This window comes from Squalius cephalus, assembly GCF_949319135.1.
Source record: "Squalius cephalus genome assembly, chromosome: 14".
Lineage (NCBI taxonomy): Eukaryota > Metazoa > Chordata > Actinopteri > Cypriniformes > Leuciscidae > Squalius > Squalius cephalus.
In genome coordinates, this window is record NC_137135.1 from 12,437,164 (window position 1) to 12,509,252 (window position 72,089).

At 38.3% G+C, this 72,089-nt stretch overlaps 1 long non-coding RNA gene across 1 annotated transcript; it reads left to right on the forward strand.

The window, feature by feature from the left end:
- Positions 1-52,058: 52,058 nt before the first annotated feature.
- LOC307171436 lies at positions 52,059-52,779 on the forward strand. Its single transcript, XR_013823551.1, has 3 exons — positions 52,059-52,128; positions 52,318-52,542; positions 52,657-52,779. It is a non-coding gene; the product is annotated as an uncharacterized lncRNA (long non-coding RNA).
- Positions 52,780-72,089: the final 19,310 nt, after the last annotated feature.

Sequence of the window (72,089 nt, forward strand, 5' to 3'; positions counted from 1 at the left end):
GTGACGTCCGCTCTGATATCCCTTGAGAACGGCGCAGTTGCGCGGCTCGAACAAAGGGAGAGAGAGCGGGAAGATGTCATTATGTGCTGTGACATCGTTTGTTTGCAGGCGTGCGTGTATAACAACAGGCTCGTTTACTGCAATATAGATATTTCTAGTCGCCTGAGCTAGGAGGGGACTGAGAAATGTGTGAGAAACGGAGGTGGCCGGAGAGTGACGCGCGCGGCCGAGGCGCGGGGTAGCTTTCTTATAACGTAAAGGAAGCCAACCCGTGACCGTCTACTTCTGACATCCCTTGTGAGCGGCGCCTTGCGCGGCTCGAACAGAGGGGGAGAGGGCGTGCGTCATCCGGGGGGCGGGGGGGGTAGCTTCCTTGTAACGTAAAGGAAGCTATAGCCCGTGACCGTCCGTTCTGACATCCCTTGTGAGCGGCGCCGTTTGCGCGGCTTGACAGAGGGGAGTAACCAGCTGGTCTGCTTCACCCCCTGATGCGACGGCAGTGCGGGCAGAGGCCGGCCGCTGCGCGTCGGTGAAGGGCGGGGGAGAAGGAGAGAGCGAGGCTCGCGGGAGGGGCTCCGGCGAGCGCTCAGCTATAACCACCGGCTCGGAAGGCCTTTGAGAGCGGCGTTTTTTCTTACGCGGCCCGGAAGAGGCAGCCGGAGAAGGTGGAGGATCGTGAAACATGGCGAGTCGAGCCCGCAGGGTCGACATCGGCAAGTCCTCACACTGTTCGCAGCCGCCCGTGAAGGGCGCGGGCTGCGTGGTCGAAACCCAGGCAGAGAGCGCAGATCACGTGGCGGTCTCCGTCGCTGAGCGCGGCTCTGCACGAGCCACAGGATGAGCGAGGCATTTGCAACAACGCCTCGCGCTCTTTTAGATGCAAAGTGTGTCGCGGGGCGAACACACAAACACATACAACACAGAGCAGTAAAAGGATATATTCGCCGGATAGCGAAGCAGGCAGGGAAAGCTGAAGGCGGCGAAGGCGGCCGGCGTCCTCAGGCTGAGATCCTCGGCGTGCTGGTCGCTTGATTCGACGGCGGCTTCCTCAGAGAGCAGCGATGCGTAGAGCTTCGCTGAAAAGACAGAAATCAGAGAAGCAGCCTCCGAGCCCCGCTTTTATACGCTAAGCCACACCCCTTTTCGCGGGCTGTGACGCATTAAGCGCGCCAAGCGCGCTCATTGGTCGTGACGTCACGCCAAGGGCTCAGCGGTAGGCTGCTGCAGTTGCCGCAGGGCAGCCAATGGGCACGCTAGTAAGCCTGCCCTAGGTCTGCAGGCTGCCGCACTGCGTTGACAAGATTATAAAAATTAAGGATAATTTTTGGCTTCAGTATCTCGAGAAAGAAAGGCTTTCCCGTAGCGTAGTAACTACGCAATACGAGAGAACCTCTCGTAAGAGAACTACCCATCTCATGATGCACGATTTTGAACTATTTTTATTAGGGATATGCTAGAAAGTTATTTCATAGTTATTTTATATTATTATTATAACATCATTCTCAACAATTCATGGGATGATCTTTCCCCTACTAAAGACATTTTCTATTTCTGAAATTGTCATACGTTTGTTGCCTTAAAGTGTTTCATTGAGAAATGTTTAGAAAGTTTTGAAGAGAAGCCTTGAGGCTGTTAAAAAATAATCACTGTAGGACTCTCTTACATAATGAAATGGTGTGGACACTTGAAACCACAGAATTCTTTTTAAACCTTATGACACTTTAAAATTAAATCTATCATCTGAACTAAGACTAACATGAGAATTACATCATCAAGGAACAGAACAGTTGACTCTGAAAGACACGCTCTTTGTAGCTGTCTCTGGAGAACAAACATATCGTGTACAGCCTCATTCAGCTCCACTTCACATGCTGACAGGATCAATATTGTAGCTTCAAGAGAGAAGTCCAGACTTTAAACGAATCCCAAGCATATTTTAACCTTAAACTTGGAAGTGACAAGCTAACCTCAGCCAGCTCACGGTTACCTTGGGAACCAAGTTTGGAACGAGCCCCCTTCTAGAAGATGAATAATTCAAATACTTGATTTCGTGCTTATAAAAAAATAAACCAGCTGATGGAATGTTGATTAGCCCAACAGTACTGATGCTAAAAGAAATGCATTATATTGTGCATTCATTGAAATGAAACAATTCTCAGGTTTTGAGTCGAGTTTTAAAATTTCAAGATGCAAAGCCCCCTTGGCAATTCACCCAGTAGCACCTTATACTCAGCTCTTTCCTTCAGTCCTCCTCTGCCTGAGAAGCAAAACATAGCAGAAAAAATGACAGCTGTGTGACAATTAAAGTGTTCAGCCATCAGCAGCCGCCACTGGGGGAGAAATTTTCTTGGCTGTCAAATGGCTTATTATATTCAACCACCTGGCAATGACTTGGATAGCAGACAGTCAGTTAAAGGCCAGAGTGTTGGGTACATGTAGCTTCAAACTGTTTACTCTCATTTATAGCGGTTGGTCTTGCTTCTGCCTTTCAAGCACAAAGAACCTCATAGGCCTTGTGGAAGAAAGTAAAACCACGTTTCGAAAGTCTCAGGAAACAAATAAGAAGATGGATCAGACAGAAGTACACTAAAAAAAATGGTTTGCTCAAATAACTTAATTAACATCACGGTTGTCATGTACATTTAAAAAAAAAAAGAAAATCTGAAAAAAACATATTTAAAACAATACAAATTGCTTGATATGTAAACTTGCTCAAAATAATAAAGGTTATTTTCAGATAATATATCTATTATATATTATATATTTTTTTAATATAATATATTATATAAATGGATAATATATTAGTATCCATGGATATTTGGATATTTTTATTGAAAAACTAGAATGACTTATTAATTAACTGCTGTATGCAACCCTGTCCCAGACAGAAACATAAATATTTATGAATCAGTTATGTTGTACAAATCCCTAGACTGCATATGCACCACCACTCTCTCACCACCACCGCTCAACAATCACAATCACCAGAGTTCTGATCACCGGTACCTGCCGCTCATCAACGCACCTCATCAACCACCACATTAAAACACACCTCAGTTCAGTCAATTGTGCAGCCTTGTAGTAGGAAACAGACCTATTACTGCAATCTTGTGATCTTCCGTACCGGTGAATTATCTTCAGCGAACTTACCTATGATTCCTCCTTGTGTTTCTCCAAATGTGTTGTCCTCTCCTGTGATTCTTACCAGCATCTCATATTCCACTGAAAAACTGAGGTGTGTGCTGCAATAGTTTACTCTCCAACCAACATTATTATCATTCCATCATCCATCAATTGCAATGACTAGTATTTACTTACCTATTTGTTTCTGCATCCGCTGTGTGACAAATAAAGTGTTTTTGGATTAACCTCACCTCTCGCTCAGTGTGTACATCATGACAGAAGGCTAGACCAATGCTAAGATGAATCCAACAAACAATGACCCATTCAAAGAACCACATTCTGAGAAGAGAACTTACCAACCAGTCAACATAGCATCACCAGTCACCATCACTTCCCAAGAGCACACTTCCTCACCAATCTTCATTGCCAGTCCCATGGTCAACCCACTGCTCTACTCTGGCTCGGTGGAGGACTGCAATGGTTTTCTCTTGCAATGGTGCTCAAAATGCAACCGCAGCAATTTCACACAGAGTGTTCTAAACTCTCTTCCATTTTCTCTCTGTTAACAAGAAGTTCCTTGCTGTGGACTGAAACCATCTGGCATCAGTCAAGTCCTGTCTGATTGTCTCCAATATTGTAATTTCAGTTACCGCCCTCTTCAACTCTGGGTCAGGCAGCAACTTAATCTCCGGACAGCTCTGTGGGTATCTCGATCTTCAAAAGACCACAACTCTAATGCTGTAAAAGGTCCAATCAGTAACAGAAAAAAAGTGCAGAGGCTACATCCATCATCAAGTAAAGCCCATTCTGCTGCATGCATATAGAGTCTTTTGCTCCTATGGATCTGGATGGATATACCACTGGTGTCATTCTAGGGAGCCCATGGCTCATACAACATGGGAGACGTTCTGCGATGGGGCAAGACCTGTTTCCCAGAGTTGCCACAACCATCCTCTAGATCACCTTCTGTGATATCAGTTAATTCTACTTCCACTGAGAGTCCCATCGTTCAACAGTAAGTGGACATATCAGCCTGTTATGCCCCATTTGAAGAAGTCTTTTGCCCGAAGAGAGCCTCACAATTGCCTCCACACCTTGCGGCCCTGCATTGATTACCGGGCACTCAACAAATTAACCATCAATTTTTGTTATCCACTTCCCCTTGTCCCTGAAGCCCTGGAACAACTCTGTGGTGCTTCCATCTTCAATAAACTGGACATCAGAAGCACTAACATCCTCATTAGATTTGTGAGGAGGACGAGTGGAAGACAGCATTTGTGGCACCTGCAGGACACTATGATTACTGCATTATGCTGTACAGCCTGGCCAACTATATTCAATATTCAATATTACTCCATAATTAAGGACTTTATGAATGAGGTTCTCTGGAGTTCCTGAACCAGTTGTGGTGGTATATGTCGACAACATAATAATGATATACTCCCAGAGTCTGGCCGAACATCGCCTGAGTATCAACTGTTCCTAAAAGCTGAAAAGTGCAGTTTCTATCAGTCCTCCATCCAATTCCTTGGTTACCAGATCAGTAAGGAAAGCATCCAGATGGATGAGGGAAAGGTCTTTAAGTCAAGTCCTGGTCAACTCCCCAAACAATCAAAGAGATCCAAAGATTCCTCGGTTTTGCTAATTTCTATCACCGCTTCTTTCAAAACTTTAGTTTCCTCACTGCCCCTCTGACTTCACTGTTAAAGAACAGTCCCAAGTCTCTGTCCTGGACACCAGAAGCTGAACTTGATCTGCAACAACTTAAATCAGCTTTAACCACTGCCCCACTACTCCTCCATCTCCATCTAAAGAGGCTTTTTTTTTATTGTCGAAGTGGATGCTTCCACATCTGGAGTAGGGGCAGTGCTTTTCCGGCTGCAGGAGAAGTCAAACAATCTCCTTCCATGAGCCTTCTTTTCAAAGAAACTCTTTTCAAAGAATTTTTGTGAAAATTCAGAGCAGGCACTGGCTGGAGGGAACTCGACATCCATTCACCGTCCACACTGATCACAAAAATCTTCAGTATCTTCGGGCAGCAAAGAGGTTTAACTCCAGACAGACACACCATTTGGACTTTGTTCTTCACACGGTTCAATTTTACCATCTCGTACGGACATGGATCAAAGAACGTAAGAGCTGATGCCCTGTCATGACTCCATTCTCCAGATGAAGTGTCTAAACAACCTGAACCAGTGCTTCCTTCCTCCATCATTACAAATCCAATTCAGTCCAATTCAGTCATTTTTTTTTTTAGAATTTGACGAACAAATTGCTGAAACATCGGTCAACGGTCCTGCTCTACCGGGATACCTGCCAGGATGTACCTATGTGCCCAGAACCCACGACTCCCGTTAATCCAGTCAGCAAACTCTTCTGTGGGCACCGACCACCCAGTTCAAAGTCTTTTGTAATTCTCAGCCGTCAAAGGTCAGTAGCAAAGACACTTTTTTAAAAATTCCAGAACTATAATAAGCATCATGTTAACAGAGCACACAACACCTCTGCACTTACGATTTATGTCAACATGGGGACGGGAGATCTTTCAGTCAATGAATGGGATAACAAAGTAATGTGCTTTACTTATTCGAAAAAGTAATTAAGATATTCTGTTGTAAATTTTTACATTACTAGTTACTTGAAAAAAGTAATCTGATAACTCATGTTACTTGTAATGCATTACCCTCAACACTGACAGTACAAGATATCTGCTTGTCAGTAACATTAATTATTATTATGAAAATGAAACTGTATGCTTTGCCTTTCCATAATTATTTCAAGTACTATTCTATTCTTATGCTATACTATTCACTATTGTTTGTACTGTTAATACTAGTTAGTGATTTAAACAAACTCCCGACCTAAAGTTTCAAAGTGTGATAACTCATACACTCACCTAAAGGATTATTAGGAACACCATACTAATACTGTGTTTGACCCCCTTTCGCCTTCAGAACTGCCGTAAGTCTACGTGGCATTGATTCAACAAGGTGCTGAAAGCATTCTTTAGAAATGTTGGCCCATAATGATAGGATAGCATCTTGCAGTTGATGGAGATTTGTGGGATGCACATCCAGGGCACGAAGCTCCCATTCCACCACATCCCAAAGATGCTCTATTGGGTTGAGATCTGGTGACTGTGGGGGCCATTTTAGTACAGTGAACTCATTGTCATGTTCAAGAAACCAATTTGAAATGATTCGAGCTTTGTGACATGGTGCATTATCCTGCTGGAAGTAGCCATCAGAGGATGGGTACATGGTGGTCATAAAGGGATGGACATGGTCAGAAACAATGCTCAGGTAGGCCGTGGCATTTAAACGATGCCCAATTGGCACTAAGGGGCCTAAAGTGTGCCAAGAAAACATCCCCCACACCATTACACCACCACCACCAGCCTGCACAGTGGTAACAAGGCATGATAGATCCATGTTCTCATTCTGTTTACGCCAAATTCTGACTCTACCATCTGAATGTCTCAACAGAAATCGAGACTCATCAAACCAGGCAACATTTTTCCAGTCTTCAACTGTCCAATTTTAGTGAGCTCGTGCAAATTGTAGCCTCTTTTTCCTATTTGTAGTGGAGATGAGTGGTGCCCGGTGGGGTCTTCTGCTGTTGTAGCCCATCCGCCTCAAGGTTGTGCATGTTGTGGCTTCACAAATGCTTTGCTGCATACCTCGGTTGTAACGAGTGGTTATTTCAGTCAAAGTTGCTCTTCTATCAGCTTGAATCAGTCGGCCCATTCTCCTCTGACCTCTAGCATCAACAAGGCATTTCCGCCCACAGGACTGCCGCATACTGGATGTTTTTTCCTTTTCACACCATTCTTTGTAAACCCTAGAAATGGTTGTGCGTGAAAATCCCAGTAACTGAGCAGATTGTGACATACTCAGACCGGCCCGTCTGGCACCAACAACCATGCCACGCTCAAAATTGCTTAAATCACCTTTCTTTCCCATTCTGACATTCAGTTTGGAGTTCAGGAGATTGTCTTGACCAGGACCACACCCCTAAATGCATTGAAGCAACTGCCATGTGATTGGTTGATTAGATAATTGCATTAATGAGAAATTGAACAGGTGTTCCTAATAATCCTTTAGGCGAGTGTATAAACACTTGGGCTCTTTTTTTATTTTGACTAGTAAGTAACCACCTAAAAAACACCACAGCCAACCACATAGCAACATGCTAACAACCACCCACAACATCCTAGCATAGTGGCGGTGAGTTTTACAATGTACTTTTTTTTATAGTGAGTCACTTTTCTTCAAGACATCTGTTGCTTGTTTATGAACCTCCAATGGCAGAAAAAATATACCTGTTTCTGCCTCTTTGCATCTGTCTCTCTTTCCAAAGAAGAAGAAGAAGAAGAAGAAGAAAAAAACAGGTTAGCCACAGAGATTTCAGTACCATAATTAATCACTAGCTGTCAAGCGAAAACAAACAGATTCAAAATGCTGCCAGTCTCTGCTGGGGCGTTACTGCTAGGCCTTTTTTCCCTTAGACAAATTCACTTTCTGACCTATGCGTGCCTCTCTCTGTTCCCATTTCCTTCTCTCACTGGTATTGCATAATGAGAAATTATTTACTGTCTCTTGCTGAAGAGCTGCATATTGTTTTATTCATCAGTGGAAGTAGATGTACAAGACTGCAGCTAATGTTAAAATGCATCGTTCCCTGACTGTCAAATTAGTGATGCAACAGAGAGGGCTTTTGCTGCAAAACGCTTGTCTTGTTTAAATCACAACAGCATCAGAGAGACAACACAGATGTTGTGGTTAGATATGACCATACCATAAAAGCTTTGCTTGTTTTGTTTAGATCAGCAAACAGTCAGAGACCAAACATCACAGCAAGAATACATAAATCTGGCAGAGTATAATTATTGGTGTGTAATAATGTTCTCTAAGATTCCGGCTTTCATTCAGCTGAGAGAATCAGGCTTCTCTTGATGTGTTTTAAGTGTCCTTACAATTATATGTATACGTGTGTGCGTGTGTGTGTGTGTGTGTGTATATGAAGAGTTCAGATGCAAAAGCCTCTAAGTGCCATCTGAAATTTTCTTCTAGAATGATAATTTTTATAAAGATCATATATTTAAGTTTAGTAATTTCAATGGCAATGAAAATTACCTATTAATTATCATTTAAGTGAAATTACTGAACTTAAATATCCGAGCTCGATAAAAATGACCATTCTAGAAGAAATTTTCAGATGGCACTTAGAGGCTTTTGCATCTGAACTCTCTCTCTCTATAAATACCCTTTTTTATATACCATCTTATTGTTATTTTTTTGATTTTGTGAGATTACCCCATCGGGAAATGTCTTTCTTTTTAAGTGTATTCTCTATTACAATGCACAATTCAATGTATGTCCTGACCAACACATTTCTCTCTAGGGGTCTGAATTTTATAACAACAGAATATGGTTGGACTGATTGCATAGTGATACTAAAGAAAAATGCCTCCTGTCAAAGAACTTGCATGGTCAGACATGCATTTTAAACCTTTAAGAAACATAACTGACACATTCATTGGAAAGATGAATTTTCAGCATGTTTATCCTCTCCCAAGAGATGTGGTGTTGGTCAGGCTACGTGCTGTGTTTGATGAGAGGGACTCTGTTCGGTTTCTTGCCTCTAGGGATGGGACATGCATGGGAGGTGGGTGTAGAAAGTAGGGATGCTCCGATCAGGATTTTTGCAGCCGATACGACTACCGATTTCTTGTCATCATGATTGGCCTACTGATCCCGATCCTGATGATTCAAGCTTTATATAAGTGATATGTAAGCTCTCTGTTGACTGTCACTGTTAACCCTTTACACCTTTTAAGGCATTTTTAATGATTTCACATCTAACTGGCATACTTTAAAGTAATGGCTTAAGTATCATCAAGTACATTTGCTCATTTGATACAATTTCGATAGATTTTGATGTTTGGAGGTACTGATGTTACAACACTGCTGTGAAAACCTTTGAAAAAGTGATGAAATGTATTGTTTTATTTTGTAAATCATGCTTGACATGATGACTATTAGAAAACTACACTGTAAAAAGTGAACAGTTGGATCAACTTTAAAAAAATACTTCAATTGGTAACACCTAAAGAAATGAAGTTTTCTCAACTTAAATCATCATGTTTTTCATGATAAAACATGATAATTTAAGTTGAGAAAACTTAAATTCTTTAGGTGTTACCAATTGAAGTAATTTTTTTAAGTTGATCCAACTGTTCACTTTTTACAGTGTATTAGAATTATATATGACAGGTCATAAAATCAAAAGTTTGGGCTTGTTCAAGGTCATGTTAACTGTATCTGGGCCAAATTTTGTTTTGATTGCTCAGAACAATCAACAGTTATGGCATTTGGAACCATGGTAGCTTTTTATCAAAAGTCCAAAAACTCTCAGAACAAGTGATTTGAGTGTTTAACTGAACAACATACATGTGTAATTGCCACAAAGCATACAAATATGTATAAAATGTTTCAGCTGTGCACTCCTATTCTATGGCGCATGCAAACATGTCAATCTGAGCAATCGATCCAATCCAAGCGTGATCCAGCTGTAAAACAGTGTCTGATTGATCTCGACGCATCGTCCCTACTGGGGTTGCAAAAATCTGGGATTCTGATCATAGGAAATATGTTTATTTCATTCAACATTCATGCTTTGTGTTGTTCAATGAAATAATCGATTAAAGCATTTATCACAAATTAATCCAAAGTAAAAAATGTCATTTTTTTAAATTTGTATTAGTTTGAATGCATGCTTATGACCAAACAAAATGTTTATATTTATGTTTGTGAATGATGCATTTTGTATAAATGACCCCAAATTCTGGTAAATTCCTGTTAAGTTTCCAACTTGGAATATTAACAAAATTCCCCTTTTTAACATCCCATGACATGATTCATGACTGCTTGTAATTTAAGGTGAGTTTTTGAAATGATGTCTTGCACCTGAAACTGTCACAGTTATGTTTTACAGGATTATTGCCTACATTCTCTCTCACCCTTACCAGGGTGTTTTTGCTTCTGTTATGTTGCCTGTTTCCTCTCAAACGGTGGTTACCTTCAATACATTTTTCCTAAAAAAATTGTAAACATTTATGTAGCTCAAACAGTAAAGCACTGCACTAACCACACTAATGTCATGGGTCTGATTACCATAACTAATAAAATGTATGCAATGCTTTAGATAAACGCAAATGTATAAGTGTATTGTAATGTTTATATAAGCTCAACCCTGCTACATGGACTGTGCACTAACACTGGGTTGCACAGGCCCAAGGATTTTAGTATTAAAAAAAAAAAAAAAAAAACAAAACAGTGATAATATCTGCATTAATTATCTGTCTCCACACACAGTCTTTTAACACTACAGGTGGTGTTGTGGTGGATAAAAAAGCTGTCAAGCTATCAGCGAGCACACTGAAACATATTGTTCCATATTTCATGCAGCATGAATAATATTCAGGCAATAGTAAAATAATAAGATAGAGTCATATTATTAGTTTGTGCTTACTCTGGATATTACCACAAGATGAAGAGCTTTGTGTTCAAGCAAAATCTATAAAACAAGATTTAATGCATGGTCACAGGTTCACACAAAACACAAAGAACAGCCTGATATCGCAACAAAACTGCATCAGGGTGGCAATTAAGAGCACTTTTAAAAAGTCTTTGCACCCAATTTGTCTATTTAATGGAACACATAATTCAAAAAGTATGGCTTTCCAAGGACACAGACACCTGCGATAATGGCCATGAATGTGTAATTGTGTCTTTTAAAGTAGGGACTGTCTTGTAATGTACTGTGCAGTTTTTGTATCTTTGTATATATATATACAAAGTAATATATATATATATATATATATATATATATATATATATATATATATATATATATATATATATATATATTATAAAGTAGTTTAAATATCTACTACATATGCCTAAATTGTTTAATTAGTTGTCAATGTAGTATAAAAAAGTGTGCTTCTGAAATAGTCGGTGCTCTAGTAGTAAAAGTTCAGATATACAGTACAAAAGCTCAACTAGCACAAAAAAAATAAAATAAAAATAGTACCACCAAACCAAGCTCTAGTGTATACAGTATTTGGAGGCATATTTGAATTACTTTATTGTTAAAAAGTTATTTATGGAAGTAAAATAATGACTAATGTCTTTGTTTAACAAACAAACAAAAAACATGTTGAATTGCACTAATTGAAAAAAAAAAAGAAAAAAAAAAAGAAAAAAAAAACATTTAGCATTTTAATGCATTGTATTTTCAGAGCTTGCATTTGGGGGCTGAAATTCAACATGGTTGTATATTTAAGATGTGAAAATTTAAAATGAAAACATTCCATACACTATTTAATTATTAAAAATTCAATTACCCATATTCACCTTCCAGACTTCCAAGGTGGATTTCCCAAATATTCAGTCTGTTAAAAAATGCCACCTATAATATTCACAGCTTAAATACAACCATGTCGAATGCAACCTTGAAAATACAAAGCATTAAAATGCATTTAACTTCCATAGGTACAGTATTATGATACAACAAAGAATTAAAAAATGTTAACCCATTAAAAATTGGAATTTATGACCATGCTTACAGACAAGGTGTTGAAGGATGATAAAGTCTTTATAGGAAACACAACTATGTTGATCAAAAGCAGTTCTGTGGAAGGCTTTCTTGACTTGAAATAAATGTATGCATGGATGTATTTATTTATTTATTTACATAGTATATATTTGATGAACTCATTTTTAATACCACCATGAGCTATTCTTTTTTTTTTTAATTATGATTTTTTTTTTTTTTATTGATTTGGGGTCATTCATATTTTAAAAGAAGTCTCTTCTGCTCACAAAGGCTGCATTTATTTGACAAAAAAAGTGTAGTAAAACAGTAATATTGTGAAATATTATTACAGTTTAACATAACCGTAACACTTTACAATAAGGTCTAATTTGTTAACATTAGTTAATATATTAAATAACATTAACTAACCATGAGCAATACATTTGTAGTGTGTTAGTTAATAAAAATGCATGCATTCATTGTTTGTTCATGTTATTTCACAGTATATTCATGTTAACAAATATAATTGAAAGTGTTACCCAAATAACGGTTTCAATTTTGAAATATTTTTAAATGTATTTATTTAAAGCTAAATTTTCAGCATCAATACTTCAGTTTTTGGTGTCACAGCATGATCCCGATAAGCTTATGAATAAAAATATTATTTTAAATTTCTTTCAAAAAATAAAAATGTTTGACGTTCACCCTGTTTCTCCCTATAGCTGAAACAGACCACTTTAATGCTCTTAGCAATAAATATATGTAATGGTCAGTATTTTCTCTCCACTCTGTTGCAATGTTTTGATTTATGTCCCTAAAAGGCACCGACACACTAAAAAAGAATACATTAGTTTGATATCTATGTGAATCTCCAACTATAAAAGAAGCCCGGAGGACACTAATTTATACAGTTATATCAAACTTCCTGGGATATCTTTTGAAGGTTATGCATCATAGGAGGATTTATGACTTCCGGTTCTACCCTCTCTAGATTTATAACTGCCGTTGGAACGTATAAAGTATGAGATGGCATTTTAAGTAAACCGTGACATTTGCGAAAAATCAATCAGCAAGGTTAGAAAGGCGCCCGTGGAGAGGGAGAATGCAGTGAGATCCCGGCAACGTAATTTGGCTTGGTATCAGAGGACCAATGTTCAAATTAAGGATCCAGGAATTTTTGCCTAGAAAACTTTTTTCAAGCCTTCAGTCAGGCTCATTTCTCCTTTATTTATTATTTTAATCCTCTTTCTTTTCTTCAGGAGTTGGTACAAATGCCATTAAGGGTGACATACAACATCAAACTTGATTTTCTGTGAGCAGGGTTCAATTATAGAGGCAATATTGAGGGAGCAAATTGCCCAATTAGACATAAAAACACATTTAAAGCATTGCGAGCGAAACACTTAAGTGGCCCTCCTCCTGCTGAGAAACAGAGACAAAGGGTCACTGGAAATATGTGTTTTTGTGATTATGTGTGTAGTTAATGCCCACACATGCCTTCTGGCTTTCATTAGATGTCCATAGAGCAATGAAAGAGTGAGTGGTTTAACTGGCCATATAGCAACAATGAAGTTAACCAGGAGAAAAAAATAAATACAAAATTGCCATTGCAAACTATTCCCATCACTGTATAAAGCATACGTCTCATTAAAATCTGTTTTCCACCTCTATACATTTTTACCAATTTTCAGATAACAGGGTGTTGTGTGTGTGTGATTTATTTATACAACTTTTCCAGCCATGCAAACCATGGGAACCGTTTCACCGTTTGTATCACTCCGCTTGCAGCATTTCTCACAGCGAGTGTCATGACAGAGTAGCAAACCCACCATAATTTACAAATACTTATATATAAACATAGCGCCTATTTGACTATTTGTTTAGACGTTTTCGGAGATGTGAGCTCCATGCCGTCAGCGGCCGCTCAGAGAACAGCTTTAAAGGAGAACTCGGCAACTCTAGCGAACTCTAGTCACTTCTTCGCTGATTTTCCCTTTTGTTGTCGCATGTTTTCCCCACGAGCTCCCCCTACAGCTGTGGGGGGGCGTATATTTCACAACACGGTCGTAAAAAACTCACTTGCGGCGGCCTCCTCCCCCTCTCTACCGCTGCTCATGTGCGTTTGTTTTGATCGGAGCAAGCCAACTGTATCGTGTGGAGCTATGTCTACCGAGGTGGGTAATCTGGTAATACATCATACATGCGTGTGTGTTTATGTCGAATTGCCGTAAAGCAATTCGTGTTTCGCGCTCGTTCTCGTTCTCGTTCTCGCTTCTCACGAGACTTCCAATTTCTATCTTGCCGGGACGGTAGTCCCCAAGTTGCAAGGTTGGTTTTCCGCCTGGGAACGCTGGGGGGAGCGGGGAAAGTCACCAATATCACCAGAACAGGTTGTTTAACCATCCTAATGATTTCTAGACAGTTTTATTAAGTTAAAAAAGTTACCAAGTTCTCCTTTAAATTCGGCCAGTCTTTCGGGAAATTGCCGCTGGCTCTTATGTAGATAGTGTTTAAACATAAGGTATAATTCATTTTGGGTGTATGTATGGAAGAAAAATAATGTCAAATGTTTTTGAAATAAAAAGCCTGTTGAATTGCACTACTTGAAAAAAATAGGCATTACATTAACCATGCTTGCATTTTAATACATTGTATTTTTAGGGCATGCATTTTTATGGGCTGAAATTCAACATGGTTGAATATTTAAGCTGTGAATATTTCAATTAAAAACATTTCAAACACATTTTCATTATTAAAAATTCAATAATCCATATTCACCTTTCATATTTCACTTCCAAAATATTCAAACTGTTTAAAAATACAACCTATAATATTCAACAGGCATTTTTCGGTCCATTTTATTTCGCTTCCACAAATTCAGTGGTTCAAATTCGACAGTAAACTCAACATAGACATCCAGGAACTGCAGGAAAAGCAGTAGATTGCCGAGCATACTCTCCATCTGCTGTTAGTCAACCTCACCAGCAGGGGGTGCAAAAGTGCGTGTTGTTGACGAAGACCAGCAACTGCAACCAGCAAAAGAACAACAAGCCATTCTTGGAAATATTCAACCATGTTGAATTTCAGCCCATAAAAATGCAAGCCCTAAAAATACAATGCATTAAAATGCAAGCACGGTTAATGTAATGCCTATTTTTTTTCAAGTAGTGCAATTCAACAGGCTTTTTATTTCAAAAACATTTGACATTATTTTTCTTCCATATGTATCAAACAGGCAATCTTTGGTCTCAATATTCTATTACTTGTTCGACAAAAGACAATATAACTCATTACAATCAGTGATGTGTTTGTCTACTACACTGTCTACATCACAGGTGTCAAATTCAGTTCCTGGAGGGCCACTGCCCTACAGAGTTTTGTTCCAACCCTGCTTCAACACACACACACACCTGCAGTTTTCAAATAAGCCTGAAGAACCTGATTAGCTGATAAGGTGTGTTTAATTAGGGTTGAAGCTAAACTCTGCAGGACTGTGGCCCTCCAGGAACTGAGTTTGACACCCCTGGTCTACATTGTCCCCGATGACGTACTCCAAGCACTCACGGACAAGACAAATTATGATATCTGATCTATTTTTCCTTGATTCCACTATGTCAGCAATTATAATGTTACCTAGCTTGTTTAATACAGTAGCTTGTTGGATAGTAAGCCACCCACTACAACTAACACAACGATAAGCTTATGTGTGAACTGATATTAGGCTAATATTGTAGATCTACAGTTGTGTTGGGATTTGCTCAATATGATGTTAAGTGCCAGATCAGTGGGCTTGTCTGTCCCAGACAAAACCTAAAATACTATGTGGAGGACACAAGATAATTTAATAATTATAATATGACCGTGTGGTGAATCTATGAACCTAACTCATATTTAAACAGCTATCCCTTTGAGTAAGCTACAAGTACAATTTTGGCTGTATTAGTAGTGTCCCCTTTAAAAATTGTTCGAGAAATGTTTCGTTTATTGCTTGTTCTTGAAGACCGTCCTCATGATCGCATCGATTAGCACGAGGAGCAACAATTAAAAATTACAATTCTCAAACAATAATGTGTTTATCACACATCTTTCAATATCTCTATGTCCTTGGCTTTGCAACTCTTAGAAAAGTGTCTGTCCTCCATGGTGACATTTGATAAACACGTGATAAAATGGCTCCATATTCCTGTGGTTTCTGTATGTCTAAGTGAAAGTCATTGCTTCATGTGTTTTCTCCTGAATGAGGCACCCGGATTGCACCGCTCCATTATCGCACAGCTCCAATTATGGCGAGTTCCAGTGTCCTCAATTACCCATAAGCCCACTCCCCAGTGGAGGGAGAGCAGGAGGGCTGGAATCTCATGCATTTACACAAGACTGAGAGAGATGAACTGCAGGAGATGGTCCTGGCCCCTGTATTGAGCGATGTCTGCTGGGAGCCGCTCTTTTAGCACTGAACATTTCAGACCATTAGCGCTGCTGGGAGAGGAGGAAATTAGAGGGGAGGCATCACATATTCCCCTCCCTTCTCTCTCTCTCCCTCTTTCTTTCTCTCATTGTCGCAAGCTTCAGAGGAAGAGAGTTGAGTATCTGAAAAGCTTCAGTGCAATGACTTTAAAGGAGCCAATTGATTTTATCAGGACGGAGTCAAGGAAATCATTTGGATGTGTTGATATTTAGTCTGAAGTACATGGACTGTTACTATTATTCTGTGTGTCTGTCTGTCTGTCTGTGTGTTCAAATGTCTTACCTCTTGAGCTCTTCATTTACACTCTGACAGAGCTGATTCAATACATTGAGTCAGATAAAAATGTCCATGGTTTTGCAGAGTGTGTGTTCACGACTCACTGCTCCTAATGTGTGTAAACTTACTTGGATGGGTTAAATGCAGAGGAAAAATTCAGAGTATACTCTCAGAAAAAAAGGTACAAAATCTGTAGGTACCTTTCCAAAAGGTACACGTTTGTACCTAAAGGGTGCATATTACCTTAAAGTTACATATTAGTACCTAGCAAGTATACCTTTTGAAAAAAAGGTTGAAAAGTTAAAGACAATAAATGTATATGTATGTATGTGTGTGTGTGTGTGTGTGTGTGTGTGTGTGTGTGTGTGTGTGTGGGGGGGGGGGGGGGTCTGTCTATCTATCTATCTATCTATCTATATATCTATCTGTCTGTCTGTCTGTCTGTCTGTCATCTATCTATCTATCTATCTATCTATCTATCTGTCTGTCTGTCTGTCTGTCTGTCATCTATCTATCTATCTATCTATCTGTCTGTCTGTCTGTCTGTCTGTCTGTCTGTCTGTCTGTCTGTCTGTCTGTCTATCTATCTATCTATCTATCTATCTATCTATCTATCTATCTATCTATCTGTCTGTCTGTCTGTCTGTCTGTCTGTCATCTGTCTGTCTGTCTGTCTGTATATCTATCTATCTATCTATCTATCTATCTATCTGTCTGTCTATCTATCTGTCTATCTGTCTGTCTGTCTGTCTGTCTGTCTGTCATCTATCTGTCTGTCTGTCTGTCTGTCTGTCTGTCTGTCTATCTATCTATCTATCTATCTATCTATCTATCTATCTATCTATCTGTCTATCTGTCTGTCTGTCTGTCTGTCTGTCATCTATCTGTCTGTCTGTCTGTCTGTCTGTCATCTATCTGTCTGTCTATCTGTCTGTCTGTCTGTCATCTATCTGTCTGTCTGTCTATCTATCTATCTATCTATCTATCTATCTATCTATCTATCTATCTATCTATCTATCTGTCTGTCTGTCTGTCTGTCTGTCTGTCTGTCTGTCTATCTATCTATCTATCTATCTATCTGTCTGTCTGTCTGTCTGTCTGTCTGTCTGTCTGTCTGTCTGTCTGTCTGTCTGTCTGTCTGTCTATCTATCTGTCTGTCTGTCTGTCTGTCATCTATCTGTCTGTCTGTCTATCTATCTATCTATCTATCTGTCTGTCTGTCTGTCTGTCTTTCTGTCTGTCTGTCTGTCATATATCTGTCATCTATCTATCTATCTATCTATCTATCTGTCTGTCTGTCTGTCTGTCTGTCTGTCTGTCTGTCTGTCTGTCTGTCTATCTATCTATCTATCTATCTATCTATCTATCTATCTATCTGTCTGTCTGTCTGTCTGTCTGTCTGTCTATCTATCTGTCTGTCTGTCTATCTATCTATCTGTCTGTCTATCTGTCTCCTATTTGTTTTCCTTTGCGCCATTAATGTTATCGCATAAATGTATGTTGTATAATGTAAGGTGCCTTTGGAAATATAAATTGTAAACAGGAGATGACTTGGCTTCATTGTTTTATTCTATGAGGATAAGTGTTGTTGTTGCTTTGAGTTCAATACATGCTTCAATTGGACGTGCATAGAATTGTTTGTATTTAATTTATACTTTGGGGAAACAGTATGTACATTTCTACTGGGAATAAATGTTGTTACAGAAAAGGTAAGAAGCATTTCTTGAGAAAATAGCCTAATATAATAGCTGGAGGCCTGTAGTGGAAATATCGTTACCCTGCATGACATAATTTCCTATTCTTGTGAAAAGGGCCATTTGATTTAAAAGTGCAATATATGCTAACATCAACAGTTCTGTTGTATTTTGCTTGAGATCTGAATTAATTTCTTCAAGCATATTCAAATCAAGTACATTTTGGGATAGAAAAGTTATTGTTTTTGCACTGCACAAACCTTTGAGACGGGCACAAAACAGAAAATAAGAATATACCCACAATATCACAAAAATACAACAACCCACAGACAGATCAACCTAAATGTACAATTTAAATGTCTATAACCCAAAACTTTTTCTAGATACTTGTGAGTGTGTGTGAGAGAGCATGATTGAAGTAGTCATCATAGCGCAGAAGTAGTCTCTGAGAAACGATGAGAATGAGATTTTAAAAAAGCATCTTGACAGGTCCTGGACGTTAATGCTGTGTTGGCTTTAAAAACAGATCTTCCTAATGCTGAGGAGCTGACTTAGAGTATTCACAGATCTCCTAGTCGTTTTCACAGTCGCTGCTTTGCGCAGGATCTGCAGTGGTTTTTATTGTGGAACCTCAATGGCGAGAGCATGACACTTTGCTGCCAGCAGAATGTTAATGTGGGCTTTTCTTGTCTCATCTCTCACCCAGCACAACTTGTCCTGGCCAAGTAAAGGAGCATCCCTGTCAAATAAGGAGTGAAAGACAAGGGTGTTTTCATTGCATGAGATCATTTCACAGTTTATAAACTATTAGATGGGCGTTTATATTTAATATTTATTTATGCATATACATTCTAAATGTATCTACATTTCCACATATATTTTCCCACAATTGTGAAAGTTTTGGGATCAGGCTGCATGACCCTCTTCTCTCCCATTACAAGGATCTTGTTAATAATGTTCTGAAATGCACAGCCACACTGGAGAGCGACAGCAGCTCATCTACTATGTATGCAGCAATCCAATTGATACAGCAAATTAAACTTTCTGCTGTTTAGTTCTGCTTGGGTGCATTTTGTTATCTTTCTTCTTTTTTGATCTATCTATCTATCTATCTATCTATCTATCTATCTATCTATCTATCTATCTATCTATCTATCTATCTATCTATCTATCCGTTTGTTCTTTTGTTGGGGAAATGGGTTTAGGGGGGGGTATATTGGGGTTATGGGGGGGGGGGGGGGGGTATAGTGGTCCTATGTTGTTGAAAGCGGAATCTGTTTGTAAAATGGAAAAATAAAAAAAACATCCTCACACTCTGGGAACAGAGCAGAGAGTGAAGAATCATGTGGAAAATTGGCTAACTATATATAGATGGAATTGAGAGTGGTTTTCTTCCTATTGTTTGAGGCTTGACCTTTCTCCCACTGTTGAAGATCTGCAATTACAGTGCAGGCCACTTGATCCAAGCAGACTCTATTTGGGTCACACTGAATTATCATGGATAAATAAAAACAACCTCTGAAGATCCCTTTTAGCAGCATTGTGGCATGATTCTGAGGCGACGGTACAAAGGCTGCAGTTTGAACACTCAAATATTTGATAGGCATTAACCGCTTATCATGTCTTGATTTAAATGCAAAGATGGCCTGAACTTCTGATAAAGATGATGTCTGAAAATGCAACATCAATTGCCCCCCAGGTTCAATCTTTTTATCCTTATTTTATTAATTTTTTTGCTACAAGTTCATTACAATACAGTATATTAAGAAAACCTTTCCACGTAACTGAGCCATTTTGACCAGAACTTTCCAAGTCTTCATGTATGAATTTTGTAGGGGATATTACAGCTAAAGACCCAGAACCAGAAGACCCGGAGTCAATACTGCAGTCAATTGAAGAAAATTTATACTGAAGATAGTTCGTAGTTTCATCAGGCAGAAGTCAGCTTCAAGAATCACAAGGAGTTCATAGGCCGCTCTGTTACAGTTACAAAGATCACAGCAATTATACCCTTCACCAAGGTCTAAGCTAGATTTCAATGACCACTGTGAACATAGATGTCAGGGTACCCTATTAAGCAGATGTATGTATTGACACATGTTTAAGCAAGTCCATAATTCATCTCTGGTAGCCGGGCTAAACGAGCGAGCACTGTTACTGCATTCCTGGCATGGGCAAGACCCACATTCACCTCTCAGATATTTCATACAGACGTTTAAAGAATACATGAAAGAACATTTACGATAATCACACTCATATAATATATAGAGAAAAATAATTGATCATTAATAACTTGATTGTAAACCATATATATAAATCACTCAATGTAGTTTTAATTTAATTTAGTTTAGTATAGTTGAATTTAATTTAATTTAGACCCATTGTGCAGGTTATATTGTTACATCAGTTGGTAGCTGTCTTGTCTTTATGAGTCATTGAATTATTTATATAGTCAGTTTGTTCAAAAATGCAGATTCATTCACAATCGAAAAACAGTGTGGCTGAATTGTTTTCATTGAGTGGGCAAGTATCTGGCAAGATGTCAAAAAAAGTTACTCAGTATTAAATTGTCCTTTTTTGAACTGTTATTTAAACGCAATATCTGATTCTAAATATCCTGCTCCCTCCTTTTTGCAGCATTAATTCTCTGAATATAGTTGACATGTTCAAGTTCAAGTTCAAAGTGCTGTATTTCAGAACAAAATTGGGTTTCCCCAGCTCAAATGTGCAAACTAATACAAGCATAAATAAGAAAAACAAACATAGGAGTATTACAAACAGGACAAACAAGGTATTATAACATACACTATAAATAGACCAAATAATAAATCAACATGTAAGACCAACAAAACTAAATGTGTACTGAAAGTATACATACATTTTAACGTGAGTTAAGTACTCAGTCTGACATTCTTGCATCGCATGCTACGATAGTGTTTGCCAGAAGGCTAAACAGACCATGGGCGGGGTGGGTGGAGTCTCGGATTATTTTAGTGGCTCTGTTAAGGCAGCGTGACAGATGTAGTTCCTGTATAGATGGGAGGGAGGTCCTGCCTGGTGATTTTCTCTGCTGTCCTCACCACTCTCTGGAGGGACTTCTGTTCTGAGGCCGTGCAGCTGTTATACCAGACTGAGAGGCAGTTGGTTAAAATGCTCTCTATCGTGCCTCTATAAAAAGTTGTGAGAACAGGAGGAAGGTTTGCTCTCCTCATCTGCCTTAGAAAGTGTAGGCGCTGCTGAGCCCTCTTGACCAGTGATGTAGTATCTGTGGTCCATCACAGGTCCTCAGTGATATGCACCCCCAAGAACTTGGTACTTCTCACTGAATCAACAGTACTACCATTGATAATGAGTGTGTTATGAACCGTATGCTGCGAACTTGATGATGTGGTTCGAGTTGTATCTGGCGCAACAATCTTGTGTCATCAGGGTGAACACCGGGGTCCCCCAAGGCCACCCCCAAGTGTCTTTAGCCCACTGTTGTTCACCCTGATGACACAAGATTGTTGCGCCAGATACAACTCGAACCACATCATCAAGTTCGCAGCATACGGTTCATAACACACTCATTATCAATGGTAGTACTGTTGATTCAGTGAGAAGTACCAAGTTCTTGGGGGTGCATATCACTGAGGACCTGTGATGGACCACAGATACTACATCACAGGTCCTCAGTGATATGCACCCCCAAGAACTTGGTTTTAGACGTTTTGTTCCCAACTCGTACTTTCTGGGGTCTATCAAAGTCCAATATCCAGTTGCACAGTGAAGGGTTGATGCCTAGCCAGCCCAGTGTCCTCGCCAAGTGCTCGGGGATGACTGTGTTAAAGGCGGAGCTGAAGACATGTGATGTCAGGATGAGCTTTGCTCCTCTATGAAAATGATCAGTTTGCTGAAATTTATCCTTGAAATGTTTTATGTGTCAAGTGCTGAGATTTGTGTGTTCTTTTTATTTTCTTTGTGTGTGTGTGTGTGTTTGTCTCATGATTTTTCCATTCTCCCAGGTATGATTGCATAATGCTACAGCATAGCGCCACTCTGCACCCTCGACAGAGAATGAGGTCATGTATGGAGAAGCATGCTGGAATAGGGAACGTTTCTCTGTTTTGAGCAGCTCCTACTGACCACATACATGATGGACTGCTATTTTCAGCCTGCACTTCATAACTGCTGTCCACTAGGCAAAATATGCACAGACTGTTGGTTTCTAAAATTCTAGTAAATAATGCTGGAAAAGTTTTACTATTATTATATTTTATTTTAGGAATTCAAGTAATGCATCTCATAGCAACATTTCTATTATAATTTCTTTCTTTCTTTCTTTCTTTCTTTCTTTCTTTCTTTCTTTCTTTCTTTCTTTCTTTCTTTCTTTCTTTCTTTCTTTTCAGTCAAACCAGCAAGCACAGCAGGTCAGCTGGATCAATGCATTCTTTTTGCTGCTCTAATAGGTCTATACTGAAAATTGGTTTTATGGTTTGGTCCCACTTTCCCTCTTCCCAGCATGCACTGGGTCATGAGTTATTACTGTGATTGTGATGTTTAGATGTTTTTTTTTTTTTTTTTACACAGTTCTTGATTTCGTTTACATTTTAGTTGTTTTTTTGAGTGATGTCAGGAGGAGTTTGTTTTTCTTCAGGGTCAGAAAGAAGCAAGGGCTTGGGGCAAAAATGCAAAAAAAAAAAAAAAAAAAATCCCTGCACATTTAAACTACATCTTTTATAATTATTGATAACAACAAATATAACAATGCTAATTATAATAATACCAACAGAGTTGTTTGAGGCAAGAACATGTTGCTCTAATTATTTGATGGTTTTTATACCGTTTGGCAGAATATGATGATAATGGAATACATTGGCTTATATAAAACAAATGTTAGTATATGGACTTGAACTTTCATAAACCTAGTGGTCAGGTTCAAACATTCCGTCATGTAAAGTGAAGCATTTATGTGACTGAAAAAAAAAAAGTGAGGCTTTGTTTTTCATTGGTCACGTGTTTCTTTGAAAAAAGTATGTGCTCCAGGACAACTCTGCTCAGTGAGTGACACTAAAGTAACGTAAAAAAAGAGTCATGACTCATCTATCTACACAAGCACATCAGAGTGTTCAGTTACGTGTATCAGATTTTCTAAGGGGACATTTACACCACAACGTTTTTCAACTAAAAACAGAAGACTTTTCATGCATTTCGGTCGTTCATTTACACGACAACATCATTTTGGTGGCTTGAAAACGCAAACTTTAGAAAACGGGTTTCAAAGTGCAAGTTTTTGAAAACTACACCCTTATCATCTCCGTGAAAACTACAAAAACGTGAATCTGTGAAAACGGTGACGTCATGCACATGCGTAGGCTATTGCGTGTTTAGTGAAAGAATACAGATATTAATAGTAAGAAATTATGGGGGGGGGGGGGGGTAGTATACGGACATCATCACAAGAGGTTATGAGAATTACACAAATCTACACAATATAACATTTTGTCATCATGAAAAATTAAAGCTTCTTACAAAAGACTCAAGGATGATACATGTTTTTGAAGCCTTTGGGTTAAAGGAAGTAAAAGGGGACTTTATATCAGAGGAGAACATTCATAAACTGGGATTACAGTGAATGTTTCTGGCTTTGTGAAGATTAAATTTACCCAGGAGACAAAGAATCCTTAGAATGAAAATCGGACAAAAAATGATAAATTATGTAATTTGTGTCTATAGGCATGTGTGTTCGGCTCAGGTAGTATGTAACGTGTATGTGCGCTGGCGCATACTCTTTCTTTACAAAGAGACATTGCCAACTACTTGTCTGGCATGCATAATACAGCGTTATTAGTCATTTTTGCAGATCCGTGTGAACGGGGATCGTTTTGATAACGTTGTCATCTGGACAAAGAAAATAAAATCAGTTTTTAGCACATCGTCGTCATGTAAACGTACCCAAGTGTGTGTACAGGAAACAGGAAAGAGACAATTTGTGCACCAAGACACAATAGAACGCAAAGATTTAATTGCTATTTGTGTACAGCGAAATTGACCTCTTAGAGGGGCTGGGGAGGTGGTGCGTACGTAAGGGATAATGTACATCCAGCCGGTTGTTATCTCAGAATAAACACCGACAGGGTGATCAGTGCATCACTTCGAACTGGGTTAATTCTGACATAACGACCGGATGGATGTACATTATCCCGCTTATTACACGGCTACTTGCCACATAAGTAAATAATTAGACACGAAATATTGATCTGATTTGAAATATTTTATTAGCTCTTTAAATGCAAAGCTTCCGCAGAAAAAGCAGTTGCTAGCGTGGCAAGTTCAAAGACGGACATTTAAGGGATACGGTAGAGTAATACATAGCATTTCACCACATTTATAATTAAGGGGATAAGAGATGTTGATTTGAGATAAAATCGTACCTGTTTGTATCTTAAAATCCAACAGTGTAACGTTACAAAACAATAGTCGCAAAATGGCAGTAGCTTTGTTTGTATGAAATAAGAGGTAGAACATACCGCTGGATGGTGCGATCGACCAATCAGAATCAAGTATTCCACAGAGCCGTGTTATAACCTGAGATAAAACCCCGCAGGTGCCCCTGCAGATACATTTAATAAGATAATTATTAAAAAAAAAATGTCCCTAAAAAGATAATAAAATGGCTCTAATTGGAAAAGTTAATTTCTGACCCTGTTCCTGTATATGTTATGTTTCACATGCCAAGTGTTGGTGTGGAATTTTTTTTTTTTTAATTTATTTATTTTTGTCTCATTGTTCAAGTAATAAGTGTCCATGTTATGTTGTCATTACATCTTAATCTCTTAATCTCTCTTAGTGAAGGGCACTGAAATTTTATTTGAGTACACTTGCATTTTACAGTCCCAGAAAACCTCACTGCGGACCTCTGTTCAATAATGTGTGAGGAAATGGAAGTTAAAGAAATTCCTCCATTTGCTTTTCTCGTGCCTCATCCGTGCCCTTTCCCAGTAAAGCATTAGCAGGTCTCTGCTGCATCCTTAATTCTGTTTGTCCCCACCTTAATTTAGATGAGACCTGCGTCTGAGCAAATCAGCTAACTGAATGCGACAAGAGATACTGAAGACTTCCACCAAGCCACAACGGGCTGCTTCAAGCTATTTGTTACAGGAAGTGACACGGAATGCTATGGGAAGACTCTCGCATTCAGCGGCTTAGGGATTCAGGAGCGCTCCAGAGGAGCAGAGATGGAAGCAAGCTGCTGAATATATTCAAGGCAATGCGGGCCTAAAAGCTTCTTGAACCGAAAGCCCCCTTTCCCCAGAGGTTTCCCTCTGGTTTAGGCCCACGGTGACAGATGACCATCACGTATGTCAGCGAGCGTTCGGAGGGGGCGCTCCAGGCTTCCGGTCAGAGCTGTGAGTCAGAGCATGATGATATGTTATAAAGGTGTAGTAAATCTGCCAAAGGGACCTGGCCTTTTGAGTCAGTGTAAAATGGTACAGTCCACAAGTATTAATGTTAGAAACGCTACTATTTGTTTCTGAAGTTGGCTGACTAGACAGGTAAACACTATGAAACGCTTGTTATATCCGTTTGAGAGGGCGTTACACTCTTTGTGACAGTGTGCCCTATCTCTGTTGTGAAAAATAGATGAATATCTTCTGCCGCAAGTGTTATTTCTATTCACTTTTCTGAACCGGAGGAGATTTGCGAAATTATCACAGCAGACAGCTATTCAACGAGAGGCCATGCTGTCTCGCCTGCTGTGAAATCTTCTTCATGGCATTCTGCAACTGCGCTTGACTGTGACCAGATTTCAATTCATGGCTACCGAAAACACTGTGAATAAACATTGGACGGGTTCACAAACTTTACATGGGTGAATACTCCAAAAACACGTCCAGGTTATATTTCATCACACAAATCAAAAATAATGAAGTGTGTTAAATTTAGATAATTAAGTTTCACATTTGCAACAAAAACCATTACTGTAATACATCTGGACAATTACTTGTACTAGAAATAAATGTAAATACTTTGCACGTTAAGTAATATATTATTAATATATTTATTGTATTATTATTGTTATTCTAATTATTATTTACCTCTCATTGGGGAATGTCACAATAGGTGTTATTTATTTACATACTACAGGCCTAAACTATGTATTAATATTTAGATTTTCTACATTTTTAATTTTAGCTTAAGTTAACATTTCTAATTTTCGTTTAAAGGTTTTTATATATAAATATATTTATATACATATAAGTTTCTCATCTAGTATTTATATTTATATTTTATTTCAGCTTTATTTGAATTAACAACAAAATATTTTAAATAGTTTTAGTTAACAATAACAGCACTGGTCACACTGCAAACAAGTGTCTTATTGGCCCTAAAATGGGCTTCATATTCTTTGAGACAGTTTTAATGTCTTGTTTATCTCTTCTTGTTCTGAGGTGAAATATGACCTGGAGATGTCCTTGACGTGTTTCATCATAGCTTATATGTTTTAAAGTAAAAGTGGCTCTTTCTTAGGCACCACTTTAATGGAGCAAAAGATACACATAAGATACCATACGAAAGCTCTCAATATGACAGCCTTTAAATTCAGAGAAATCATGGATGGAGTTCAGCTCAAGTTCATATTCTGACAAGTGATGCCATGTCCTCTATAATTTATATCATCTTTCAATAAGAGTGTGAAACAGTGCCCTTGAAACGTTTCACTTGAATATCTCTGTGCATTGTGCGGCACAACAACCTGATTCCCGTTGATGACCCTACACTTCACAAATGAGACTGAGACAAAACACTTGGATGGTGACCATAGAATCAATGCCAGAGCTGTGGTCTTGGGAATTGTACCAACCCAGGCTTTTGTTTGTTTGTTATCTAACCCTGTTCCAGTATCATGAGCCCAGAGATGTTTACATGAACATTAACCACAAGGTAATACACAGTAAAAGTGATATTCAGACCTATTGGACTGTGGCTTAATGGAAGTAGATTGAGGTTGACTTGGTAAATTCCTTTGAGGACAGTGGATTTAAAAATAATTTACACAGTCGAGAGTAAGATTTTATTACTAAGAGGATCCTCTTTAGAGCTCATTTCAGTTATGTCTCATTTAAGTATCAACTTTCTCCTAAAATTCTGAAGACAATCTCTGAAGACAAGCAGTCGGGAGAGTCGGGAAGACTTAATTTCTTACAAAGTTCTTCTTATCAGGTTAATTTAACACGCATTTTTTTTTAAAAAGGTCATATTATGCTCTTTGTTTGTTTTGGTTGTCTACTAGAATAGGTTTTCCTGATTGAATGATACAAAAACACCTTATTTTTCATATATTTGACATTGTTGCAGCACCTCTCTGTTTAGTTCCTGACTCCTTACGAAAAGTGTAATGTTCTCTGATTGGCCGACTGGACCAGTGTGTTGTGATTGGTCAACTGTTTTGAGCGTGCTTTGAAAATGTCACACCCCTTATCATAACCGACACATTTCGACACTATTTTTAAATGAGGAATAATGTGACGTGTTTATGTTTCCGGAAGAAAACTCAAGACTACAATGGAGGTGTTTCAGGGAGTTCAGAAGCACTGATATAGAGAATAAATTTGTTTTTTCGTGCTCACAGCAACATCACACACTAAAGAAAGTACAAAAAAGAATAATAGGTCCTCTTTAAATTGAATAGCAATATCATATCTCAAAAAGTTTGGTCTTGAAAGGTTTTGATGCAAAATATTAAGGTTCCTATGGAAATCTTGGTTGCCAAATTTGGTGTCTTGACATGATTGAAATCTCTTATGTGAGATTATGTGCATTTCTGTGGAGACAAATCTGAGAAGCAAGCACTCCATTTAATCTCATTACATATCTCAACAATTGACATACTATAAAGATCTTATTTGTGGCTTTAATTGTCTAGGAGATAATACATATTTGTTAATAAGCATATTTCAAGAATGTATTCATTGACTAATTCAAGCCATTACAATTGCATCATATGTATGAGTACAACAGGTCTGTTCAGATATTTAACCGGATAAATATCTCATATTTCTGTAGTCTGGTATAACCTTGCCAGTAGTCATGTTATTGAATAGGCCTTTTCGCATGCATTATACCTTATGAAGCCACATTATATCACATCCTGTGGCAGGCTGATGGCAGCGCTGACAACAAGAGCTCACTGCAGAAGCGATTTTACAAAATCTACTGTATGCAATCCTGAACGACTGAACACATCAGTGTTGGTTTCAAGGATCATGGATCATTTGCTTAAAGGACTGGATTTTAACTGAATATATTTATATTTTCCATTTATTTTTAAACATTATTTTTTACACCTTGTTATTTTTCATCACATAGAGTGCATTTCACGGTCTACATTCTCTGTCCGGTTTGCTTCAAGCTTAATATTTGAGATTTTCTGGCCAGCTCTGTTTGCTTTTGACATCCATTAGGGCTTAATTTACTTTGCCTATGAATGTCAAGTTGAGCTGTAGTTACAAATATACAAAATGTCACTGACAGCTGTCTGCTCAGTGTATTTCTGAATGTACTCAAGGGGGATGAGCAGAATTTATTGGATTCATTCACTCTGCAATTGGATGGTGTGGTTTTCCTTGAATTAACCAAACCAGAGAACCAGTTACTGGAAAATTCTGCCATACAATGACAGATTGGTTTGACAGTAAAAGCTATATGTTCCAGACTTCTATAGGGAGATCTTAGTGCTTTCACGAGATCCATTAGCCCCATATTCAAACAGTTGCAGTGTTCCTAAAGACATAATAGTAGAGAGTTGTCTGTATTCATCCGATGAAGTCATGGAGGCAGAAAAATGTGCCTTCTAAACAATTCATTATAACGGAGTATGTCCTTTTTTTAAGGATATAAACACTGCCCCAATGGCCATGTTTGGTTTTGGACACCTCATCCACCCTGCAGAGCAAGCGGAAATAAGCATCCAGCTGACTCTGCTGGTCTGTTGACCTTGCCATGAGGCATTCACAGTGCCACAGCGATAAGCCTGGTAAATCTCATGTGCAAATGCATTCGGGTTCAGATTGGGGTTTCTTTTCTTAAATACATGGTTATTTTTGAGACATTTTTTAAAGGTACACTGTGTAGGAATTTCTCCCATCTAGTGGTGAAATTGGATTCTGCATTCAAACGAATAGTCCTCTCTAGCGTCTCGCTTTTTTCAAATGCTTGTTGCAAATACGGTAGCCATTACGTACCAAGAAGCTATGACAACATGTCTTCCAATAGCACTTCATCGAGTTTAACTATACATGTTCTACTGTTATGCTGCCTACATAATGAATTACACAATCAAGCAATGAAAAAAAAGCTTGTAATTTAGACCGTAACATTGACTTACCTGTCGAAAATAAAGCAGGCAACTTCAGACTTCTCTTTCGAAGTCTTTCTCCTTCATTAGCTCTTTCCATCTGGGAAAAGCTATCCCGATATTTACCCTCATTTTTTTTTTTTTAATTCGCCAGTCACATTTCCTTTTAAATTCTTTTTATTTTTTATTTTGTGGAAACGCGTTGAGGTATAGTGCTTTTTGTCCCTCTCTGCTATTATAGTTTTTCAAAATGGCGGAACGACATGGAAGCCTCCTTGGACTTACCCGTCCAATGTAAATAAAGACATGGAGCCCTATCTTGCACCCAGCGCAATTGACTTTGGACGTATCATTCCTATTTTGCACCCGCGCACAGCGGACTTTTCCCTCCACAGACGCACGTCGGTAAACTAGGAAATGCATTTGCACTCCCGGGGGCGGTTCAGCGCAAAGAGGAGGCGTGTTCCGGCGCAAACATTCCCTGGTGCTATTTTGCAGGTTTAGAAAACAATTCCGCCACTGACCAGGAAAAACCTAGTCTAAAGTCAGTGGCGCGTTGCGCATGTTATTCAGATGCTATTTTAAGGGCGCATGCTTGGCCATAATCAATGTAGCGTGTGCTATACACTTTGCTTATCTCATCTACACACCGACGCAGCAGTTTTCATTTTTAGAAAACCATACATTATTACAAGGAAAAATATTAACACACGAGGGAAATCATTGTTGTGTCCATGAAGATGTGGAAAAATAGGCATAAATCTAGCTTACACATTTACACAAATTTTTATACTCCTGTTTAACCGAAGCTAATTTGGGTGGGTTTCTCCCATCCCCATACAATGTCACTTCTCTGTCTTTTACGGCCCTGACGAGAACGTTGGTCTCCTCGGATGTGAACCGCTCCTGTCGTGCGCCTGCCTGGCAAATCCGCCGTTATAATAGCAATCCGCCATGGAACTAGCGCACCTTGCTCTTAAAGGGAATGTGAGATGTTGCTCTGATTGGTTTATTTCACGTTACGCCCAAACCACACCTATGAATAATGAAGCTACTTCAGACCAACCCATTTTAGATTTGCGTCGGGCGCAAGTGTCATTTATCCCGCCGGTATAATAGCAACAGCGCCCAAGACCCGCCCACAAACTTTAAGACATAATTTCGTTTCACACTTTATTCTTGCGTTTCAGATCGTTAAAATAGAGCCCAAGAAATTCTTCGCTTGCGAGGATCAGAAGTCAGATCATTGGCAGAGGTAATTTTACACCAAGGAGGACATATTTATGAATGAAGACATTGATTTTAGCTAATAAAATACTTAATAAAAAACTACACAGTGTACCTTTAAAGCTTTTTTCATCATTTTGCCCGTTTGGGAGGCAAACTTTGGCTTCTTCTTTTTCACTACCACCGAGACATTTTATGTGGTATGAAATTATAAAAATTATATTAATATATTACCATTACAGTCGTATCCTACTCATGGTGATTCTATGGCCTTCACTTTCCATATGCGAGATTTTTTTTTCAGGGGTAGGTTGCCAGGTCTTTTCCCAACCCTCCCCATCTTAGGAAAATGCCTGGAACTCGCACACACACACCTACCATCAATTTAGCATCTACGAATCACCTATACTGCATGTTTTTAGATTGTGGGGGAAACCAGAGCACCCGGAGGAAACCCATACAGACACGGGGAGAACATGCAAACTCTGCATAGAAAGGACTCCTGGCTCAGCTGACAGTGATACCCACTGATTTATGATTTATACTGTATCATATATATATATATTTTATATATATGGTGGGATTTTCCTAGGCCTGACATCACATTTGGCCATTCCTATAATAGCACTTTATTCCAATATAAATGTGTTATGCATTCATTTTGTAACCATGGTGCGTAGTGTGCTTGAGTCAATGGTTTTATTGGTGTTAATGCAATGAAACATGCCACATTGTGCGGAAATAATTTTTGGCCAGGCTCTCATACAAAAAAAAAAAATATATATATATATATGAACACATGCAAAAACAAGAGAGAACCAACGAAATATTAACAACTGATTATGTAAGGAATAATTGACAACGGGCCTTTTTCAATAATTTGACGGTCTGGAGTAAATTATTTTGCCTATACTACGTTTACACTTACAAAAAAACATTGCTTCTCTTCATCATATGTAATATGGATTACTTTTACGATGGATGGATGCGCTTTTTGACACTATTCTATGCCATTGCAAAGCTGGGAAGAGCCAGGATATTATTTAATATAACTCAGATCTTCGGCTGAAAGAAGAAAGTCATATACAGGGATGGCTTAAGGGTGAGTAAATTATGGGATAATTTTACTATTCTTTTAAAAGTGTAATTTAATTGTTTTTATTTATTAAATGTAACTATATTTATTATTATTTTACAAGACAATCCAATTAAAGAAAACACTTTTTTTATGTTACATGCAGATATTTTGTGACACTTGCTTTAAATATATATATATAAAAAAAAAATCATGTGTCACTTAATTTGCACACAGTTTGTACACAGACAATGTCTGTACATTTACCCAAGAACATTATATCTGAAGTGTTGATAGATGTGCCTTTAAAACCTATATATATATATATATATATATATATAGAGAGAGAGAGAGAGAGAGAGAGAGAGAGAGAGAGAGAGAGAGAGAGAATTAAATGAGGAATTAGCCTGCAGATGCATTTTCTACATATTAAGCAAACACTGACTCATCTATACATATGCAAACATTAATTTGCATATTTCAGCTATGCCACAGCTCCTACAAACAAACAGGAATAAAGGACTGGTCTCGAAAATGATTTATTTTTATAATTATGTTTCAAATCCTATCTGCTTGTTTATTGATCCAGCCATCAATTGGCCTTGCTAACGATAATTGCAGGTTGCACGTAACATAAAACACTGTATCCTTTCATGCAAATCTCACCTTATCTATAGAGGCACATGGTAGCCGATTATCGTCGCCATACGCAGCTGCCTTTTCTTTATGTACAGCCGAGCATTAGGCTATTTATTTATTTAATTCAAATTGTAATCTTGTAAGTGAAACAGTCTGTGATGAATGCCATGGTCTGAGGACGATAGCGGAGACTTGAGTAATTTGTAAATTGCGCTAATCAAACAGATTGCAGCCTGTGGGTCCCTTGCAGTGCCCACATACTCCCTTGAGTTCATTACAGTAATGAGAGGTGGAGCGACACGGATATGCGGAGGACACTGGCTGTGATATACCGCCCACAGCATCCCCCCACATGCCCCGATCCATCATCTGATTCTCATTTACCTCCACGCTTCCAACTGAGACCTGTAATGGAGCGGGCTTCAAGTGGAGCGTGGCTTTTTCCACTGATCCAGGAGCAGTGTCTGTGCCGTAAGCCGTTAGCGGCGCGATTAGAGAGGGAGAAGGTGAGGAGGTCTCGGATCAGGGCGGCTAATGGGACTGGTGAAGGTGAGGCGAGGGTGTTCTTCTGGATGCCGGGGCCATATGGATGCTCACGTTGCCCGTCTGTCACCTCCCACCATCCAGGCACTGCCAGGTGAGCAGGGACTACATCTTCATTATCCGAGAATGGGAATTTGCTGGCAAGCATCCCCACTTTGGGTTGAAATGGTAGGAGGAGGCGCAACAAATACGGTTGGTTCTACCAAAAAAAAAAAAAAAAAAAAAAAAAGGGTCGATCTTTTGATTCTGAAAATGCACTAAACACTCATTATAGGATTCTATGCAGTTTGCGTCAGTCCCTTATTTCTCATATGTGGCTTTCATTTCTTTCAGCAGATTAGAGTCAGAAAATGGCATGGTGTCAAAAAGGGTGAGCTGAGGAGGCAGTCAGTTCTGATAACTGATGTAGTGACACAAGGCTTTACACACACACACACACACACACACACACACACACACACACACACACACACGCTGACATGTCTAACTGCAGTGTGGGGGAAATATAGCTTTAAGGTTTGGATGAAATCAAGAAATAAATTATTGTCAGCATTCCCATGTAAGTGATGTTTTCTTTTTTTTTCTTTCTTTTTTTTTAAGCTAAATATAGTGAAGCACTACATCCATATGATGCAGTAAATTGAAGCTCTGAGTGGCAGCCAAATTAATCTCAAGGGTATTTTTATGAGTGTTTGGTGTCACCTTGTGGTCAATAAAAGTAACAATAAAAGACTCAGGATGCAGATCAAGGAAAAGCTCAAGACTAAACCACGGTTTGTTGCTGGAATAATTGTAAGTCTTTCTGAAGAACATAAACCAAAACATAACCAATATATTTGGTGATTTTGCCAAGTGAGACCATGTATTGTTGGTCCTTCAACCCTATTGTCAAACAAACATGTTTCTATGCTCACACGTGATGTGACAAGATTCAGTTTGTCTGTCCACATTGAAACATACAATGGGTTGTGATGTGACACAAGCATTAACACAACACAGCCAGTCAGGGGTGATTTTTCAAAAGCATTGTTTTGCCAGGTTCAGACTAGGAATGTCAATTTACACAAATTCCCATGATCGATAGTCGTTTAAATGAATCAATTAATCGATTAATCGTTAGCCTTAATAGTGCAATATGCATCTACTGCAGTGGCATATAGGCATATATATAGGGTTTTACTCTAAATAAAGGGCTAGTAGGATAGCAAAATGAGTGGATGTGATTGATCATTTATTAAATGACTTATTTAATAATCAAATATAACGACTAATACAACGTGTCACCAACGCCACCTCAGATGCATGCTTGTCACAATGTGTACTCCTGTCGTGGACGCGCTCTTCCTGGAACAACACGCTGAAAACGGCAACTAAACCCAATGAATTCACAACGATTTATAAAAATAGTGTTCTACTTAATGTTATATGACAGCCCCAAACATAGTTCTTATTAGTCGTGCATTGCTGTTTGAGCTGCGCCAGCTAAATGAACACCGGTAAACTGTAGCACTTTGCTAGCTCGTTATTTCAATCAAAGAAATGCATCTAATGAGGTTAATCAGATAGAAAATAAACATAATATTACAAATTATATCTGCACAAAATGACGCAAATGTACAAGTGAACTTGAACTAAGTTACGTGCTATTCAGAATGTGTGACTCCTGTTCTAGATGCGCTCTTTTGGAGCAACGCGATGAAACACGGCGACTAAACCAAATAATTCACAATGTTTTATTACAATATTATTCTCTTTATAATGTTATGTAATATGACAGTCCCAATCATAGTCAATGCTGTTTGAGCTGCATGCACTGAAGCTGAAGATGATCACCAGCACCTTTTACTACAGCGATAATTCTTAACTTAAATGCATCCAATATGAGATAGATCAGATCTAGATAGGCCTACACAATATAAACACAATAATACAACTTACATTTGCACAAAACAAAAAGTTGCGAATGCACAAGCAAGGTGTAATACACATGAAGGTGTAACTCTAGCAGTAAAATGGTCCCAAACATAACTCCTGCGCGCTCGCTTCATTTTTCCTCGTGTCTGCTTTACATGTTTCACATGAGCCTTCTTAATCGTTAACATCCCTAGTTCAGACTAAACTACCCTATGGCAAACGATCTGTTTGACATAGGGTGTCGTGGTGGTTCGTAAACTACGATGGGCTTCAGAACCCAAGAATTGATCATTTTATCTCATTTAAGCTGCGACCTAATTCAGAGGCTGCATCCTTCCAAGGTGCGACCTAATTCAGAGGCTGCATCCTTCCAAGGACACGGACTTCAAAGGCCACGAATGTCGGACTGAGCGTTGTCAAATGCGTCGGTCTAGCCTACAGAGGATTGTTCTTGTCAGCTAGAAACTGTGCCAGCTGCCGTTGATGAGTGACAGTAACGTTTGAACTAGACTTCTTGAAAGTTACAATCTGTCTGAAATCAAAACAGGGTTCTCAAACTGTCAAAATATGTTCACCACTGTATGAACATGATAGAGTATAAACTATATATATGTAAGCAGACAGTCCTCAATGACATCATGCATGTTGCAAGCGATGATTGGTCGGGAAGCAACGTGCAGTCTAATATGTTTCTTGTCCATGATACGACAAAAATGTAGGAGTCAAAAATGCATAATATGTCACAACGACTATCATAACCAACAAATATATTGTTTAGTCTAATCCCAGCATCAGCCAACTATGGTCGAAAGTTCAGTCGTTACTAACATAGTTCGATTCACCATTTCCCAAAACCATAGCGTAAGTCGTGTCCCAAATTACATACTCTACACTATGCACTTATACTATTTATACTCAACCATCTAGTGTATGAATTTGATAAGGTTATTTGTCATCCAATATCGGAGTCAAAACAGAGGGAAAATGGAGACATGAAGTTGGACACTTGCTTCCCATAGTGTTCCTCACACTGGGTTTGCATCTCAGATTAAGTGAATTAGATGCTATTTTGTCAAATACACATAGAAATACATGTTTTAGACATTTTCCTATTGCAAAAGCAGCACTTTTCATTCAATACTTTATGTACTGATCATTGTGATTATTATGATATAGCTACTCATCATTTCAAGGTAATGTCATTGGACAAATTTGAAACATTGAAAGTGTGTTGTTTTAATAAGGGGAATTTAAGGCTTTGAGATGGAAACAACTGGTGTGTAAAAACAAGTGCAATATAAGGTATGTTCAACTTGAAGGAGTTGCAAACTGATCAGTGTATATTGACATCAAAGCAGCGCGGAAGTGATTAGAGAGCAGACGGCTCCGTATGCTGCAGCTGAAGAGTGTAAAACTAACAACACATAACTTGACTTCCATGGTGCTTCTTCGACAGCATGCTATTTATGGGTTTTCCCTCTGGAGCCTGAGGCATTTATCATAATATCTGATTCTAACCTCATAATTATACATCTCTCCTCGTCCATGTTTCGTGTGAGTAGCGCTATTTCAGTCCAAGGAGAAATGTGCGTGTGGATTTTGAGCGTGACGCCACCCAAATAGAGTAGCTTGTAGTCAAGGTGTTGTGATGAACACTGTGGCTGCATCCGAAATCCCATACTTTCCTCCTATATAGTAGGCGAAAAACAGTATGACAAAAAAAGTATGTCTAAATTCACAGTACTCATAAAAGAGTGGTATTGGTCAAAATATATCCAATACCACTGTGTACTATACTCTTTGCCTAATAAGTACACGGATGGCCTACTACTGCCGGCGAGATTCTGTAGTGTGCATACGATGGACACTTTACTATCCCATGAGGCCATGGGATAGGATTTGTGAATGTCAGTGAAGAGACGTAACTGATGCTGGTTGGTCACATGATAATGACAACATGGCGAATGTAGTACATCCTGATTACATTCATACTACACACACTCATACCATATAGAACTTACTTTTCAATTTAAAGGTGCACTGTGTATTTTAAATATTGTATTAGCTAAAATCAGTCTTTATTCATAAATGCAGGACCATAGTTATGCCGAGCCACAGGAGAAGGAATCCTCGTCGCCAAAAAAGGCAAAAAATTTACGTAAAAGGAAACGTGACCGGCGATTTCAAAAAGGGTTAATGTCGGGATTTTTCCAGGTGGAAAGAGCTAATGAAGGAGAAAGACTTCGAAAGGGACGTTGAAGTGGCCTGCTTTCTTCTCGACAGGTAAGTCAATGTTACGTTCTAAATTACAAGCTTTTTTTCATTGATTGGTTGTGTAATTCATTATATAGGCAGTAGAACATGTATAGTTAAAAGCTAAACAGGTTCTTTGATGAATAGCAGTATAGGCTATGTTTGATGTAATAAGGGTTGCATTTCATGCATGTGATTCATACTGTAACATTAGTTTGTTCGTTGTGTATCAAGTTGCAGTTTGTTTGAAATAACGAACCTCATCACCCGAAAGAAAACTCGATGAAGTGCTATTGGAAGACATGTTGTCATAGCTTCTTGGTACATAACGGCTACCGTTGTTGCAACATGCATTTGAAAAAGCGAGGCGCTAAAGAGCACTATTCGTTTCAATGCAAAATACAATTTCACCGCTAGATGGGAGAAATTCCTACAGTACACAGTGTACCTTTAAACTTTTCGTACTTTTACTATTCAAAATAAGTACCTACTCGAGAGTATGCGATTGCAGACGCAGCCTGTCATCATCCCTTGACATCGGAGAATCGGTTATTTGACCACAAGTCGAAATCAGATAGCCTACATATAAACCTAAGGAAATCCAGTTCATGCACACAAGGTTACGCACGTTTTTATCAGTTTTTCACTCTTCAAAAATGGCGAAGAGGACAGTGCAAGACCATATTCTGACGTTCTTCAAAAGAACAGAACAGACCATAAAATGACAGTGTTTCAGGACATTCCCCTGACGCAACATTAGAAAGAGTAACAAACATTAAAGCACATTGATTCAGTAAGGGGTTGTTGTCAACGTTGCATTGAATTATTGAAAACTAAAGCAATCCCTGGCAATGCACACATGCATACGTTAGGTAAATGTATGTGTGTTTATTCACACAAGCTTAAGCCTCAGTGTTGTTTGATGTTCTCTATGTATGTGTCAATCATTGTTTAGATGTAAATAATAGCCTAAATTAAATCTGTTCATTGTATAAAGTAATCATAAGTCACAAGACTTGAATTAAACTGCTTGGATTACTTTTATGATGTTTTTATGAAGCGTCAAAGTTTCAGTCACCTGGGCTTTCAATGAAGGGACCGAAACCTCTAGGTTTTCATTAATAATATCTTAATTTGTGTTAATAAGATTTGTCTTATGGGTTTGGAACGTCTTGAGGGAGAGTAAATGTGTTTATAGAGAAAACTCACTATGAACTGTTGTTGTATGAGTGAAAAAACAGCATGGCCATTATTTAAAATTCCTTTTGTGTAGTAGCTTAACACGGTGAACTATTCCTTTAACCTAAGCCAAAAATCTCGTAAGCTCATAGGAAGGATGTTTCAGGACAAACTAGGATGTTGTCTCAAGAACATGTCCTACTTGGCAAAATCACAGTCCCCAATAGTGAACACTTACATGTGCTACTAACATCTCTAAATTACATACTGTATTTTGAGATTCTGCTTGTCTCTCATTTCTTATTCATAAACCTCTTCTTCACTGATTTCCCCACAGTCTCTCTCTCACGCCCGCTGTCTCCGTCTGCGTGTGCATTTAGGATTCGCCGCAACAAGAAGTCACAGAACTCACATGCCAGCTCAGGGACCTCAGCCCTCGGCTTCCCTCATTTCATCATTCTGCTCTCGTCCACTACTTAAGGCCATGACAGAATGAGTCCATCGTAGATTATTACACGTCACTCCGCCCCGTACAAGACAGAATGCATTTTGGATTCATTTATAAGTGAGTCCAGTAATAACAGTAATGCAGCATTGTACAGTAAGTGGATGAAAACGAAAACACAATAAACGGCCAAAAAGAAATAATCGATGGAACAACAAGGCCATCAAACCCTAACAGCAAACCTTTCAAGTGAAATGCTTTCAGATGGACTTCAATAGATATGAGGTCATAAATTCAGATCTGATAAATAGAAACATCAATTTGAGCCACTAACTATTAATCTTAAAGCACCTATTTGTAGTTTTAAATGTAAGATAGATCATGCTTGCTGAAAAAAGGGAAAGGAATTTTTTTTATTTGCGCTGGCGATTGTTTTGGCCTTTGTTTTAGTCTTGTCTCACATTTATATGATAAGTCGCAGTAAGTGAATTACTGTGTATAAGAACAAATCTATGTTTATAATGAGCATTGGGAGTAAATCACTCTCTATTGTTTTCCCCTTTCCTTTCTTTCCTTCTTTCTTTATGTTGGATGTTCTGCTTTGATGGCAGCCAAGAGAGCTGATTTGGTCTTTCATCGCTGGGCTGACAGTTTTGAGGAAACTGAATCCCGAAGACAACAACACCACAAAAAAACACATTATGTCGCTGGTGTATCAGGAGATGGCAGGGGACTGAGTCCTCATGCTTAAATCGCCTCTGGTGCTTCCTGAACAAGGAAAACAATTTGGCCGCACAATTTGCATGCTTTCATCAATTAGCCAAACACATTTTGAAGGCACGAAGACAGAAAAGGATTAGCCTCAGCACAGTTTAGATGAACAGATGAATTTGGCTCAAAGCGTCTACCGTATAATTGAGGACAAATTATATCAAGACAAGTAGACAAGCACTTGAATGGCTTTGACTAATGAGGATTCATCAGTTACCTGAGATGTGGCATGAATGGCTCTTAAATTATATTATTACGCGGCTCTCTTGAATGCTTAATATTGATTGGTCAATCACAGTCACCTATTTCCTTTGGTCTCAACAGAAGAATGCTTTCATGGTTTCAGGTGGAGTGTAAGAGCGCTAAAATGGCTATAATTGATTTTAAAGTCCCCCTGTTGTCAGTAATTTAATCCCTTAAAACCTTGATCACCAAAAAGACATATTTAAACGTTTTTTCCTAGAAAAAAAAAATGCCTTAAAATAGCTTGAATGTAACTCTATACCCTTGCCTCATTTAGTATACGCGGTTCTATGAATATGCAAATTAGCTCCGCCTCCTCTCACTCACACCAGCTCAAAGATCCACTCGTTGACGATCACATGTTGACCTGATTGGTTACAAGGTAGTTTGTTTTGAGACTGTCTTCGATTCACTGCAATTTTAAGGAGAAAATACTCAGCAATGGTGTTGACTTTTGAATTGTAGACTTATGGTTTGTCTCAAAGCATATTAAAAACACCACATGGACATTAAAATCTTGATTTCACCACAGGGGGACTTTAAGTAACACTAGAGAGCTCCATTTATATTCCACAGCTGTCCATGGCAACATACTAGTGCTACGTTTATCTCTCATATCACGTCCAACTTAATGGGAAAACAAACTAAGATACAAAGAGCCAGATAAGAGAGAACATAAAATAGATGAAGTCATAGAAGAAGACAAATTTCTCTATGGAAGAAGTGATAAGATTACAAATAATATATAAATGAGTATTCTACACTCATATGAATTGTATTTCTTGGTGAAAAATAGTACAAATATTAAAATAATTAAAAAATTATTATAGTTTATTAATTTACTTATTTTATAAGTAGCCATGTAACATGTAACCTAATGTACTGTACAGTCAGCCAGGTTCAGGTCATTATCACAGTAATAGTAATAATATAAAAAAAATGTGCTCACTGTTCTATAGATCATTAATTCTTAACAGGCCCTTTCGCTTGTCTCTCCTTCCAAGAAAAGAACGGCATGGATATAACCTCAATTATGACTTATATATGTGTGTTCTGTTGATGGTTAAACGTGCATTAAGCAAACATGACAGCTTATGAAGCATTTATGCAACATTGTGCATGGAATTATGATTCTTGACATCATTGCCATGGTCCATGATCCACTCTTGGCTACATCATAACTCCTCCACCTGATATTCACTACCCAACTAGTCTTTCAGATTAATGAGACTGTGTGCACATATCATTTAGCAACGTTCATCCATAACTTTAACTTTTGTAAAAGGTTCATCAGAGGTGGATCTAATGAAAACATCAAACATAAGTAAAAAAAAATTAAAAAAAAAGAAAGAAAGAAAAAAGAAGAAGGAAAAAATAGGCAAAATAAGATTAGGTTTAGCATGGAAACATATTTTTGTACAGTTAATATTTATAGATTTTGGGCTGACAATTAAGCTCCCCCTCAATTTCCTCCTGAATTTTATTAAAAAAAAAATTATAATTATAATAACAATTAATGTATGGATGCATAAGTACACTCTAAAAAAAAGGGCTGGGTAAATATATGTCAAAACACATGTTGGGTTAATTTTACCCAGCATAATGGGTTGATTTAACCGATCATACTGGGTTGATTAATTTTTAACTTTTTAACTTTTTTTTGTTTTATTATCTTACTTCATCCATGAATTAATGTTTACAGATTAACATAAATCCTCCAAACGTATCAAATAAATACCCCACACAACCACTGGTTTGATTTGATAATTCGTTTATTTTTGTTCATATTTTACAGTCTAGCATATTTTATAGTTTTGAATACATATTACATTTAAGCTCTTTTAAGCTTTTTTTGATTAAAAATCATGAAATTTTATGCAAGGCATCAAAAGACAGAAAAGACAGATGCAAAATTCGTTTAGGTGACTCACATATGAATACTCTGTATACTGCTTTGCATAAAAGTAAACAAGAGTAAAAATTTACACAAGCCTGCATTTTACTGAAGACAGGACCCAATTTGACTGAGCTGCACTGGTCTCTCCAACCCAGGATTAGGTTGTTACATCTGACCCAGGAGCAGGGTAACATAAAAACTACCCAAACACTGAAGAAATAACCCCAAAATATTTACCCAAAAGGCTCAACCCAGGATTTGGGTAAAAAAAAAAAAATAGCGTGTAAGTGCAATCAATCAATTATTAGCATAATTTACTACAATAAATACTACCATTATGTATATTCACAATTGTACCTTAGGTTTTAAATTGGGTGTCGTCAACCTTTTTCAGGCCAAAGAGCCCATTTTTTAAAGAAAACCAACTCATAACACAGGAACTCAGCAACAGGGATATGCAAAGACCAAACTGGTTTCTTCCAACCTGGGGTATGCTAAAAGCTTCCAAAAATAGACATCATCCAATTATTTATGTTACAATAGACTTATGGTACAATACAATTCATTAAGTGCCTGAGCTTCATTATCTGTGTTAATGCAGGTGCACAGTGATTCATGATTCCAGTGTTCTTAATTGACATCTGGGGCTGCACAGTTCGGGTCACTGAGTTCGCAGTGTCATTAAACTTCTACTTGGACATAAACACTCACTGAGAATGAAAAGATTGGAGAGAAAAAAACAGTCCATATCTTCCCTCCATCAAGGCTGAGGGGGTCATCAGACTCAATGAGATACAGATGCCAGCGGCTGTTAGACACTTAGACACAACAGAGGAATAGGCCACGAGGGAGAGCACATACATATCGCATCAGCATAAGAATCTAATTATCTATTCAAACAGCTTTTCACTTTGACATGTAGACTAACGTACTGTACCACACTAAATAAGTTAAGACAGGTGTTAGGAGAAGTGCTTTCTTTAAGCTTGCACATTCACAGTCACGCTTTGGGTACCTCGCCTTTACATTAAAGCCAATATCCCCCCTGGACACCAAAGGAGCTGTAGAATTTCAAAGACTCCAATACACTCCAATTTTGTTTTAGCCTAGTTTCCTGTGATGTCTACGGGCCATATAATACACCTGGCGCAATGCAGCGGCAGACGCAACGCAAGTGTTTCTTGCTGGTTTCAGCCTGATGCAGTTATTATTTTCACGTCCTGCGCCACGTTGTTTTAATAGCAAATGCATTTGTGCCCATCTGTTTGCCCATGGGCGTGCTGGTCTGAAAACGAGATGTGTTCAGGCACATTGTTGAAATAGACTGCGCCACTGACCAACAAAAACCTGGTCTAAAGTCAATGGCGCAGTAGTTTTTTTTTTTGTTATTTAAAGGGCACATTAGTAATATGAGCCTATAGGCGGGTGCACAACACACGTACACTTTGCTTATTACACACACAGGGATGCCCAGCAGCACACAAAGCCAAATATTAAAAATAAAAGGATTACAATGTAAAATATTTTTTTTGTGTACATAAAGATATGGTGGAATCTGGCTTGTCCCGTAGATGGTCTGCTTGCGTGCTTTAACCTCGTGCACGAGCAGATCCGTTTCCTCGCTAGAGAAGCGTTCAGTCTTTCCGCTTGCAAATTCCGCCATGTAAATAGCGAATCCGCCATGGCGTGAGTACAACTAGCTTTTAAAGGGAATGGGAGATGAGACTCGGTTTATTGCATGTTACGCCCAAAACACACCCATTACTCATTAAGAGGATAGGGACAACCCTTTTAGACCACGGCGCGCCGACCATTTTTCCCGTCTTCAAACTAGCAAAAGTGGATTCAGACACACCTTAAGTACACTTGTGCCGTGTGCTTTAGACCATGCACTTACTGTAGATCGTTAAAATAGGGCCAAGTAAGTAAAGTAAGTAAAGTAAGTAAGAAAGGAAGAAAGGAAGGCTGCATATTCAGGTAAAGTGAAAGTGCTCTTTCTACTACTCATGTTCTGCAATTTATGTAATTACAACAGTGTGATATTGAAATGTTCAAAAGACACATAGTTCTCTCTGAAAAACTTAGTTCCTTTTAGCAAGAGCTTATCGTGTCTCACATTGTGTGATAGGTGTTCATATTTGATGGTGTGCCATCTGAAGGCAAAGCCTGAAGTCAATTTCATATATTTTTGAAAGAGGTCTGAGGTTTGCGACGATGAGTTTGTGGTTTCAGAAAATGCATATTGTAAATAGAGCTGTTGGGGAAAAAAAGGCAATTCTCTCTTTCAAACATACTGTGAAATCTTGTGGTGTTTTGAGCATAAAAACAGACAGAAAAGGCTTTATTATTCCGAGGGGGGAAAATCGTTTTTATATATTCATGCCTGAAATGCACTGAAAGGCATAGTATACCACATCATGTCTCTACGTTGTGTGTCCCCTTTCACTGTTTACGTTTTTGATATTGACTGACATTTTATTTTTTTCTAAATTCTAGACAGATATCACAGAAAGATATGGTTATATCCCAAACATTTGCCTTTATCTCATTTTTTACAAAACTCCAAAAACATAACTAGGCCTACAATTCACTGAAATTAACACTAAATGCAGTAAGTGCCACTCATCGGACATTTCATTTCTGAACTGACTTGACATAGATAGATCATCTTAAATGCTGTATTGATGTGCTTTTGAAAATAAAGAAAATAATAGAAAAGAAAACAAAAGTGTGTTATGTCCTCAACAAACATATAGGGCCCTATTTTAAGGATCTAAGCACATGGTCTTCTTCCGAATCCACTTTTGCTAGTTTAACGACGCGAAAAATGGTCTAAAAGGGTTGTCCATATTCTCTTAATGAGTAATGGGTGTGTTTTGGGATTTACATGCGTTAAACCAATCAGAGTCTCATCTCCCATTCCCTTTAAATGCCAGTTGCGCTCGCGTCATGGCAGATTCGCTATTTACATGACGGAATTTGATATTGGAAAGACCGAAGCCGTCTCCAGAGTGCAAACAGAGCTGCTCGTGCGCGAGGTAAAAGTGCGCAAGCAGACCATCTACGGGACAAGCCGGATTCCACCATATCTTTATGAACACAATAATAATATTTTACATTGTAATCCTTTTCATTTTAATATTTGGCATGTTTGTTTAATAAGCAGAATGTACGTGCGTTGTGGACCCGACTATAGGCGCACATTACTAACGCGCTCTTTAAAAAACAAAATATATATATATATTGTGCCACTTAGACAAGTTTTCAGTTGGTCAATGGCGCAGTCTATTTCTGTTGCCTCAAAATAGCAACGTGCCAACAATGCGCCAGAACACAGCTTGTTTTCAGACCAGCACGCCCATGGGTGCAAATGCATTTGCTATTTAAACAGCAGGATGTGAAAATGATAAATGCGTCGGACTGAAAATAGCAAAAAACACTTGCATCGCGCTTGGCGCTGCATTGTGTCGGGTGTAAGATAGCGCCCATAATGTATTTATCTTTATGTCCATGTATTTGGAGAATATGTTTGGCTCAGCTGGTAGTCCAGAATGGCTCTGCATCAAGAATGGTAATGCATTTCATATTGGAAAGTGTTGCTGAGATATTAACAATAAATATATTACTGCTGTGCAGAGCATGTGAGGAAGGAATGCAGATGGAATACACCTGCTAAGAACAGCTCATGACACACTGAGCACTGCACTACCTCCTGCTTACTCTCTCTCGGTTCCTTCAGTACATTTACAGTAGTGTGCAATAGTGTCTGAATATGTTTGTTTTTTTCATTATTTAAAAAAATGTATTAAGTTGTTTGCAAGGCAGCACTGTATTGATATTCCTTAAACACTCAGGTTTAGGTTTGTTTTGAACCCTAAATAACTGAATGCAATTCAGTTGCTGAAGGACAAAACTCTGTAGCTGCATATCATTTACACAGAATATAAGCTTACCTTTTACCTTAAAACTGTTTCGGTCTCTTGCAAGCACTGGTATTTCCTTTTGGAAATACAAATGACTTTTTCTTGTAGTGGATCAGCTGTTACAGGGCTTTAGATTGGGGTAATCAGTGATTTCAGGTATCTGTAAATGCTCAACTGACAGATGGAAAAATCTTTATAAGGAATATAAATGGACTGAAAATGGTGAAAAGATCAATATTGGGGGGGGGGAAAAGACATTCTGGTTAGTTTTGTAAATGTAATGTAATTTGTAAATGTAATTTGTTGCCTATAATACCAACCTTTTAATGGACAGACAGACAACTATTCTATATGCATTTGTGCTTGCTTACTTTACATTGTTCTGCTTTGAAGTAACTTGACTAAGAGCCATTTCATACAAGCAAAGAGAGCGAGATGAAGGGGGAACGCTTTATGCAGCAGCGTTTATTGACTGTGTTAGATTTCCCAGGCTTCAAATCTTGACCTTTAGTTTAGTGGGGGGGGGGGCCATTCTGGCTCAGTAGAGCAACTGACGTTACGTCCCAAAACGTAGCCATCAATCACTCCATCCCTCTGTTGTTCACCTCCTACCACTCCACTCCTGAGGCAGTGCCTGTCCTGAGCTCATGCATATTCATAACATAGGTCATGTGCTCAGGAGGGGCCATCAGTTACTATTAGCACAGCAGGACTCAGAGAAAGTTTTAAAAGATTCAGCCATAGTTCAAAAATTAAACAAGTACTTCCAAAACTATGTCTTAAGCCAGTTTCACACTGTGCGATTTTGGCCACAATTTGGCCATCTGAGACAAACTTAAAGATTCCTTTTATATCCTGGCTCAAAGTCTAAAGTCTTTAATCGCTAGTTTGACATGTTCGTCAACAGCCGATTAATGACCATTACGATCCAATTTTACCTCAGATGAAATTCTGGCAGTGTCAGAAGTTTTGAAGCGCAGCCCTGAATTGTGACTTCTCCTACGAAAACCATCAAACCATAAACCAATAGGAGAGCATAGAGTATTAGTAGACTGTCATGCTAAATATCTGCTGCTGACACTTTATTTTGATGCTCCCCAATAGACATTCTACTTACTAGTAACTTTGCAGCCACATTCCAACTTATTCTACCCGAACCCTAACATAAGCCACAACACAATGAAACCAAGCCACAACACAATGAAAACAAGCCACAACACAACGGAAACAAGCCACAATGGTTATATAATTAAAACTAATCGTGGTGTTGATATCTTTGTAAGACCGATGACTCTATAGAACAGTGGCAAGGAAAACTTGTGGCTTGTGGCTTGATTTTGTTGTGTTGAGGCTTGATTTCATTGTGTTGTGGCTTTTTTTCTGTTGTGTTGTGGCTTGATTTCATTGTGTTGTGGCTTGATTTCATTGTGTTGTGGCTTGATTTCATTGTGTTGTGGCTTGATTGCATTGTGTTGTGGCTTGTTTTCGTTGTGTTGTGGCTTGTTTCCATTGTGTTGTGGCTTGTTTTCGTTGTGTTGTGGCTTGATTTCATTGTGTTGTGGCTTGATTTCATTGTGTTGTGGCTTGTTTCCATTGTGTTGTGGCTTGATTTCATTGTGTTGTGGCTTGATTTCACTGTGTTGTGGCTTGTTTCCATTGTGTTGTGGCTTGATTTCATTGTGTTGTGGCTTGATTTCATTGTGTTGTGGCTTGATTTCACTGTGTTGTGGCTTGTTTTCGTTGTGTTGTGGCTTGTTTCCGCTGTGTTGTGAACTTATGTTTGCTTTTTAAATTTTGTGCACTACTGGGCCACCGTACTAACACCTCTAACCAAACAGTCTACAGTCTACTTTACAGTCTACTAATACTCTAATGAGAGTTAGCTGACATGTAGCTGCAAAGTTACTTATAATTAGTAGAATGATTAAAGTGTGCCATCAAAGTAAAGTGTTACCAAAGTAGAATCTATATAGTATGAATGTGTGTAGTATGAAAAAATTCGGAGATACAACATCCGCCATCATTGTCATGTGACCATGGCGCCAGTTGCGTCGCTTCACCACCATTCACAAATCCCTTCCCCATGACTGTTTTCAAGAGTGAGTCATTGATTCATTTATTCAACCGATTCATTCAAAAACACTGATTCATTAAACAAGTGATCTGTCTTTATAAAGAATTTTTTGAATAATTTACTCAACCGTTTTGTGTGAATGAATGAATGACGTAAAACAATGAATGAACCACCGCTATTAAGTTTTGCTATAATTTTTATTCTCAGCCAGGGTGCGATTAGTCAGGGCAGATGAGGGGATTTTCCTCCCTCTTCTTTGATATCCCCCTTTCATTTTTACTTTAGGAATACGTTTTATCCCTACTTCTGGTCAGATGGGATGCATTTCCCATTTCCGACTGTAGATGGTGATGTAACTTTTCCAGCATAAAACGTGTGACAGATTCTTCCAAGTGGAATGGTAAGTAACTGGATTAATATTATGCAATATTTTTAGGCATAATATTTATAAATAGCAGTTTAACAGTTTTACTGGTCATCGACATGAGGGTTTTACTGGTCATCGACTTTATTATTTCAACATAGCAAAACATTACGCAAATTATTCTTTCCATGGAAAACAAGTTGTGTGCATTTCAGTATTAGTAATAATCAGGTATGCTTCGCAAGAATTGCTGTTAGGTGCTTAAGTCATGTCAGACAAGGCTGTGGTATTGCATAATCTTCAGACTAGCCAACAGACTTTCATTGCTAATTCAAGCTTGTGGAAGGAGCAGACAGAGTCAGTTCTTTGGCTTTCGCCTGTTTTTCATGTATCATTTAGTTAGGCTATATGATCAAGTTGAGTAATTTAGTGCTTCAGTGATGAAGTTAGGAATTTATAAGGAGGAAGGATCGTAGTGGGTGCAAAGACAGCCAGGTTTATGGGTAGAGAATAGGGCTGTCACTCTTTATTTGATATTCAAATATGCATTCGAACATGATGTGAAATATCCGTAATCGAACTATAAATAAACTATCCGGTTTTTAAAGTGCCATGTGTAGCGCATTTGTTACAGTCTATGATTAGACCGTTTGTTTTTTATTTTATTGTTTGCCATCTCATCCAGTAGAGGGCGCTCTATTGTATTGTAGTGTAGGCCCATGACCAAATCAAGCAAATAATACCAATAGCGAGCTACCTTGTTTTGAAAATGGAAGACAACGCACAGAATGGCCAGTCTGAGCGGACAATTACAACCCCAACGCATCTTAAAAGTAGTGTCTGAAACATTTTGGGTTCTACACCGTATACGGTAAAATAATCGTAAAAGATAAAGTAGTTTGCCGATTTTGCAAAAAAACGGTTTACTTACACATCATCCACATCCAATCTTCACGCTCACCTGTCGAGTTACCATCCAAAGGAGGCAGCAGAGTCAGAGACACAGCAGACGGCCAGAGCATCGGGCGTCCAACATCGTATGACTGCATACTTTCATGCACAACCGGTCGGCACCTTGCCAGATGCACGGGTAAAGGCCATCACCGATAAGATGGCAAGGTTTATTTGCAGGGATATGAGACTTTCGGGAGGCGGGTTTCAGGACCTCATAATGGAACTGGAGCCACGATACACAATTCCATGTCGCACCACTATGTCAGCCCGCATAGTAAAGTTGTATGACACCACACGAGAAAACATTAAGACCTTATTGCAGGACAAGAAACTCGCTCTAACTACAGACAGGTGGACATCTCTGGCCACACATGCTTACGTGACAATCACAGCTCACTTCATTTCAGACAAATGGGTCCTAGTGAATTTCGTTCTTTGCACGAAAGAGCTAAGGGGAAGTCACACAGCTGCCCATGTCGCAGAGAGCATCAGCAACACCCTGGACGACTGGGATATATCCCGTGAAGCAGTAATAGCGGTCACCACAGACAATGCGCAGAATTATGTGAAAGCTGTACGTGATTTAGGCCTCATACATGTACCTTGTTTAGCACAAACGTTAAACCTAGCCGTGCACAAGGGACTAGAGGTGAGGGCTATTGATACTGCCCTTTCTCGCCTTAACCCCCTGAGGTCGGCAATCACGCCGGCGTGATCTGCTCGTTTTTTTTAAATATCAGTGCAAAATACTCTGTTGATTTTGATTTTACATACTTGTATTGTACATCATTCAAAACTGTTAAATGTCTTCTTTTATTTGTGTACACTCATAATAAAAACAAAATGTTTTGTTTTTCGTAAAACAAAGAAAATAAACATGATGCGCGTTCTGCCGTCTCTCTCTATGTGAAACTCATTCTGAAACGCGACAGAAAATGACCTGTAACTCAGCGAATGTTTGTCACACAGACTTGAAACGCATGTCTATACAACGCTTGGAATCTCTATTTTTAAAGTATGTAAATTATATAAAAATCTAATATTCTATTTTTAAGTAATCCATACGAAAGCAGCGGCATGTACAGTTTCTCAAACGCGTCCTCATTAAATTTAATTTGAACACGCCTACGCGTGCACGAGCGATTGACATGCAAATGATCCATGCGGAGAAACGCAGACCTGTAAACGCCCTCATCACCTCAAAACAAAGAAGCAGAGACTTCGTAACTTACTCCTTTTCAAGAAGAACGCGATTTGGAGACAAGAAAGATTTAAGGTAAGACATTTTTACATATTAGTTTGTTATTGTTGCATAAATGTCACATTGCAGTTGAACTGTTGCTAGATATATGGGGAATATTATAATATTTAGACCCGTGTTTACTGTTAGGCCTACTGTGTTTGTGGATATCTGCTCAAATGTAGATATGTATATGGTAACCATAATGTTTTATATTTGAGAGCGATCGCGTTTGAATGTATCAGATTTTGCAGCGCGATCGCGTTTTGAATGTATCATTTGAAAAATTGAAAAACAAAACACACCAAACGCGGCTTCATGTTTTTACTATTATCTCATTTCATATCATCATAACGAATGGAAACATTTGAAGTAACATGATAATCAATATATTTTTCTCTAGCTTGGTTGTTACTGAAATATTTTGGAAGATTTATACTGCTATCTATTGTTATTATTATTTTACCCAGCACTGCGCATAGCCTATGCCTACGAGGCACAACAAACCTGGTGTTCATTGTATTACATATTGTTGGAAACATTTGTGTGTGTGTGTGTGTGTGTGTGTGTGTGTGTGTGTGTGTGTGTGTGTGTGTGTGTGTGTGTGTGTGTGTGTGTATTTTGTGAATTTTAAAAAGCAATTTTAACCAGAAAAATCTAATATTTATTTCCAAAATCGTGCAGGCCTTTCTCTTGATATCAGTATGTTCATTTTTTTCAGGGCCCAGATGCCACTGAGTCCTGCCGACTTCAACATTCACATGAGTCTCTGGAACATGAACATGGTAAAGTGAAAATCAAACAGCTTGGAAATTAAAGGTATGTACAATGTTTTTAGGAATGGCACAAAGGTCTCTGTCTTTCAATAAGTGCTTTTTTGCCATTTGTTGTGTCTATTTGGATTATGTTGTGTAAATAAATCCAAACAATCTAAAAGCCATTCTTTTTTAAATCTCCTCATTTACAGTATTGTGCAAGGTTGCTCAGAATGATAGGGGCCTGATAGCTCCTAATAGGGCCGTTAGGGGAGGTTCTTTGTCTTTCTCAGGTGAGAAAAGCCATACATATTAATGAGCTCTCGCATAAGGCTTATTCACACAAAACACGTCGTAAAAAATTTAAATCAATATATTGTCTTCTCTGAATGAGCAGTCAGGGTGATTTTCACATAGTTTTGCAGCAAATATTCTAGGCTACGTCATACAATTTTCAAAAGTCTTGTGAATAAATAATCAGTATGGGTTTCATGGCCTTATTTCAGTGAGAATTTTTTTTTTGTATTTTCACAAACCACGCATAAATGTCATTATCTCAAAACTACAAACTTTTACATACATGCTGTTGATATATTATTGTAGCAGAGTTTGTGCTGAATACAGTGTAATTAGACTTTAGCCATGAAAATGTCACAAGTAACAGAAATAACCAGAAATGTCAGAGCATGTCAGAACACCTCCAGGGCCCAGAAAACAGCTCAGACCTCAGAGGGTTAAACAGACAGCAGCTCATTTTGGAAAGTCTCCTGCTGACTGCTGCCTGTTGGAGGCAAAGCAGGAGCTTCTCGGAACTAAAAAAGGCAAGACTGATAAATGACTGCGCCACGAGATGGAACACGACGTATGACATGATCTGCCGTGCCTCCGAACAGCAAGCAGCCGTGGCCGCGGCCATTTTTGAAAAGAAAATGTCCCACTTGGAACTCGGCACTTCGGAGTGGTCTGTGGTTAAACAACTAAAAGACACACTGAAACCATTCAAAATTGCAACTCAGGCTCTCCACCGATGCCTATCCTACAGCATCCGCTGTCTTCCCTCTACAACATGTTATGCTCTCTCAGCTGACTGACGCTCCTGACGCAACACAGAGAGCTGCTATCAAAAAAATGAAAGGTAGGCGTGTCTTCTTTTCCTTATTCCTTTTAGCACAGGCTAATGCTTAACATTAACAGCCTAATTTCCCAAGCCTATTAATATAACCTATCAAAATATGACAGTTAATAACACGAGCTAAACAAAACAATTAGTTTCAGATACAATCATTCAATCATAATCATAAAATAATTCATTTTTATTACTTAGCGAGGATGGTCGACAATTTCAAACCGCGGTACAGTGAAAACAACACCAAATGGATGCTTCTCAATAAAGCGGCCCTTCTGGACCCCCGGTTCAGCCGTTTGGTTCACCTTTCGCCTGGGCAGAAACACCTCGTAATTGAAAGCTTATCTCAGGAGCTGAAGGAAGCTGAGAGTGAGACCGACGGCGACTGTGCGCAAGAGAGGGAAGACGTGGCTCCGGCTTTAGGTGCCATGGGAAGCTTGTTCGGGGACATGTATAAATCGATCGACTTGGCCACACGCAACACTAATGGTATCCAGGAGCTTAAAAACTACATGACTGAACCTCCTCTCCCCGCAGACAGCAACATGCTGCATTGGTGGAGAGACACAGGCTGCAACAAATACCCACTTCTCTCAACACTGACGCGCAAATACCTGTGTGTGCCAGACACGTCTGTGCGCTCCGAACGTGTGTTCTCCAACACGGGGAACATCATCAATAAAAAGAGAGCCGCACTTGATCCAGATCAAGTTGATAGATTGGTGTTTCTTGCAAACAATATTAAGAAATGAATTATGCCTTACTCCTGCTGCTGTTTAAGTTGTCACGTTATTGTTTGTGCCTGTTCTGATTCTGTTTTTTTTTTTCCATGTAGCCTAATGTTGTGATTGGCTATGCATAGTGGCACTTCATATATAGATTAAGTTGATAACCTGCTGTTTCAAACATTAAGTAAAAAAAAAAAAAATCCAGACAGGCTATAGCCTGAGTCCTGTTTATGACTGTCAGACTGTTAATAAATTTGTGATTGAATCTCCATTATGATTTTTTTTTATTTTATTTTTTTATTTTTTTTATGATGGGGGCACGTAGATAGATTTGCATCGTAGATTTGAATACATTGCATGATATTTGATATCCGTTCGAATTTGATTTTTCTTAAAAGTGACAGCCCTAGTAAAGAATGAGAAATACTTCCAGGCACAAGCCTTTAGAGAACTGCAAGCAGGGGCTGAAATCAACAGTAGCCACGTTTCCATTACCCTTCAAATTGCGCAAATTGAAATTGCGAATTGAAAATACGCTCAATGGAAACACATCAATTTCGCAAAACCTCCCATTTATCGCAAAAAAAGTTTTTAAGCTCGCATGAGGGGGTGTTTCAGGCAATTCGAAAAAGAAATATTTCGCAAAACTGCAATGGAAACAGTTTTTGCGCATTTACAGGTCACCTGACTTAGAAGGCGTGGTGTGTTTGGACAGAATACGAGACGGAGTTCTTTATTCAATTCATAAAAGACAAAAGAATGACAGAAATACTGGATTCTAAACCTCAAAGAAATGCCACAATCAAGACCTTGAAGCAGAAATGAGTGAGAAAAACCCAGAAACACTTCATATTTGTCGCTCACAGACACAGTATAAGCTCTTTCCTTGCCATTAATGCTTGGATAACACGCCTGTATATATATATATATATATTTGTAATGTTTGAATGGCTGTTACTGTGGCGAGAGTTGTCGCGTGCAGGAACTGAAACTGAACAGAGACGTGAAGTCGGACACTTTCTGCTTCCCGTAGTGACGCTCGCACTGTGTTTGCATACTTTACCACAGCTGAAGTGAAATAAATAAAATATTTGTCAAATACACAGACTAATGGACAAATGGACAAATCTATTTAATACTTTATGTACTGCTAAATACAGCGTCTGTTTGTACAAGAATAAAGTTCAACATAAGCATATACTATTTAAAAACATTTTGATAAACATGAAACAATATAACCTCGCCACTACATGAAAAGAGCTTTTACTGTTCTAAAAAACAGATCTGTGAGCATTAGTGGAACTGAAGGTGTCACACAACAAGCCTGTTCTGATTGGTTGTTCAGGTCATGTGTTTCTCTGTTCTGTTTTGTGATTGGTTTATTGCCTTGACTGTTCACGTGTTTCTTTTTGCTGGACAGTCTTTGTGTATAAATAGCCCTCATGTTACTATTGTCTCTTGTTTAGCTTTGTTTGTGTACCCTCTTTTGGTTCATGCTTATTTCAAGTCAAGTCAGGTCTTTGTTTTCTTGTATTTTGTTCGCAGTTATGTCAAATAATCTGCACATGGGATCTTAATAGGAATGTGATGGTTCTCAGTAAAAAAAAAATCGAACTGTTCCGTTCTCCTGGGACCCACGCACTTGAACCGTGGTTCATCTTAACTCTGATGACGCATACGCATCTATAATATGGTTTGTTGAAAATAAATTAAAGACTGACAGAGTTGGACTAATGTATGTTTCTGTCAATGGATACGCATTCTGGCTTCCCATAAACTTTGTTCAATGCGAGGGCCGTATGCTCTACATGACTAGTCATTTACACTGTCATCATCCGGGTGTTGTTAAGGAGTTACATTGATTATGTTTGTTGTTTTGGCAATACCCCCTTCTAAAACCGATACCCCGCTTTTTCTTTTGTCTATTTTGTAAATAAAAACTACTTTTCTTTCATGAGATAACTATGTGGTTATTGTGAAACAACTCCATTTTTGCTGTTGCTCTCCTCCCCTATACCAATCAGGAAATCGTAACACATTGTTGAGTACATTGTTGCCTAGTGACACTTAGTGGAACTACTTTTATGGTGGAAGGGATTCAAGACATTAAAACTGGTGTTAAATCAGTTGATGTTATTTATGGACACTAATTAAATTAGTGAAACATTAAAGCATAAAAGCTGTGCATAGTTAGAGCGATATAATGGAAAGTTACAAATGCACTAGCATCTGCAATATTTATTTCTCAGCCGAATAAAAATAACTTTAAAAACGGCTTTTAAAAAATCTGAGCATTCACTGGGTGCAATTAAATTGCTACAAAAGTATATTTTCTACATAAAAGATTGTTGTTGTTTTGCTTTTACATTTCCATGATCTTGCTTTAACTCCCATCATTTCTACAGCAGAGCATGTTTGTTTTTTTGGGGTTTTTTTTCTGCCTTTCCTCATGATTACGGGAAAACAAGTCCCATTAGACCTATAGACAGCCACTTACCAGTTCTTCTCACAATCTAGCACTGAAGCATTTCAATCTCAAAAATGAGAACTTAATTACTTCCCTGCTATTCTTCACACTTGTTTTCCCAAAGCTAGAAATAAATAATTACTAATTAACAGCTTGCGTACTGCAACATACACCCCACCTCCAACAACAGAAATATCTGTCTCATTTTGCATTCACTATGTTGGAGACCAGAAAGTTCCGCTTGTGAGCGCACAAGTAGAGTTAAACTTTGTATGTAAACAGTCTTGTCCCTCAGGACGGCATGTGAGGGCCACAGTACATGTAGCCAGATAGAGCTCAGAATTCTGTCTAATCGTGCTGATATTGGTTTGTGTTGTGGAATGTCTTTGAAACATGACTCATTCCTGCGCAAGTGAGGCCTTCATTCTCAAAGAAAGTGATCCATATTACCCAATTATTGACTCTTGTTAGTTTTGAGCATCCATTGAGAGTAATTAGGCAAGATTGGGTTTGTGTATAGAGTCTCCCAGCCCAGGCTCATTAGAAAAACATACCTGTTGCAACTTTTTTGCAAAACGCAAAATACGTTGCTTCGTGCACTTTTCGCGACAGTTTCAAAGTGAAATGTCCAGTAAGTGGCGCTAAAAGCATGCTTTGTATTTTACAGATGAACGTGAATATGGCAACGTTTTATTACAATGGTGCCTGTACGTTTTACTGCAGTTCTGAATTGAAATGTCCGGTGAGTGGCGCTAAAAAGCTCAATGCTCCATTTTAAAATGACGTGCACATACACTAAAGCCTAAACCTGATAGTGTTGACAAAAGCAAATGTGACATAAAAACTTAATGCACTTTAGCTTGTTTTTGAACTTTTTTTTATTGTGACTCGTCTTTTATACGAGCTCTCCACATCACAAGTACAATTCTGTACCAGCTGTTGCAAACGCCAAATATATTCGTTTACAAATCATACACTATGGTAAAAAATGTTTGGAGGTCATACATAATTGTGCAAAGAGCCGCGTGAAAATAAGTTTTTAATACTCTATAATCTGCCCCGTAATTATAATTGTGTGTGAAAACGATTAAAAATGCTTGCTGTTTTTACGGTCTCTAGTTTTCATTTCTGTTGGAAACTGCAGTGATATGTATTGGTACATATTTTCATTTTGCAAAAATGTTGCCACAGGTACATTTTTCCAATGAGCCTGTTGGAATAAAGGGGCGTTAAAACTCTGGCTCTTTATCTCTAGTGGGGTACAATTAAATCAGTTGAAAAGCTTGATATGCGGGTATGCACAAATGCCATTGTATTTACAGTTTTTCTCGATTGCTAAGACACATTTCTTGAAAGCTGCTCTCCTTTTCTCTAAACTGTGAACACAAAACCCAATTTTCGAGCTACATTCACAAAACCTCAGACTCTTCTTGCAAAACCAAACTTTCACCTCAAAACAGTTCAATCTGTGCTCAAAACTGAACTACGTTGTCAAATCGTGCCCCGAGTCAATCAAAATTAAAAACACTACTGAACAGTCACTAAACACTATGTAGAAAAATAGAAAACACAATGCTCAGGACATGAAGCTGGAGAAATAAATGTTTGTTCACTGTAGGCTAAATGCATGTTGCAAAACAAAAAAAAAACCTGTGCATTTAGCACTTGTACAAAAAGACAAAACAGAAATCTTGTGCATTTACACGTAGCACTTGTAAAAATAAACAGAAATCTTATGCGTTTGCCATTTGTGTACAGTAAGCCCATGTACAAATAAAGTACAAAAATATACAAATAAGTGCATTACTCAGCCACAGCATCATGTCTCCGTACTGCCCAGGAACACCAACAATGGCCCGATGGCCGATCACATTACGGCCTCTCCTTCTCCTTTTGGTGAGATTAAACCCAGCTTCATCCATGTAGATGTATTCATGGGGTCTTTCCATTGCATCCAGTTGAAAAACCCTCTGTAGAAATAGATATAGTTTAGTAAGTGATACGGAAAAAGTGATTTAGGCCACTACAGTAAATCACTACTTAGAGTAATCAACATGGAATGTGTCTGGATATATGCCAACCTGTACATACTGGAATCTTTGCTCTTTGACTCTGTCTGAGTTGCGATCAAAGGGCACTCTGTATAGCTGTTTCATGCGCAGTCTGTTGCGCTTGAGGACATGATCAACAGTAGAGAGGCTGACACTGTTGATACCCTCAAAATTTACATGGTCCTTAATGATCTTCTGCTGAATTTCACTCAGTTTAATGGCATTGTTCTCACGGACAATATCAACAGTTAGGGTCTCTTGGTGTGGGGAGAACATACCTGTCCTCCCACCCCCATGTGGCAGTCTTTCAATTCTACAAAAAGAGAACATGGAGTTACAAAAAATAGACATGGAATACTAGGCCTACAAACAGTTAGACCAACGCTGCATTACAATACTACAGTACATTGGTACAGTGATGTACTGAAACATTTACTTACAGTATACTGTGGTACAGTATATCATATGTCATACAGTAATTGCTGTCAACATTTACATACTGTACTATAATGTCAAAAAAAGGTAATTACCTGTTCTCTTTTCTAAATCTTCGGATTATGGTGGACACAGTGAATCTACTGATGTTTGGTTGTACCCTTTGTCCAGCCTCCCTCATGCTCATACCATGTACAAGAACATGGTCAATCACAGTAGCTCTGATTTCATCAGATATTACTGTTCTTTGTCTTCGCTGACCACCTCGACCACCTCGACCTCCTCTCACACGAACTCTTCCTCTCAGATTTCTATCCATTGTAGGGCCTCACAAACCAGTGCTCTCTGAACTGGCTTTCTCTATATGTTCCCTCACATCATTAGCCACAAGTGTGATCAATTTTGAGTTGTTGTGTTCAAGTGGTGACACCTGTGCTTTAATTGTGTTTGACTTTTGTCACCTGTGCTCACCATTATGTAGCACGGGTGCATCACAATGAAAATGTGTTGGCAAGTTGTGTCTAAACAAGTGAAAAGTGCTTATGGTTTAGCCAAAAGTGTGATTGATTCAATCAGTGGATTCAGGCAAATGAGCATTTGGTTCAGACAATAGGGTTTAGTGCTTTAGCAATTGAGAAAAACTGTAATATATAATACATTGAAATTGATTGACTTAAGGTGGTGCATATTAATCTCAGACCATTCAAATGAACAAAGTTCACAAAGAAAAACTACACTGAAATGTACTCGTAATATGCTTCTTACCATACTGAAATATTTCTCTCAATGAAGCATTGCCTTTTTCAAATGAAAGTGCATGTAAACTGCATAAATTTGGTGTAACCACATAATAATGTAAATACTTTTGCTGCGACAGCCTGACATATGTCATTAGATCGTGTTTTGAATCAGTTTTTGGCTTATGAACAGACCCCCTGAGGTCATCATTGAAAGTGTGTTGCTCTCCAGTGACCTCGAGCTGAGCAAATGAAAACTGTAATTTGATACAGCTTCAAATGAACAAACCATGTTCAATAAATCGAAGAGATTTTAGCACCTGCGTTTTGTATTTGAGTGCAACAGTCTGAAACGCTGCTGAATACTTGTTAACAACTAGATGCTTTTTCAACCTTTTGTATAAAGCCCTGACAGTATGAAGGAGTGAGAGCACATTGTTACTGACAGTCGCAGGGAACACAAGCAGAGACTCAATCTCTCATTGATATTGTGGTGCAATGCACCATGCATCTACTATTAAGATACACTGTCAACATCTTCCTTGCTTGGCCCCCTTGTACAATAACTACAGCAGCTGACAAGAATCTTGGACATGTCGGGCTGCAGTGGCCGTGATAGTTGAAGAAGCATGCAGAGGGTTCGGAAACATGCCAAACATCCATTTCTTTGCTTCCCCTTCTGTCAGCATGAATCATATGAGACTTCAAATCCAATGCTCCTAGAGATTTTGAGTGGCTGAGGTCCATGAGCCTATGGGCCCATGACTGAGCCAAACATCTGAGTAATGATGCCTCAAAACAAAAAGTCTTGTTACTTATTCAGGAGTTTGTAAGCTGTAGCCAAAAACAGTCACAGTGGGTGTGACTTCAGACCTCGGATTGGCATTAATTTTATATACAAATATATTAAAATGGGGACATTAGTTGTCCATGGGAAATATCATGACTTGGGGAGATGTTTCCTCCATGACCAGGGAATGTCAGGAAGTGCAAAAACGATTCGGTCATGGAAAGGGCAGGGTCTAGAGGCTACAGGCACTCCAAGTTTCTAGTGATCCTGAGGTCCTTGATTGCCTGGTTCAGGCGTGTTTAATTTGGGGCTATAGCTAAACTCTGCTAGATGGCAGCCATCCAGGGTCAGGTTTGAACACCGCTGTTATACACATACCTCCTCTTATGAGAAAAAGTTTGTTCAAGTGTACTATTAGTACACTTTTTTTAAACTAAAAAATAGTTAAAATAGTTTGTCAACACCCGATTAGACCTGTTTTTTACACTCTTCCAAAAATTCATAAGAGACTTATTGACCCTCCAGGTCGTCCGATTGTGGTCTGAAAACACTGACTGAATTTTTCACTGTCCATGTTTTCACTGTTATCTGATAGGGGGCGCTATTACGCATCTTCTAGTACAGATTCAGGATCAAAACACAGTTGAAGAAGCAGAAACAAGAGGTAGAAGTTTGCTTGCTAATGGAAAATAACGTGATCATTAAACATTGAACAGCAAATAAATCAAAACTGCCAAATGTTACTTAATGAAATGTTTAACAACTTGTAGTATATAAATGAAAAACGTAGTTGTGAACTAGTTGTGCACTTAAAGTGTACTGCTGTTACACTTATAGTACACTTAAATGTATAATTTTATTTACTAAAATATGGGCCAATTTAGTCCCAAGCAGTACTGAAATAGTACACTTACAAGTTTACTACTAGTACTTACCAGAATATCTGATAAAATTTCAAAGACTTGTTGGCTATTTAGATATTGTAATGCTTCATAACCTTGGAAATATGTCTTTCTAAAGACAGAGGAAGTGTCTCAGAGATTATTGCCTACATTTTCTTAATTGTAATTGTGACATAAAGACTGTAGGGGTCCGATAAATCATAACTGAGTCTGACAGTGTTCCTTTTGAGCCTTGCACACCTCACGGCGAGACTCTGAATGGGTTCAATATAAGTAAATGCAGCTTTGAGGGGTGCCTCTGTGATTTTCTGAGAACATTCTTGACCTTGTTTGACCTTTCTTTACCACAGACTTTCTTTTGAACCCCATAAAAGCAAAAAACATAGTGTTCAGCTTTTTGGTTGCAAACAATGAAAGAATAAGCAAAGCTGTTCCTAGTTCCTCGGTGGAATTCCTAATAAGGCCAAACAACATACAAAAAGTCATGCTTAACATTATTGCATGATCACTAACAGGGAATACCTGCTGTTTAAATGCAAAGTGCTCCATCTGTCAGCTTGTGTGTTACACAATGCTCTTGCATTGGGTTCATCATGATCCAGATGCTTTTTGACAGCCTCTGTTGGAGCGTAGAGGTTATTCCTGTACGAGGTGTGCAGGTCACAAAGCGTTCCTGCTATTGAGAAGAAAGTGACACTGCTCAGATTTTGCCTCTTATACAGACTGAATTATTTGAAATGAGCAAGTTTCCTTTGATAAAACTATGGAATTGAACTAAAGCCCCTGCAGAAATTCAATTAAGGAAGTCTTCAGCATAATTCAAGGGTTGTGCATTGCGCTGTCTGTAGGGATTTGGGGGCTTTGGCAATACAAAGTATTTAGGCTTTATTCAATTAGCTCTCCAAATGCTTTTCCAAAGGTCAGGCTGGGAAACGAAACAAACACTGCTCTGTTTATGTGCAGTGAGAGGGCCCTCTGCTTCACCCCCTGACTTGCATTTAAAGCAAGTGGCATCAAAGTGAACCACAGTGGTGCCAGTTTTCTAGGTTTGAAGCTATACAGCTCATCGAAAAATGATTATGCAAAAGCAGATGGCTAAACTTAGTATGTGCTACTGCAAAAGTGTGATTTCAGTTTGTGTAGTTATATATAGGTGCTATTGGACCAGTTGGAACAGGCTTGGAATTGACTCACAACTAGCAAGTCGAGTGAGATAATTAGCAATACTAGTGTAATTAACTCACCTAGTCAGAAAGATGAGCTGTTAGTCTCTGTTGGGCGCACTTTAATAAATGTTAATAAACACAGCTTGCTAGACTGCTTGTCATGTCTGAGTCGCAGACTGGTTAAATTTACTTTGGAACTATGACAGACTGACGGAAATTAAACTGGACCTGTGGGAAGTTTCTCATAATTGCTTTTTAGTCTGGGTGCTAACAAAAGTATTCAAGTAAGAAGAACTTCTACCTGTAGAAGAAAAAGTATTATGATTTTTATTCTGCACAAGCCTTTGCCTAGTGTATAGGCAAATAACTAAATATTGGCCCTTTTCAGGAATAATAATAAGTGATATTGGTGGTTTTGGGGCCAGTTGGTTTGCAATTACTTTGGATTTATATTTCTGAGGCTTGAGTTTGTTTATCATGTCAGATATCACAGATTAAAAACTGTCAGGCTGGCTCAGGATGTAGCATCTCCAGTTATAATTTTGCTTTGTACATTCAGAATTCAGTAATTAATAACTGAAGTATATTCCTAAACATTTTACATTCAGTCAAAATAAACTGTTAAGCATTAGAGACTATGTATTATGTTGGATATGTGCATGTTGGATATGTATATGTATATATTTACATTCTAGACATTACTTTAAAATAACTATTCCTCCTGCTCCTTAACTTGATGTGTGATGTGTTACAGGTCTGCTAGTCTCAGTCTCAGACGTCACAGACCGTTGGCTGAACACCTGATGCATATGGCACACTTTTCTGGCAACACTTCAGGAGTTTCGAAGTCGCGGTCTGATTGGTTGAAATCTACAGGATGTCCGGGAGATGTGAGTGTCGCGTTCTTTATCGGTCCGCCTGGAAACAAATGCTGTGACGCTAAAACCCCTTGTGGAAGAAGAAAGCTGTTGTGTCTTACCAGGATTGATGCAGTAAACTTGCACAATGTTCTTGAATGAATAATTTATTAGATGCACACCGGTCTGTTATTGTAGGGACATCGACATTATATTGTCACGCTCTTAAACATGACGCAGAACAAAACGAACTGTGATTGGTTGCGTTACATGTCAGTCAAACGTCCTCTTGGGCGTTCCTTGGCCAATGAAAGCTCTCCATCGTCTCCATCGTCGGGATGGGCAAATGAAGCACTGAGGCTTTCCCCTGATTGTTCCGGGAAAAGATTCAAAGCATCAAGAGTGTCGAAAACAGCGCCATCTTGTGGCAGGGCAAATTTATAGCAGCCATAAACCCGAGTGCGCAGCGCCGTTGTTTAATCTATTAAGCACAAACAAAAGCATGAGAATGCTAAATGTTCAGTTTTCTGATAATTTAATTCACATATTAAAGTGTGGCAATAAATTAAATGGAACAATTATATTAATACTAATTATAAAAATACCAACAAAGTTGCTTGGTGCAACTAAATGGTGGTCTAATTATTTGATGGTTTCTTTGCTGTTTATATTGCCGAATATATGTAATATCATGTAACATAGGCTATAGGCTTATTTATATTTTAAAACACGCAAAGTGAAGCATTCACGTGACTGGTGGAGAATTGTTATGAGAGCATTTAGTTCATTTAGATTATTTTCTCCATGTTGTAAACTCTAGGGGCAAGGCTTCTAATCGTGAATTTTTAGAAGCGTGATATTCAAATGACGATTGTTTTGAGCTGCCACATTTATCAACATATGATCATTCTTATGATGGGCTTGGCAGCATACAAATGTTTCATGAATCATGTGAACTCTGTCGTAAGATGATTTCTGTGCTGGGATTTGCGCTCATTTCTACGTTAGATTGATCAATTAGGCCCAATATGTCTCTGTGTTGTGGTGTCCTTGCTAGTTGTACACAACAACAAAGATATTGAGCAACTAGTGTAGTCCAGAAACAGTTTTTTGTAAGTAAATTTGTTCATGACCCCCTTTCACTTTTTTGAACTTCATATTATTTCCATGCATATAAACCATTTCTAAAGCTCCACCATTCTTGATCACTGTGTTCACCCCTCAGGTGAATGAGAACTTCAAAAGGTTCAAAATGTATCATCTTGAAAATCTGATTTTACAAGCCAATTTCAGAAACCCATATTATGTCCTTGCCAGAATGAATGTCTAAATGATAAAACCAACTCATCCTTTTATCTTTTTATAAAATGCTGTCAAAGTGAGAATGTTAATGCATATGATTAATTCAATGTATTAAACACCATTTATTTTTAACTGTTAACACATTTATTCTATAATAAAATTAAATTTAGTTCAGCAACTGAATTATCACCCATGAGTGAACAATTGCCACACAAATGTGAAAACTAGTCTTGCGTGTAAGATTATGTCCATAAAGTGTGGGGAAAGTTTTTTTTTTTTTTTTCAAATCTTGCAGATCTGCTTTTCTGTATTTTACTTATTTTAATGAATGTTTAATTAAAGTTGTATGTGTGCTGCTGTTGCAGATGTCTGAAGAGAAACATATACTATATTTGCAAAAGATATCCTATACCTTTTTTTTTTTTTTTTTTTTTTTATTGATTGATTGAAAAGTAAACCACATTACATTTTAACTTTGTGAATATATAAAAGTATAAAAGTGTTTCAAAACTAAATGCAACCCACATTAATGGCATGTATGTTTAAAAGTATGTTTAAAAACTTTCCTTTTCCTTATGATGGACTCTCTTGTTCGGCACTGATCTTTCAACACACTGTCAGGTATCTCACCTCACCAGGACAAAGACTATATTTAAAGTTTAAGACAGTGAAGTGTGTTTCGTTGTTTTGCATGGTGTGATGTTTCATCAAAGTGAAACACAGTTTCCAAATGCTGATCTGACTATCAAGGTCTCATCCTTGAGGTCTGCAAAGGATAAGAACTGCAGATGGCATAACAAAAACTGATGCAACCAGGTGCAAGTCTGGCAAACAAAACCATTGTTCTCTATTCAAATAATAAAGAACTTAATGCTTGTCATCCTTTTTTCTGGGTTAAGCTTAGGGAGCTTTTGTTTCAAAATATGAGGGGTTGGGGATCTGTGTACAATGACTAATGTATCAGAGAAAGCAGTATATGAAGTAAGGCTTCTTAAAAAATGATTCCCCTTGATCTAGCCAGAAAAAAAAGTCTTATTGTTCTACACTTTGTTCTGGGTGCACCAGAGAACTTCTGTGTATTACACACACACACATGAAAGCGGTCTATTTTTATGAGCAGTTATTTTTCTGTTTGCAAAGATGTGGGACAGTATATCCACCTCTGTCTCTGCTTTTGCACCAGAGGAACTAATTATGTTTCTTTCTTTGCATAATTCAAAACAGTTTATGGTAATGGCAGGGTGGTAGTGATTGCCTCCTGCTTTTTCTGGGCCAAACAGTCTTATTTTTGTGCTAACAACACAGCATTTATTCTGATGCACCTAATTAAGTCTGACATCTTCAGTCGAACCCGATATCTAATTTCTCAGGCTTGAGCCCTGTGTAAGCAAAAAATAAAAATAAAAAATAAAAAAATCCTTTAGGATGCTTGCTTTATGCTGATACGTCATAGAACTGAAGTATGGTAACCTAGCTTTCGCATCTCTAAACATTTTTTTACCTCTACTTTTGAAAGTTATTTTGACATGTATTTGAGTCTAGGGGCTCTATTTTAACGATCTGAAATGCAAGTATCAAGTGTGAAACGCAAGTAAGTTTGTGGGCGGGTCTTGGGCGCTGTTGCTATTATACCGGCGGGATAAATGACTCTTGCGCCCGACACAAATCTAAAGTGGGTTGGTCTGAAGTAGCTACATTACTCATAGGTGTGGTTTGGGCATAACGTGAAATAAACCAATCAGAGCGACATCTCACATTCCCTTTAAGAGCAGGCACGCTTGTTCCATGGCGGATTGCTATTATAACGGCAGATTTGCCAGGCGCACGCCAGGAGCGGTTCACAGCCAAAGAGACCGAGTTCTCGTCAGGGCCGTAAAAGACAGAGAAGTGACATTGTATGGGGATGGGAGAAACCCACCCAAATTAGCTTTGGTTAAACAGGCGTATGATAATTTGGGTAAATGTGTAAACTAGATTTATGCCTATTTTTTCACATCTTCATGGACACATCAATGATTTCCCTTGTGTGGTAATATTTTTCCTTGTAATTATGTATGGTTTGCAAAAATGTGAACTGCTGCGTCTGTGTAGATGAGAGAAGAAAAGTGTATGCACGTTGTGCACACGCTACATTATGGCCAAGCATGCGCCCAATGCGGCCAATAGCATCTGAACACGCCACTGAAAACGCGCCACTGACTTTAGACTAGGTTTTTCCTGGTCTGTGGCGGAATTGTTTTCTGGAACTGCAAAATAGCACCAGGGAACGTTTGAGCCGGAACACGCCTCCTCTTTTCGCTGAACCGCCCCCAGGAGCGCAAGTTCATTCCCTAATTTACAGACGTGCGTCTGTGGAGGGAAATGTCCGCTGTGCGTCAGGTGCAAAATAGGAATGAAACATGCGTCGGTGTATAAAGTCCTTGCAGCAACATGTATACAATGAAAAAAAAAATATATATATATATATGGTTGAGGATTTACAAATTTCACTCAGAAACTGCAAGTAAATTTAACAAATAATAGCAAAGAAATGGCAAGTAGCACATTCAGTTAATAAATGAAATTTTGAAGTAGACTGAAATAGTATTTTCGGTAAAACTTTCTATGAAGTCCATGCTTATAAATAAGTATAAATGGGGCTATAATTCATTATAAGTATTACTATTCTATTAATATATTTATAAAGACATAATGAGAACAGTTTATATTATTTTGTATGTATATAATTACTTATGTCATGCATTTGCTTTTTCAATGTGCATCCTCATAATCCATTATACACTGATTCATAAATGATCAAATATAAATAGATCCAGAGACACTTGTTTGCTGTACCACTTAGTTATCAATTATGTCTTTAATGGCTAGAGGTCATGAATAGTTATTTTGATTTGTTAAAATCTATATCTCCTCAGCCATATGCAGAGTATTTCTTATAGCAGTTTGAGCAACTTATAGCAACCTTTTTTTTTTTTTTTTTTTTTTGTCCAACTGTTTGTATTAATGATTTGGACTAATGAAAGTCAAGTTTTTACAATTCACTGCTACAGGAGGCAAAATATCCCCAGAGGTAGTCAAGAAACAAGAAATATATTGCCATCAAGTGCCATGCTGAATTGGGCAGATTAGTTCAGCAATATATTTCACTAAAGTATGTCAGTACATTTCTGTTCCAGTGTCAAAACGCTGAGTGGCCACTATCCTTACGTGTCTTCAAGCAACAGTGGTGGATGAAGGTTTCTTCATGGTCTGTCGATGTAATTGTTCATTAATGTTAGTGAAAGAAGAACACAGTGGACTCTTCATGCCTACAGGCATGACCAGACCTACAGCCTCCTATAATGCTTGCCTCAGCATATTAGTATCCACTAACAGGATCATCATGGCTTTCTTTATTCACAAAACATATTCTCTTCAGTATACAGCCAAACTCCCAAAGCCTATTATAACAATAAAGTGCATAACAACACCCATGGAGGTAACTAGTTAGAGCTGCATGTGAACTTGTTTAAACATGCATGTTTTTGTTGAGTGTATAAAATCTCTAAAGCATAATCAGCTATACCATTCAAAAATGTGGGGTTGGTAAGATTTTGTTAATGTTTTGGAAAAATGTCTCTTAAGCTCACTAAAGCTGCCTTCTTTTCTTTTTACACAAATATATTTAAAAAATGTAATTTATTCCTGTGATGCAAAGCTAAATTTTAAGCATCATTACTCCAGTCTTCATGATCCTTCAGAAATCATTCCTATATGCTGATTTGCTGTTCAAGAAAATTAGTTATTATTATTTTGATTAGTATTGTTATCGTTGTTGTTGTTGTTGTTGTTATCAATGCTGAAAACAGTTGTGCAGCGTAATAATTTTGTGGAAACCGTGATACTTTTTTAAGGATTCTTTGATGTATAAAAAGTTCAAAAGAACAGAAATGATTTGAAAAATAACTCTTTGGCAACATCATGTCTTTACAGTCACTTTAGATCAATTCAGTGGGTCTCTTTGCTGAGAATGAATAAATAAATAAATAAATAAATACATACATAAATAAATAAATAAATGACCCCAAACCTTTGAATGAAAAAAATCTGAATGATCATCAATAAAGAAAGATGCCTTTCGACCCGTGAACTCTGTCCTGTGAAGGTAATGGATTGTGTACACTCATGGTAATGAATTATAATAAATTAGGAATGGACTTCAATCAGTGATGTAAACAGCTATTCTTTACTGCAGTCTCTAGGGCTCAAGAAGTTTCATAGGAAACTAGTACCACTCAATAAAAGTATTGTGTGAGAGCTCCCAACTAAATAGTCCTTCTCATTTGCTTTTTCCTTCTCCCTCCACTTTCCTCTCTCTCTGTCTCGCCTCATCTACTAGGATGGGGTAACCTACATTACTAACAAAATCAATATATAATTTTCAGAGTGAAATCTATGTCATGTTTGGAATCATTTAAAACATCCCAGTGCAACTGGTACATTTTAGAGAAAATCTGTCATACTTTAGGTTAGTGCCTTTCAGGTAACTATTTTTAAAAAAAAAATTGCGAAATGATTACGGTTACTTTCATACAATACATTTCAAGGATTTTATAAAAGAATAAATTCAAAAATACATAAAACATACAATTTTCAGAAATGTTGTAAGCATGGCAATGCTTTTGGAACCATCTAGCCTAGTGCTATATATCATTGTCAGTGTTCACCAATAACAATTCTGTGAATAATATTGTTCCATGTTATTGATAAACACTTGGCAAAAATATTTGATGTACTGTTCAAAGGTTTGTGGTCTGTAGGTTTTTTTTTTTTATATATATATATATATTATTATTTTAAGTTTTTGAAAGAAGTATCTTGTGCTCACCAAGCCTACATTTATTTAATCAAAAATATAAATGGTATGACATATTATTTCAATATAATGGTTTTCTATTTGAATATATGTTAAAATGTCATTTATTCCTGTGATGTAAAGCTGGATTTTCCACATCCAGTCTTCAGTGTCACATTATCCTTCAGAAATCATTATAATATGATGATTTGATGTTCAAGTAACATTTCTTATTAGTATCAATGTAGATAAAAAATTGTTGTTTAAGCATCTCATACAAAAAAAAAAAAAAAACTATACAATCATACAACAGCTTGAGTTTTGGGCAGGACATTCAGGAAACCACTTTGAAAAACCATCACTATTTTTCATTTGGTGCTGCTTGAGAAATTGAGTGCCCTTTAATTTAGAATTTGATCATAATTTTCAAAATAGTTTATCATAAAACTCGTAGCATATAAAACACACTTGCCGTGTAAGTTTGTTTTCTGTGAGACACGGTTTGTATAAACAGAACATTTTGAAAATTGCATTTATGACATAAATCATTCAAGAAAAACCCTGGATATGAGTAGGTGTTGTTGTTGTTTTTTTTTTTTATGAAGTACCAATTCATCTATAAAGTGTAGATTTACTCTAAATTGTGAATTACTTTAGAACCTTTGATGCATAATACATGACATTCTACCTAATCTAAGTTTAGTATAATCAAATTTTTACAACGCCAGTCTTTAAGTCTGTTTCCTCCCATGAAGCAGAGAACCATGCACCAACAGTTTTAATTAGACAAGCAATGAACCATCAAGAGAAGCCTTCACATCCCAAAGGCCTAAGAGAGCTCACTGTAAGGACAGAGAATGAAAGCTAAAGTAACCTTAAGTTCATCTAACTTTAAGAACTCAGACATTCTCCAACCACTATAAATCACAGCCAGTGAAAATACATCAACCTTCCTATCCAACCCCTCAAATATAGAGGTCTGCCGAGCGCAGACCACTCTTCTCATCTCAACAGCACTTTAAATCCATGCCTTTGACGATCCTTTACTGATTAGACCATGTTTAATGCCTGTGCTTTCTGATTGTGCATGCTGTGATACTGAACTGCAGATGTGTTGAATCGCCATTGGCAGATTGTAGGAAAACAAAGAGAATGATTTCAAATTATTGCTGCTCCTCATAGCAAACTATTCATTATAAGACAATTGCTCAAGCTTCAAATAAACTCAAGTGTTTAGAACAGATATTAGACACTACTTTATCCGGGCATTTAATTAGGTGGGTGCATTTGGACATCTGTATCAAAATGCTTTGCAGCCATAAAAAAATCGGACATAATAAATAACCTCACAGCTTGTAGGAACTTTTCTGTAGGAAAGGTTTATTTACATATAACACTTTTGTCTAAAAATCTAATATACCCAAATTTCAATAGATTCAGCGGATGAATAATTCAAGAGATCATGCTTCGGAAAAAGCACATTTACATAAACTGAATATCAAGTATTAGGATCCACACTCTGTCTTAATCTCCAGGCCTCTGGTTGCAAAACAGTCGGGATAATAGCAGGCGGTTGAGTCAGCAACTGATCTAAACAATCCTTGCGCCAGTGGCTCAGCATTATGATCAAATCCATTTTGTTTTACCTTGGGAGATGCTTTAATTATTTCGCTTCAGTGACCCTTTAAAGACCATAGCATCACTGGTCAAACAAGGTATTCGAGGCATTCTCTGTTCCCTTTAGCCAGATCACAATGGGTATGCTTTATCTCTGCTTTGTTGCTCTGTTGCTCTACTTTGGTTTGCCTTCTGATGGGACACAATTTCTACAGTTGTCATAACGAGACAACTTCTTAATTATAATTAGCAGCAAATGTCATGATGGGGTGGGACTATGTCTCCCGGAAGAGCTAGAGGAAGTGTCTAGGGAGAGGGAAGTCTGGGCATCTCTGCTTAGACCGCTGCCCCCGTGACCCGGCCCCGGATAAGCGGAAGAAGATGGATGGATGGATGTCATGATGGCCATAGGAGCTTCTGGTTTGGGGCAACTGCCCTGCAATCTATTATCTTTATTGCGCCCGATGTTACAGAATAATCAATAAATTATGAACTCAGCAATGGAGCTCCTTTCCTCCTGTCAAGGAAATAACTCCATTGATGATTATGTGGAAATTTTTTGTGTTTTATCCACTTATCTTCATTGTATTTGATTACCCTAAAATATATTTTTGTGGATAGGATTAAATTAACCAGTAAAGTATTGTTTTCTAGAAGTAGAATGGTCAGTAGTCAAGTTTATTAACTTAACTCTATGCCTAAGTGGCTCTTCCTACATGATGGGTGTAATGGAGGAGAACCACATTCCCCAAACCAAGAATCAGCTCTCGCCGGGGGCATCCATTAGCACCCACACACTGGCAAAAGGCCCCAACAGTCCCTGCGTTTTCAGTCACTTGTCTTATCCATGAGTGCCCTTCTGTTACGGAGGCTCCTTTTGTTGAGTCTTGTCTGGAAGGCTGTCCTTGAGTTTTCTGTCTTGGCCACTTATGTACATGCCATGTCTGCCCAAATTACCCAGCCCCTCAGTCTTAGCATCATGGCCATAGTCCAGGTGTCAGAATGAGAGTCGTAGATCCAAATGCAAGCAAGCAGTTTATTGAAGACAGGTAGAAACAGGGATAATACTCAAAACACCACGTATAGCAGGCGGGCGACCAGGATACAAATTCTCAGGAGAGGATGAGTGATATGAATAAACCCAGCGCGGATGCCAAACTGGAACTGGATGAGGAGAACTCCAAACGATCTCCAGAAGTCTGGAAACACAGACAAGATCAAGGAAATAACGCCGTAAGGAAACTCAGGCACCGGAACCGGGTAAGAGAGCATAAACAAGAGTGACGAACCGACACCAAGCAATAATCACTCCCGCTAGATATAGGCACCTAACAACAGAAGTAACTAGCTGCAGCTGTGGGCTAATTAAGTGATCAGCTGGTTACTAAGCAACAAACAAGCACTACACACTCAGACCCCACACCCACAACAACCAACAGATACACAAAATGAACACACGGATCGATGAACCGTGACACCAGGCTTGCCTCCGCCACCAGCTCTGAAGCCTCCATTTACCTCAAGACCTAAACCAACTGCCAGTTGCATTAAAACAGCCACTATGTTAAGACTGTGTCTTAGAAACTAGTTTGGTTTACAAGTATTAGCCAAGTCCGGATTCAAATTAGACCAATCTACCTCGTAACTTAACTTTAAAAAGTAATGACCAGTCTTGAAGAAAAAAAAAATAGGTGGCTAGCCAAAGCAGTATATGCAACTGGCCACAGATACTGTCTTTTAAACCCGCGACACTGGCAGCAATGGAAGCAGACTTTGTTCTCACCTTGCATCGCCTGCGTTCAGGGGCATCACTAGTGGGTAGAAAAGGCAGACTGAGTACAGGGAGTCCAGAAGAATGGGGTAAAAATCTCCCCCAAGGGTCCTCACAGCCCAATGTAAAAAACGGTACAGGGAGGCCCAGAAAATTTAGCGATACCACCGTCTGTGTCTGGGCAAAAATGTTGTGCTTGAACTCACAGCAACGGTTGGTCTTCATTTTCTTAATTCCAGGTGGTCATGTTGTTATGTAAATATTCACTATTGAAATGCTCAGATAAGATAAAAATGTAAACAGCCTTTTCTGT